This window comes from Anopheles coluzzii, chromosome 3 (assembly GCF_943734685.1).
Source record: "Anopheles coluzzii chromosome 3, AcolN3, whole genome shotgun sequence".
NCBI classification, from domain to species: Eukaryota; Metazoa; Arthropoda; class Insecta; order Diptera; family Culicidae; genus Anopheles; species Anopheles coluzzii.
The window spans coordinates 28,213,657-28,285,745 of record NC_064671.1 but is presented as its reverse complement, the minus strand read 5'-3'; the positions used below and the strand labels follow the sequence as shown (position 1 = coordinate 28,285,745).

At 43.8% G+C, this 72,089-nt stretch overlaps 1 protein-coding gene across 1 annotated transcript; it reads left to right on the top strand.

The window, feature by feature from the left end:
• Positions 1–15,044: 15,044 nt before the first annotated feature.
• LOC120957818 (uncharacterized protein DDB_G0271670-like) lies at positions 15,045–62,988 on the top strand. Its single transcript, XM_049608137.1, has 10 exons — positions 15,045–15,371; positions 18,235–18,561; positions 47,054–47,851; positions 52,289–52,758; positions 52,903–53,367; positions 53,476–53,577; positions 59,318–59,426; positions 59,530–59,706; positions 60,084–60,197; positions 61,060–62,988. The coding sequence occupies exons 3-10, from the start codon at positions 47,677–47,679 to the stop codon at positions 61,182–61,184; spliced, it is 1,737 nt and encodes a 578-aa protein (XP_049464094.1). The 5' UTR covers positions 15,045–15,371; positions 18,235–18,561; positions 47,054–47,676; the 3' UTR covers positions 61,185–62,988.
• Positions 62,989–72,089: the final 9,101 nt, after the last annotated feature.

Here is a 72,089-nt window from a genome sequence, read left to right as displayed (position 1 = left end):
GGCGGTGCCGGAAGAAGGCAGACTGGTGGCAGAGGTCAGTGGCATGACACGACTTCGAGGTTGGACTGGATTTGGGAAAAACAACCAAAACACTTCCTTCTCCGCCCACGCCAAACGTAAACTGGAGGGACAGGGGGTTCGGTTTCGCCTACCGAGAGCCGCACTCGACGAAACGAAACTAGATTGCAATAACATCTTGTTCGAAATCAAACACTACACCCAAACCCCGTCCTCTACACAAACAGAAACACACACACACACACACACATACAGTTGGTTTTGGGTCATGCTTTCCGTTGACAAAATGAAGTGAAGCCAGAGCAACCGCAGACCTGCTCGGTGGAAACGATCGGCCGAGAGAAGTTGCTTTCCGGTTGTGCCCAAACCGACAAATCAACGGTTCGGTATGTTGTGCCTCACCGGACCGATATTGTTTTCCAGCACAGGTACTTGGTGTATGTGTGTGTTTGTGTGTGTGTGTGTTTGTCCATGGTCCGTTGTCTAGCATAAATTAAGCATTTGCTGCCGGTTTTTGGGTTAGTTGTAATGAAGAGTCCTACAACAACAGTGCCGGGTTTGGGCTCATCCCGATCCTTTTTCGTTGCGGGAGCGCTGTATCGTTCTCCAATTTCAATCCAACTTGGCCCTCCAATGTACTGTTTGACTATTTGTTTCGTAATGCAAATTCTTATTGGACCCGGTGCTTATTGTTCGTCCCATCTGCCGACGGGGATGCCGGTTTTACAGGCTCACAGCATCGGAAGTTTTCAATCAGTTCAATTAGCCGGTTGTTGCTGGAAGCAGGGAGTGATTGTGATTTACCAAAATCAACCTCGCCAGAAAGCTATTGGTCCCTACGAGTAGATACATAGATTGCATAGATTTACATCATTTGTGTTTCTAATGACACTCTAAAGGAGGGGTGTATGATATGTGGATTGAATTTTAAACCAAACCTCTCGTACGAGTAGGGTACACATAATTAAAGCTTTACACATCGCAACTACCACCGAGTGCGATAGGGTGCGTACCTTGCGGGCATAACGATATGTTTGCCCATTGCCGACGGCTCTACAGATGCTTCACATTGAAACAAACACTGTCAGTCCGGTAGATGTGGATTACGCTAATCAATGTGATACGAATGAACAAAATCTGTTGACTGAAACAATGTTTGTACGGAGTGCTCTACAGCTAACAAAAGCCTTCGGGAGGGTTGGTATAGAATTAAAACGGATCGCGATTAAGCGAATGATACTTCAGCAAATTGTCAAGCAGTGTGCATCTAACAGTGGATATTTACCGATTGATAATGAATTATGATATACGTTGGAGTGTTTGCTTATTGCCTCCTGTTTGCCTCCACAGCTTCACAAACAAGTGTGTAGTATAATATTATACGTTCGCCATGCGCCACAATACGCCTAAAAGTATGCAATCAGTGCTAAACTTACCTTTAGGAGCTTTTCACACAAATAATTTGATTTGAATACAGCTTTCCTATTGGAATGGTCAGAGATTGTGGTAGATTTTCAACTCATTTACTTACCGTGATGAAATTAAAGTCTGTTGGTAGAGAACAGGACACAATGGATTCATTATTGAATAATTAAATCATTGCCTTGTTGTTACAGTGCCTCTTTTTGAATGGAAGGTACAGGGAGAAAAAGAGAGAGAAAAGCCCCGATTCACGCACGTTAACGAGCTTCATCATAATGTGCAGAATGCACACGTTTACACACAAAAAAAAGCTCCATTCCTTTCATCCCATTACACCCACCGATACAACTTTCCATTCCAGCGCTCTTTTGCAGCGCACTTGCTTCTTTGAATGAGCTAAATTTTTCAATTACTTCCCAGCGGTCCATCCTCAGCGTGCAAAGTTGCTAGCGTCATGCTCCCGGTCCCGGTGCCGGTGGCAAAGTGTAATGGCCAACCCTCCTCCCCCTTCCCGCGCGCGCAGAAGAACAAAACCGAGCCAAAGAAACGATTGTTACCACGCTTCCGTCACAACCGGAGGGCGGGCACAAGACGGGAAGCGGTAGCACAAAGCGACGTGGTGGGCAAAATATGTGCCCCGGAAACTGAAACGCCACCGTTCCGGAACTTGTATTTTGTTAATTATAATTTAATTATGTCACGAAGACGCGCGTCTCCGGTTTTTTTGTTGTTTTTTTTTTGTTGTTGTTTTGTTTTGCTCTTCTTTCCAGTGCCTTTTGTACGCCGGGTCGGGTGTAATGGCTCCGATATGCACAATTCTTGTAGGGTTTTGTTTCATTTTAAGGTTTTTTTTATTGCACAACGAGGCAAGGAAATAATTCGACGCGAACTTTGACCCAAGTTACACTGTGAATCGAAACAAAAGATTGCAATGATATGGTAAGTGGTGGAGATGGGTGAGATTTTTTTACTTTTTGTTTTTTTTTGCTGTACTGTTTTGTACTTTGGGAATACACGCGCTGGAATTGGCTACAGTGGGACTGGCTAAGAGCGGGACATTTCCGGTAGATCCAAACTCTCTTTTGCAGCAGAGGGATTTCAACTAGTGATGGTGTTTTTTACTCTTTGATTAGTGTAATTTTCACAGTGCATGGATGCTTTTGAAGAAACAAAGATGTACGGCCTCAGCACATTTTTTCGATCTAAAAAATTCGATCGATCCGGCTGTCATTTTGGTGTCATTTGACACTCATTTCGCCGCCAAGGTGTTCATTTTACTGGTCTTCTTGAAAACTGGTATACCATGACACTCACGAGCAAAATGAACTATGCTACAAAATTTCGATCGTTCCGCTTTGTATGGCGAAAAATCCGCAACTCATTGAGCTGCGGAAATTTTCGAATATCAGAAAAATGCCATAAATCAAGGTTAATGGTTTTGAAAAACATTATGTAAAAGCAAGTTGGTAATTGTTCTGGTTCTTTTTCAATATTTTGGGTGATAAAAAATCATTTATTAAATATTTTAAAAAATGGTTTGCCTACACTAAGTACTGAACTCGATGGGAATCGACTTCATGCAGGAGTATGAAAGAAATAGTTAAACTGTCAGTTTTACGTGAGCGCCTATCGAATTTTTTCGATCGAAAAATGGTGCTGAGGCCGGTAATAAACGATGAGCTTGGTTTCGTATTTCGTAAGAAGTGCATTAAAGCACTGTTGCTGGGAAAGATAAAAAGGCGAAAGAAATGCTGTGATTGTATCAATGAGTGAAACAGGATTTCCTGCCTAAATAGCTGGGCACAGTGACATTACATTAATTATAATACCTCATAATGCATTATATTTGTATTACATTTATTGAAAAAGACCATGCGTCTCCATTGAATATTCGTGAAAAATTAATAAATCTTTTAAGTCCTCAACAAAAAAAATATATTAAATTTGTTTTTAAAAACATAATATAAAGCAAGAAATCATAAAATTAAACATAAGTAGTAGAAGTAGTAAATATGTAACAAGGGCTAATGAACTATTCAACAATGCATTTACGTAAACGACCATGCGTCTCCACGATTATAATTTATGAATTACCGTAACAAATTAAACATAAAGCCTCCTTGTTGTATCCCTGTAATGTATTCAATCATTTGCATTGTGATGGTTCCACCTGTATCTAAGAAACAGACTGCCGCATGGAGTGCAACAACCAGTGGCCATCAGATAACGGCTGTGCATTACTTGCAAGCACCAGCACTAGCCTTTTTATTCAACAGAGCAAGGATTGAACGATATTGATTCATCTTCGAAGCTGAAAATGGAACTTGTGTTATAGCAGGGGGATAGAATACTGTAGAGACGAGAATAAGCAGAGACTTCATACGCAATTGTCTGATCTGACGAATGCCTCTAGCGATAGTTCCATTTCCGTTTGTGATAAAGGCTATGGCCCTGCCCTTTGATCAAATGGTACCGCATATCAAACGTCGAAAGGTTGTGCACTACTCTTAACATGGCCCAGTGGATAAGATAAACAAAGCCTGTTCGAGAAAGCGCTTGCTTTTAGGTTTTTTTTTTTTTATTTCATAGGGACTGCTTTGCCGTATTGCTTAGCTGGCTATGAGTTTAATGATTTACAATTAGCAAAGCTTTGCTCATGGCAGCAAACGCAAATGACATTCCCTCAAATTGGTCACAAATTTTAACGGTTGAATGCGAAACAGAAAATTAGCGGATACATTCAGAACCGTTACTTGTTCTCAAAAACCTCCACAAAGTATAACAAATCCACAAACACATGCCTACCAGTCTATGACACCGCTGCAGCATATATCCAAACAAACGCTGTAATTTCTCCGTTACACAGCTTTTTCAAAAAGGATCGTAAACGCTTATCCTATCGCGCGGAATGCAAATGCCCCAGCGCCATAACAAAACGTCACCGCAATTGCGGCCCAAGCCGATCCTTCGACATCAAATTATTTCACCCAAGGCTAGGCTTGAGTGGGACGATAAATAAAACCATCCATTCATCGGGCCACCCCTGTCGGACCACCGCGATGGAAAGCCGAGGGCAAGAACAGTATGATTTAGGGACCGAGGCCTAAAAATAACCCATTCAAAATTGTCACCCGTAACAAGGTTTTACGCTCAGCCGAAACAGCACCAGCCGATGGTTTGGGTCGCGCAAACCAGGTCATAAATATTTACACCCACGATGTACGATGGGAATGTATGGGTGTTTGCGAGTTTATCTATTTATATGGATGGATTATAAAAATGGCTACTCACTTCACTCGTCCACACCTTTTTTTTGGTTTTGGTGTAGTGATGCCGAGTGTGGCGTGAATCCTTTCATACGAGTACTGTTCTGCGCGTTGTTATACGATTATGCTACTTACTGGTTTTATGTGCTCTCTTTTTTATTTCCCCTTTCTCTCTCTCTCTCTCTCTCTCTCTCCCTCTCTCTCTCTCGCTCTTTTCTTCATGCCTTACCGGTGGAATGGATTTTAAACATTGCGCCCCATTTGCAAGCACAATGACCTTCAATAAAAGGAATAAAATAAAATGGCACTGTCACATTAGGCAAACAACAGCACCGGGTAAGGACCGTAAGAGAGGAAGAAAAAAAAAAGGCAGGCCTCGGAACGTACTGTTGAACGTTGGCCGGAAGCTGGCGTTGAGCAATGCGGCAATTTGGTCCGCGCAAAGTCATTTATTTTCATTTCGGACCGCACACACACACACACACAGGGGTACACGCATTGTCATCATGACGCCATTTCGTATTACGGTTTCATCCACCGGTAGATTGGGGTCCGATGTTTTTCCTCTCCCTTCGCCTTTTCGCCCGCTTTCAGATGTCTTGCGCTTTTGTTCCTTTTCTTCTTCTTTGTTTCATTTACTCTTTTACTGGCACACACTCCAACAGTCCATCGGAGCTTTTCTCCCTCGTGCTGCGTCTTGCTGGCTTTGTTTTGCTGCGTTTGCTTGATTTTGTTTCGAATCAATTTCAATTAGGTTGCAAATATTGTTCGCCCATTTGTGTTCGTACCAACCAGTGGAACCAAGGGAGCGGGAAAGCCTTTTAAGCGTGCTGCACACACTACGTTGAGCAGTGCTTTTGGACTCGCCCACGGTGACGGGCATGGTAAAGCATTGACCCCGAAGAGCTTTTCTCTCGCACCCTAAGTGATCCTAATCTAGTGTGTTGCAGATTTTAAGACTTTTTGTGCAACTTCAACTGCGACTTACCGTCGCACCAGGCGGGGGGAGAAAGGGGTCACTATTTCTTATTCTTTTCTTACTCTTTCCTTCACACCCTTACGCGGAGGGGTCGATCGAGCACCATTTTTTGTTTGATTTTATGCGAACGATAAATTTGTCCATAATGGACCGCTTCATAAAGTAATACACAATGGTGGACGGACGGACCGATGGACGGACGGTTTGGTGGAGATGCGTTTGCGCTAACCTGGTTTGGCGCGGTTTTAGGGTTCGCGGATCGCACCGCACGTGGAAGAGAACGGTTCCGACGGTGGTAGCGAATGGTGTGGGCTTTTATTGCGTTTCGCTATGGCAGCGTTTTGTTTGGGTGGACTTCGGCTAGATAAAGTCACGCAAAAAGTGACGACGGGCGGGAAAGGTGTACGGTGGGCCGCACGGCCAAAACAGGGCACAGGGGAGCGATTGTGGTGAGTTTTGTGCGGGTTGCGATGCGGGTAAGATAAGTTCGACAACGGTTGAAATGGTTTATTTGCGACATTTGCATGATAATAAAGGCGGTGGCGGAGAACAGCGGTGTAAGGTTTGAGAGTGATATTGGAAAGTGGAGAAATAGCTACGGAAAAGATGGTATAAAATATTTAATGAAATTTCTTTGGATTTGGACAATCATTTTATACATTTCAAATCAAAGAAAACAAATTTGAAGCCTTAAAACACGTGTCTAACATGTTAAAAGAAGCATCTCTCTAAGAAAATAATTGAGTCAAAGATATATGTAATTATCAAGGCAACGCTTTTTAACTTGTAGGGGCAACATCGCTTTACGAAAAACATTGTAGTTTGAAAATAGGTACAATCGTTTAGTTTAAATTACAGAAATGCACTAAACAGTTTCAATTGAAAATCGTAATGGAAGGAAAACATTGCTAAAGCTTCATATATATTTTAATAAAATTGTTAGACTACCGGTGTCTAGAACGTTTTGAAAGCTTCCAGCCTTATTTGCAGATTGCGTTCGAGCCCAAACAGGAATGGCAAAGCATGTTTTAATTACAAACTTTAATTGTTCACTTAAAAAACCTTTACTAAAGCCACTTAGTCGTTGTTTCAAAAATACACTTGTGAGTGCCCTTCTGGCTGATTGTTTTAAGCCCTCTTAACAATGCCGCCTTCCATGCACTCCGATAGGGTGTACGCAGTGTAAAAGATTAGCTTTTGCACCGCCACCTATGATTTATGCTCGTTAGCGCGATTTACGCCACAGCTTAACTTTCGGCAAGCGATTAAGGGGAACGAAACCGGGGAGGGGGTTTGTTAAAAAGCTCTTTGAAGCTTAAACATCACGGGCTTGCGGTGTTGGTGCCTTTTGATCGCTGCGACTAATCGGGACTGCCATACTATCAACACCACCACCAGGGTAGTTGAGCGGAATGTTCGCAAAATAACGAGCTTTACGTGACCAAGGTTCACTAAGCTCGCGCCTAATGATGTGTCATATTTGTTTGGCAAACGAATATGTTCCCCCCAGTCCGCCCAACTGCCGATCAAGCTCGCACATATCCGCGTGGGTGGGTGCGTTTTATTGTTACACTGTTTTGACTGGCGACTGTCAAAGACCCCGGGAGATCTTTACACCCGATATCGTAAAACCTGATCACAAAACGCACATACATACACACACACAATAAAACATTTGAGCTGCGGTGCTGAAGATTACGTAACGTAGGAATAAATAAATTAATGGCCCTCGCTTCCCGCCTGCAGCCAGGCGGTGGTAAGGATGGGTAGCGGTAGCGTCGAATCTTCCGTGCGGCGAAACGATTATGAGCGGCACGGTGTCAACCGATCGAACAGCTCACAGGTAAAAGTTATTGCCGTACCGTTGTTGCCACCTAACGAGCTTAAAGAGCAATGTTTCGATTGGCCCATACGTCATCGTAATGACTTTCAAACAGCTTGTGTCAGCACGGGCAGGGGCTTGGGCAGATAATCTGATTCATGCCCGGAAGCCGATGCTCACCTTCTTCTTCGTGTGCATTACTATCTCGCAACGCGTTTTGTTTGAGCCGAGTTATCGTGTGTCAACGGGTGTCAATGGTCGTCAAGCAGGTGCCATAAATGTGCTGCAAAGTAGTGTGAGAATTTGACTTTAAAGGCGGTAAGGATGTTAGGGTTTAAGGGATTCGGAATTGTTTGTGCAAATATGTTTACAAATAGCTCGCATGATCTGTCTATTATTATGTAGTCTTTAATATAAACTAATAACTTCAGCATATTTAACATCGTCCTACCAGTTTTGAAAATAAATAAAAGAACGGTAGATTACAAAGAAGTTATTTATTGAACATTTTTTGTAAAAAATATACATACAAAGAAGATCTTGTAAAGGAGCGGAAGGTTAATTTTTGAGGCAAAGGGATAAATTAATTAAATGATCGAGGACAGCGGGCTAGGAGAAAGAAGTGGTTTAATTTGCTTTCCAACTTAAATTATTATATTTTAAAATTTTAGAAATCAAATTATTGCTTAATCATATAAAATAATGCGATTGATAATATTGCTGTTTAAATTTTGTAACTATATTATCCAATCACGGCTCGAAATGTGTAGTTCCTATTGAAAAAATAATCGTCAAGATTTGTCAGTTGCAGATGAAATGTGTGTCTAGGTATGATCAATCAAAACTAAAAAACAAGAGCAATATCGCTGCTCTATGACGACCCTTCTATGCTCCACAAAACTCTGTAGGTATTCAAAAAAGTTCAAAAGCTCCAATAGTTGAAACATTAGTGAGACAAACGTACATTTCGTTAAAATTAAGTAATGCTATTTCAGACAACTTGATCACTGATTCCTTGTGAAAAAAGCTTTTTGACAATCGTTGTTAAAAAGCACAGCGTGTAATCGTCGTTGTCGTAAGAAAAACAGTATATTTTTATTTAAGAAATCTTTTCTGTTTTCAAATGCTTATCGGATAGTCGTGTAGACACAATGTTAGTATTGCATACTGGGAATTCATTCTTAACATTAACCATAACGACTAGTCCGTCAATTCATATGATGATAATCAAAGTAAGAAGAGTTCCTCAGTATGAAATGTTAAACTAAAAGACAGTTCAGTCATTTGTATACGAATAAGTTGTTCCCATCTTTCTGAATCAGGCAAACCCTTGGGCGGGCAGGATCTAATGTTGCTGGCCGCTGTTGTACAATGTTTTGAATCCTCTAAAACCCAAACTCGAACAGATAAAACACTTTGCAATACTATTTTCCCAACGAAAAAAAAACACACACACACACAACATTTCAGAAGCTCAAACAATACCTTCGTTACTTTTTCCATAGACACCATGCAGAAGATGTCTCTTTCTCATCTGCTTCGGAAAACTTCAACCCCAACGATTAACAGCAAAGTGTCACGCGGGGAATCGGAAAACAATGGAAGCAAAGAGAAACCATGTACGTGCGAAACAGTGTATATGTGTCTGTGTATACGTAGCGTGTGGATAGTAGTTTCTTATTATGCTCATTATTTCATAATTTAGCATTTAGCAAACAGTTTCCCGCAGAATTTGTGCTCCCTGCTCCCTTACCGGCTTTAGTAGCGTTACGCGATGAAACAAAAGCACCCCCAGTTCGCGGTAGTTTGGCACTGGAGGGATGCATTAGGGGTTAGCGGCCGTTTCCGGCAAGAAATCACTCTCCTTTTGTAAGATAATTTGCTTCCACCGTACCATACCATACCAGCACCACCAGGACGACGGGACACGGCTGGAGCAATGGCGGGATGCCATTAATTTAAGTCTCAAAAGAAAGGCTGCAGATTTGATGTGCCTGGTTCTGGGCGGACGCCGGCGGGAACATTCCAGCCGTATTACTTTGCAGCAAATTAGCTCCCCCGTGAAAAACGTGAACCTTTTGAGAGCGAGAATCACTGTTTGTGTGTGAGTGTCTCCGAAAGAAGAGCAGTTGCATGGATAGGGCCATAACTCTTGCCCCCGCTAGTCACTACGCTACTCGGCACGAAAACAAAAGCTCAAACATGTATCTCTGTTCTTGGCCATGCGGCCAACCAGAGCACTAAAAACGAAGTAAAATAAAGTAAGGGAAAGAGAGAAAGAAAAGCGCAAGGAAACGAAAGAAAGCGTTCCCTAATGAAGGCACAGCATCGCACTCACAGCATCAAACCCTTTTTAAATGTGAAAAGAAGCTCCTTTGCCAAACCTTTCCATCTCAAAACCCACAAATAGTGTTGCCGCTTGATATTTTTTTGCTGCTCAAATTCTAAACATTCGGACTTAGAGCGAGGGAAAGGGACTCGTTGCTTTACTCAATCTCACCGCATTCATGTGCTCTGCCCGACCCATGGCCCACTGTAAATGATGCAGAATGAGGTTAGAATATTAAAGTCGGAAAGAAGAATCGAAACAGGACGAGCAAGAGTCACATTATGCCGTTGAAAATAATTCGTAACCGTTTTGTTTTTTTGGTTTTTTTCTTCATTTTTGCTGAGCCTGACCTTGCAGCGATAACGATTGCTTTCGGTTATTTAAAAGTTCTTGGGGCGTCCCCATTGTTGGGTGGGAGGATGGCACTTTCGAACTGTTACTTTGGCCTAGTTACGAGCCACACCCGAAAAGGTCATTTTACTTTGCACTAAAACGTTAAAGGAGGGCGAAAAAGCAAGTAATGAAAAGTGAAGCTTAGTGTCCGTTTTTTCTCTCTTTAATTTCCGATGCTCTCGCTTTAAAAGCGTATCACATTTCATCTACCTTTGCGATGAGGTAACCGAACAAAGATCAACATCTTTTAAGCCTTCCCAGCACGTGAACGTGAAGGAGGAAGTTCGGTAGCATCGGTACAGGAAAATGATGAATTTTAAAGCGGATTTGCATGGGTAATATTTGAACCCGGTGAATGCCGTCTAGGTGAAGCGAAAGTGAAGTGTGCCCATTTCCACCGGCACCACGTGTCCTTGTGCGTACACGCTTCGCCGAGCGCGTTGTGGCATTAATCATCACGCTCGGCTCACCTCGGTTCACCTTCACCACGGCGCACACATTAGGTCCAAGTGCGCCAAGTGGTTCCCGGGGTGCGCGCATTTTAGGACGTCCAACTGGGCCTCACATCTTGGCTGTGCTTCTGCTAAAGAAAGAAAGAGAGAGAGAGAGAGAGAGAGAGAGAGAGAGAGAGAGAGAGAGTGTAAGTGCTGTATGATTTTTCATCGCGCTCAGTGGCGTGATCGGAAGGAAACACACTGGTCCATAATAGGGTCATCCACGTTCCGGGGTGCAACGGAGCGGAGACAGGTTGGCTGTTTCCTGTAGCGCACCAGAAGTGTGCTGCCCGGTTCACAGGAATATAATTGCCTGCCCACTGACTTTCGTTCCTATGCGATGGTTGGTTGCGTTAATGTACGAAATATGTTGCTGATGTTTTTATTCCAAAACACTACCAGCTTTTGTTTTTGGGTTGCTTTTTGATGTTATGAAGCTTTATTTTGTAATATGCACTTAAATCATTCATAAACTTGGTGATAAAATCAGGCTTGTCTGCCATGATGGAACATTTTTCACATGTTTTGCCTCAGCTGCGTAGAGAGTCTTGTATTTTTAAAGCCTTTTATGCGCTTAAAGCAGGGGTCTCCAAACTACGGCCCGCGGGCCGCATGCGGCCCTCAAGAGCTTATAATGCGGCCCACGATGACTTTGCCAGAGTTAATAAAAATATTACGTTATTATGACTTATTCAAATAAAAATGTATTTTTTACTTTTCTTAGACAAAAATCAAGCTTTAGTAACACGAAACTGTATTAGTATCGTTAGTATTTTGTTGTAAAAACGAGATTTAAACGTTCACTCATCATTTAAAGGTAGCGTCAAATGGCCCTCAACATAGTTATTTTTGCAGCAATGCGGCCCGCGAGCTGAAAAGTTTGGTGGTCCCTGGCTTAAAGAGTAAGACTGATTGGTGTATTCATAGCCAGAATAGTTTTGCTAAGACGATGTTGTTTATGACTACTTTGAATCCATGATAGGCTGCATGTAAAGCTGTACAGACGAGACCATCCTAAAGCTTGCCTAAAGAGCCGTGAATTTAGGAATTGTAAGCACCGCTTCTAATAGATCGTAGAATGCAGAATCTAAGGCATTTTTTAAAATATCGGGCACTAACAGTGGACGTTGCACCAGTTGCACCGCGACCACGGCATATTTCATGGACTTATTAATAAGTCCAGCTATTCTTACATTGAAGATTGAACTTTTTGATATCTGTAAAGAATAGAATCTCTCATCTATTACTGAACGATTTGATATCAGTACTTTATCAGTACTTCAGCCTGATATTTATCAGGCTACAGTAAGTGCCTCATCAGCGTCGAGCGAGTAATATCATAACGCATGACTGCTATTTTGACCGGTGTTTCATTTCTCGCTTATTTATTACTTTTTCGCTTATTTATTACTACTACATTATAGTTGCGTAATGGTTTATATTTTCAAAATACCCTTATTTAAGGTGTTTGAAGAAATATATTCATCATCAATTGGTGATAAGAAGTAAAATAACTCAAAAAATGCGGTGTCCATTTTTCCCTATGACAAAGTGTCCGTCTTTTCCGCTTTGGTGTCAGGATGTTTAAACCAGCAGAAAACACGATTTTTTAATTCTTTCATTCCCATTCTTTCGCCAGTTTTTTGCTTAACAATCATGACAAATCGTTCATCTAATAAAACTTCCGAAAATATAAACAATGCAAGTTACAGAGCTTAAGACCCGCAGTAATCAAATTAGATGCACAAAGGTGCGCATGGTTGAAAATTTGTTTTGTTCATGAATTCAACCAATTTCGCACATATTACACGAAAGATATTCTCAAATGTGTTGTTTCACCTTCAGTTTAGATTCTACATTGTTGAATTACTCGAAAATTACCTTTTCCATGCATTTATGAGAAGTGTCCATCGTCTCCCGCAGTGTCCGTCTTTACCTACCTTCCCCTACAATGAAATTCAAGATAAAATCGCTTGGCGCAGAAAGAGAATTAGCTTTAAAAACTGATTGTTTAGATTTCACGCAATTCAAAGTTTTAATAGTTAATTTAGTAAATATTTCATGACGATCTGGCAGCAAAAAAACTAACAAAGGATATAACCATTGTTATGTGAACTGCAGTTTATCCAATCGGTAAGCCTAAAAGAGCTAATATTAATATCAACCATCCAAAAGCTGTCATCCTTTATTTTATTCGGATTGATTGATCTACTGCTGAAATAATTTAAATTGCCCTAACAACACCTTATTTGGATCGTTTTGACGCGTAAGACTCTTTATGAAAAGAAAATTGAACTGCACCTGACTTTAAGGATTACGTACGGCTGCTCATTGCTGCTTGATTTTAGTAGCGTAAGAAGTGGAAGAGAACACAAACCAACAGCAATAACGATTCGCTCCTAACCGTAATTGGCCGATTATACGCACCATTCGCTTTATAACCAACTGGCCTATTGTGTTTCAACCGCCTTTCTTCATGTTCAACCCACACCCAAACACCCACCCACTCACAGAACTACACGCATCGAGCCAGATATCAGTGAAGTGATTGCAGTTTTATTAGCAATCAAAGTACTCAGGGAAGAAAACAATATTATATACCAGCAGCGTACCAGCTACCAGCTACCAGCTGCTGCTGCTGCTGCACGAGCTCCATCCAATCCATCGTCTCCCTAAACAATCATCAATCCAATGAGCGCTTGGGACCGCACAAGTAGGCAGGAAAAACCTGCCACCATGCCTAGCAACAACGCCACCAGTAGGGCCCAAGCAGGCATGGTGGGGGGGGGGGGGGGGGGAAGCAGCAAAACAAAAAAAGAAAAAGAAATGACAAATAAATCAAACTCGCACTTGTTTTCCGGCCCAGTTCGTCGTAAGAGGGCAGGCAAGCCGGGCAAGGTTGGGAGTGTCGGTAGAAAATGAAGCATTTCCGGTAGCAGCGAGCACCAGCAGCAGCAGTCGTCAGTCAGCGGACCGGCTCCAATAATCTTTCACCAGCGCGCTCACCAGCGAGCAGGGGATGAAGGGTGGGCAGCAAAAAAAAAACGCACGCAAAAAAAAACCCCGATAATCCAGGGCAAAAACCCACCCAACTCCAACAGCGGCATTCCCGTTACACCATTTCGCGCTTCTTATGTTTCCTGATTCGTGACGCGCGTTGTGTCGTGTGCGCTTTTTTTGTTGCTTCTCCCTGTTCCCTTGTTACACCGCGCTGTTAGTTGCTATGGTGTTGTGGGGGGGGGGGGGGATTTTCTCCTTTTTTTCTTATTCTTCTTTTACTGCTTTGTCTGTGCCATACTTTTTCCCATGCTTTCCCTGCGCACGATTTACCATTAATGTGATTTTTGTACGACATTTATGGTATGATTATGGTTCCTGTTTTTTTTTTGTTTCCGTTGCTCTTTAAGGCATGTGATGGCTTGGTTTTTTACAGGCCGATAGTTGTGGAGGAATGTTTATTGCGTTTATTTTATAACGAATACGACTGCGAGATAGGGTTGTGTAACGGTAGGCGAATATTTTTCAAATCGATCAACTTTACGCATTCAGTATGTTTGATTGAATCTTTAAAGACAAGCATAAACATCGTCAACAGTTTGGATACAATCTTCCAGCTTTACTGTGTCTTTTCTTAAACATAATTTGCATTATGTGCAACTTATTTCCCTCTTCAAACTCTCTCTCTCTCTTTTTCTTCTAAATCCGTTCATACTAAGTTCATACTTCATGCTAAGCAAGCGGATACTGTAACCGGTGCTTGCCCTTGGATGGTCCGCACTACTCGCCCAATTGCTCGGCTGCGGTTGCCAGGGATTAACTGGGTCCTTGGGGCTAGCCGTCTGCGCTCGTTGCCTACCTCAACTTAACCCTACGGCCCAAACGAAACCACGAACTGCGCCACGAGGGAGCTGCCTTTGCTCGCGAAACTGCCACCGATCCTTGCAGCGAGAGTGGCGAAGGGTCAAACTTTCACAGAGATAACGCATTTCCTTCATAGATCCCTCGGATCATGATTCACTCTCGCAGCATCCTTCTTTCCGAGAGAGAGAGAGCCCTTCTGCTTTCGTACTCACTGAGCGCGGTACCGCTCTCACTCTCTCACGTTCCCAACAGCTCTTTTGCCGTTCCCGGTCTCTACAGCAGCGCTCTCGTATTTAGCTCCACGGGCGCTTTAGAGACCGAACACGCACGTTGCTGGCTCTCTCGGGTTTTTTGGGAGCTGCTCTGCTCGCTTCAGCCATCTCGCAGCAGCAGCAGCAGCAGCACAACAACACTCCGTTTCTCAGCAGGTTCGGCTTTTTCACGAAAACGGTTGCGCAACCGACGACGACGACCACGACGACGACGATGACGGCCAGCAGCGTAGTGCGAAGGCCATCCTGCCTATTGGAGAGGCTTTGACTTTTGCCGAGCTGCCGACCGTACACTGGCGAACCGGTGCCACGCCGCTTCTCAGTAGCCAACGAGAATCGACCCGTTTCGGTACGGCTTGTTAGCAAACGCTGGTGCGTGGCCCTCCCCCTGTTCGTCAAATTGAACGCCGGAACACTCTATCCGGAGTGCGATTTTTCCTTTCCGCTTGGGCTGGAAATATATTGTTCGTTTACGCGTGTGACGTCTTACCTGCCACTGGATGGATAATCGAAAGGTAACAAATCGCTGCGAGCCCAGCGAAAAATAGGAAAGCCAAATGGGAGTGAGCAAAAGATACAGGGAACAACCACTTGCCCAAAGCTTGTACGCTGCGTGGTTGTTATGATGTTCTTGCGCGAGTGTTTGTGCGTGCGTGTGTTTGTGTACGTATGTCACGTACCGTGTGGACCCGTTTCTGGGTGTGCCGTAGTGTGTCGGGAATAGTGCGTGAATTTGTTAGCGAAAAAAGCAAAACCCCAAAACCGTGTGCGTGTTGATAATTAAATCATTCATCAGCGCTTCACATTGAAGCAGATGACGAAAGAGAGAGAGAAAGAGAGAGAGATAAAATCAGTGGTTGTACATGTGCGTGTGGCTGTGTGTGTGTGTGGGTGGGGTTGTGTTTCCCGCAGTGGTCCCTTTGGGGGAAAGTTTTGCGTGTTGGCGTGTTCAAACTTTTTCGACCCACAGCTTGTTGTACAGCGAAAAAGGTTCATCCCGTTTGGATAAATACGTGCTACGAGAGTGGGCGGGTTGGTTGTGCTAAAAATGTAATCGGAACACACAAAATGTGAAGAAGAGAGGGAATGAAAAGAAAACAGCAACAAAATCGTCTCATCATTATCACCCGACAACCGCATCGGGAAAGTGGATAAATCCAATTACCACCCCCCAACTGGTCAAAACTGACCCCACGGACCACTCTCTCTCTGGTGGTGGTGGTGCACTCGTGCAAAGTACAAGAAACGCCCTTGATGCCTTCCGCTTGCCAAACCGTAATGTTCTCCGGAAGGAGGAGGGCAGAATACGCCTCCTACCCCAGCTTTGGATGATTTTATCCGAAAGCGGATCCGAAAAAAGGGAGAATCAAAAATCCTCCCACTTCCCATGCAAACGGAACGTGTGTTTCGTGTACTTTTAGCCGTATTTGGACAATGCAATCAAAGTTTCGTACAGCTGGGTGGAAAGCTATCTTACGCCTGTTTGGTGTCTATATTTATAGGCACGTTTTTTTTTTTTTGAATATTTTCAATCGTTTCGTTTCCCTTTTTGTTTGCTATTTTATTGAGCACTGAGTTGTGCCGTTTCGTCATGTTTCGCCGTGTTTGCCAAGATCTTGGGTAGGGCATAAAGTTTTCACTTTACTTCTAGCGCAAGGAACAATGCTGTCAAGATTAAGCCAAGATAGCTTTATTTACCGTCCCTTGGCCGGATGGGAAAAGGGACAGGACACAATTGGAAGGCATAATGATGAAGCAATTCTTGAGCATGGAACGAATTAATGGTCATACATTTTACGGTGGTGATGATTCATTTTTAATGCATTTTTTTATTACAATTAAACTCAAAGTGTAACCATCTTGCCTCATCATGGTGCATAAACCAATCATTTTTTTTTTTGATCAAGTGGATCCTTGCAACGGTGAACGATAAGAAATGGTAACTCAATCGACAAAACAGATGCTTTCAGACATTGACCAGACACAATTTCCACCAATCAGTTCACTGAACAGCGAGCGAGCTAATCGTGAAGTTATCCGTTCGATTGCCTCCAATTTCCAGCCACTTTCGACACTTGATACACCAATTTCTAAGGAACAAAAGTGGCACATTGATCTGTTACACTGTGAGCGAGGTGTTGCCAGATTAACTGGTTTGAAATTTGAGCTCAATTGATTCGTTTTTTTTTCCTTTTTGCTGCTTCTCGCCGACCTGAGAAACCGTTTCGTTTCACTTTAATTCACACCCAGCAGCGACCCTGCTCAGCCCAATCCGCTCGTAGCTCGTTGGCTGTGCTTGCGAAAAGGTTAAAGGTCAACGAAGCAGCAACCAAGTGGCGCTCGCTTTGTTGCGTTATGTCACTAGGGAAGGCATCTCGTACCCCGACCGTGAGCGAAAGGTCCATCCGGCCACGAAGCTAGATCAATACAGGACAGAGCGGAAGAGATAGATACAGAGATACAGAGAGAGAGATAGAGAGAGAGTGAGACAGATAGAGCGGGAAAGCGTGAGAGACAGCTTGCGAGCAAGAAGCCGTCTGGCCGGAAGGCTACAAAAATAAAACCTAAATAACAAAAATCACAATCGGAAGCACCTGCGGGTGTAATTTGCTGGATTGTCCTATCCGGCACGTTCGCTGGGGGTTTGTGTGTGTGTGTGTGTGTGTTGTTGCTTTCATTTCGTCGCTTCCATCCTAAAGCTTGTCACTTTTACAGACTTACTCTTTCCCGTCTTTCGCTGTGTTGGGTGTGTGCGTGTGTTTTGTACGTCCATTGAGATGATCCAGCCCGCATGACGAACCCATTCCCCACGTGTGAGATGAACGTGTGTGTTGAATTTATTGCCACGTTGGCCGTTGCTTCACGAGCAAACGCAGCAATGCCTGACGGTGTCACGGTCGTCTCGAATTTCCTTGTTTGTGTGTGTGTGTGTTTATGTGTGAAATAGTTTAACGAGTAACTGGGCTTCCCTTTTCTTTCGTATTCCAATCTTCCAACCGTTCAAAAGAAGCAACGTCAAGGCAACTTTTTGGGGGGGAAACAGCCCTGCGAGCTTGTGGGTAGTTGTCCGCCCTCCATAGCCAATCCTATTCTACGTTTGCTGGCCCACTGGAAGGATACGTTTGTAAACATTCCTGCCACCGCTCTTCATCCCATCTTTTTCGTTCCCAACAGCAGCCCGTTTGTAAGTGTGTGTGTTAGTTCAAAGGTTTCGAAACCGTGTGTGGTGAACGTTATGAAGCAGCAGTGAGCGGAAAAAAAGGGAGCAGCGACGAAAACAACCGGGCGGCTCCATTCCATTCCCACCCTCCGATAGGTCACAATGAAAATGGCCCATTTTTGATTATTTTCTGTTTGCCTCGCCCCAATAAAAACAAGACGTGTGGCAAACTTTACACCACACACCGGTAGGTCTGTGCCAGCTTCAGTTTCTGCCACGAAAAAGCCGCCCGGATCGAAGTAGGCGTGTGAGCCGTGTGCGAGGTAGTGCTTGTTTCTTGTGCGCCAGTGTGCTTAGAGACACCCGGCAGTGAGCATCGCTAGTGGCTCGGACGAAAAGAAGACAAAAAAGGAACAAGAAATCATCCTTTCCAGCCGACGAATGCTGGCTGAGAAAGAGGGAGGAGGGAAATAATCGAAAAGGTCACCGAAAACAACCAACCAATATAAAAACCAGCAACAACAAGAACAACAACAACAACAAAGGTAAGTTTGAGAATGAAATACCCCTAAGTGGCTTAAGGGCTAGCCCTCCCCCACTGGGACCACTCCCAACCCCTCACTCTCAGCAGGTTTCTTTTGCTGCACAGTTTGGTTTCGATTCAATTTTGAGAACTTTGAAGTACCGAACTCGGTTCTTTCCCCCCGCCCTAATCGTGTGTTCTTACTTTTCACTCCCGAGTTCAGCTACTATTGACCTTTGGCTGTAGGTTAGGAAAACTTCAAACACAGCAAAACCATCGTCCCATTATTAAAACAATAAGAACAACAATCAAAACTTGAGATCTCTAGCGCTGGAGCATCCTTCTCATACGCTCCCACTGCTGGGACAGGGGAAGTTTCGCAAGCACACAGATACGAGCAGCATCGTTAAAGGCTCGCTCCGTTTTTCGGTCGAGGCCAGATGGGGCGGCACACATAACATTTTTTTTTTTTGCTTTCCCTTGCTCCAATTTTATAAAACCTCAGTCTCCGCCGGGACGTGTACAATAGCCGCGGGCATGTTTTTCCATTTTACAAGCTGGACGAGCGCCCACGCAACGGCCTTCCAGTATCCACTCCACGCAAGGTACATCTTTGGAGTAGAAGGTAGCGTCTGGCACCCGAAACCCAATATGCCAGGAGACGATCGAAATGCTGCTCTCCACATGGCTATTGGTACAGCAGATTAGGTCGGAAGCATCGGACGCACAGAATTGAAGTCTACCGAATTGGACTGTCCGTGCCAGAGCTCGGTTCGGTCGGGTGGCTGCTGGGGATTGTTTTCTTTTTGCGAAATTAATACACGAAATTGAAAGAAAACCCGAAGCCGGTCTCGGGCCGGCAGCAGTATCTCGGGCTCGGAGGACACTTTAGGTGAAAAGTTATTTATTCTTTGCTGTACGAATGGTTCGCTTACTCCCCGTGTCCCACTGTTGGTGGGGGGAGAAAAGCATCGCCAGATGGTCGGTAATTGGATTGCTAGCAGCGGCCAGCAGCGCGACAATACAATCGCGTGAAGTGTGTTTGTGTCTGTGTGTGGCATTGACACATTTTTAACAAGCTTCTTTAGCAAACAAAAAAAAGATGACAACCGGTTACCGGTTGCATATGTTGAGGCCAATGGGGGAGTGCCAACAAAAAGCGCGTACCTACAGGCCGGCTGCTTTACGGTGCCGGCTGTGAAGCTCTCCAGCTGTGAATCTCGTTACGGCAACAACAACGCAAATAAAACACCAAAAAGAGGAAAAACGATCCCATGTACGCGTACCCACATCAGCCACCCGCTGGGACATGTTTTTTTCTGAACCCTCCCCCAAGGCGCTTGTTTTCAGTGCAGCGGTAGAGTGGGGGGGGGGGCTAACCTGCCGGTAAAATGTTATCATATTTTGTTTCACACGTGACGATTAACGGGAACAAGCTGCCCCCGGGCGTGTTTAATTTCGTAGAAAGGAGGAGGTAGGACGGGGCAGGCGTTAAAATTTAATGTGAGATTAAAACCAACTCTCGGTGGCTGTGTTTGTTTTGTGTGTATGGCTGTACTGTATGGGCAAAAGTTAAGCATCACTTTGCCGCAGAGTACAGCCATTGCGAAAGCCAAAACCATCACACTACTCAATTGTGGTCGTTAACGGCTAATGTACTTCGTGCAAGGGTGTGCATTATTCGATTGCATTTGATTAACTGGCTTTTCACTGAATGTGGAGAAATGCTTGTATAGAGTTGCATAGTGTTTCTGCAAAAGGAACACCATATTCTAACGCAATTAACGAATTAAACTAATTTAGCTAATCAGTAGATACCACATAGATATAGATCAGTAAAGTTATACTACTAAAAATTGTTTCTTTTTTCATGTTAGATTCATGTTTCTTTAAATAGTTAGAAATATTTCAATGGTCTGATCAAAACCAGATGTCATATAAGGTTTCAGGTTTTCTGCCAATTTTTTTCTTTCACAAAAATAAATCAGTGTAATATTTAAAAATAATTTCTACATTTTTAATTTAAAATTTTGTGGTCAAAGTACATTTGGAAGTTTTTGTTAATTTTCCTCTTAATATATAAAGAGAGTAAATAATATTTTAAAGCAACGTTTTTGTACTGCTAGTTAATTTGGATCGGTTACAGGCTTCCTGGTGACTCTTAAGAGACACATTCAGAGAAACTGACTCAGAACCCATTTTGAGCTTGACTCTATACCGCTGCTGTAACTGCTTCCAAAGCCGTACTGGCCCTGGAATTGATCCCGAACTCATACCAGAACTTACACAGAATCTATGCCGACTCTGGAACTGACCCTGACCCCATACCAGATCCTGTATCATGTACCTACCGATACTAGAACTGATCCCAAACACTTACTGGTCAATGAACTGATAAGGACGGAAATATTGGTCCTGCTCGAGACCCCATTTCACGCCCTGATACTGCGCCCTTTTTTAATTCGGGTCCAACCATAGTACCTACATCTGTCTCATTCATGAAGCTATCCAGTCCAATGGTTTTCCTTTTTTTTGCGTTGGGAGGTCCCGAAGTATTATCGACTGTTTGGACACTGAATAACATGCCCGTCCTGGGTTCAATCCTCGTATGGATCGTTGCCCTAAGCAAGAATTGACTATCCGGCTGCGTGGTACTTAATAAGTCTCGAAAGCCTTTATAGGCCGGCATGATCCATTACCTCTAGAAGAAGGTTATTTGTTGCAGCAACGTTGTAGTTGAAATGTTGTCACAACATTTCCATGTATCTCAGGCTACTAAAATAGTACATCTATATTCTGACTTTGAGGCTTGCTGAACAGTTCCTTGAATCACTGCTTGGAAAACTTTCCTTACACGTCGTAGATTAAATTTTTTTAGTTATGTTTCAGCTAAAAATTATGGAAAAGTCTCGAAAACCATTGAAAACGTTAATATATCAGAATTTGTTGTAATTTCTTTCATTCTTCTCCATACCTTTCAAAACACTAGAAACTAAGTCGACATTGCGTTTTCCATAAGGCCCCGGTCTATGAAAATGATGCGGGAACATTTGTTGCCAAATCGTATGGACGAACTGTCAAATTTACTGTTGCGGAAACATGTTTCTTACAAATGGATTGGTTCCATGTTTATTTGTTGCAGGAACATTTTCGAACGGCTGGTCAACACTCCATACAAAACCACTCGCTAAACTATCATACGTTTGTAAGCCTAACAACACGGTCACAAATCGTAATGAACTGGCTGAAGAAAATTACCAGGGATGGAGAGAGAACTAGGTAGTGCTATAGAGATAGCGGGATTTATAGAGAGAGAGAGAGAGAGAGAGAGAGAGAGAGAGAGATTGAGTAAGGGAGAGCGAAATAGGAAGAGAGAAAAATATTGTGAACCGAGAGAGTGAAAGGAAAATGTTCAATTGCATTGTAAATCCTAACTGAATCGATAATATAGTGCAACTTTATTAATTATTCATTTATCATTAAACATGAGATTAGCTACAAATAAAATGAAAAACACACTAATATTAGACCTATCCTATCCTAAAATGAATAGAAGGAAGTAATAGAAAAAAGCTTCCATAAAATGTTAGCTAGCTAAAGCAGTTTCACCATTTACAACATGAAGTTAAACATCTAAAAATGCGAAATGCTAGGTCTAGGTTCTTATTCCAATATTTTGAAATTGTTGAGATTTTCTCACAACAACTAATGACAAAACGAAGCTCATGAAGTTTCCAGTTGTAATGTAAAATCGTCTCCGATCTTTTGATGAAGCTATGACCTCACATCACAATGGTTAATCTGCTCCATCCTAACACCTACAAAACTTATATTTGCATTATATTTACAACTGAACGGCTCCAAACGACTAATAAAAAGTAGAATCACAAACGAACTTGACGAGAGAGGAGAGCATTATGCAACGATTCCCGGTTTGTAGTGCTTCCTGTAAACCTGTTACTGTTGCTGGTTCGCCCCAGCCATGCATTATGCATTGCCCGATTTAAAATTCAAATGTATGCTACAGACAGTAAAAATAGATTCCCCAAACACAGTCTTATCTCGCATCTTTTGTTTGTTTTTGGGTTTATCTGTATGTGTGTGTGCACTTAAATCAGGAGAACGGTCCTGCCAGCTGCCTAACCAACTGACGCAGCATCACCGCACCGCAACTGTTATTACCATTTCCATTTGCAGTGCTATAAAAATACCAAAAAAAGAACACCATAGAGCCGCACCCACTGCAATCACTGCATCACTGCGTTGCACCTTATCTTTCCATTTTTTTGTGTATGTGTTTGGAGAGTGTAAAAGCATTTAAGATGATGTACGTTCGGGGAGCGGGAGGTTTATGTCGCTTCTGCTCTTATGCAGCCGTTTGCTATCTCCTACCTGACGCGCCTTTGCGCGTCGTAAAGTGCCACAAATGGATGCTCGAAGCCCGGGCAGGGCTACCATTACAGAAAGAAGAGCGAAAGGATGGGGGACTCAAAACCAACATCCCTTGGTGCTTCTTTTGTCTGTGCAAGCGGTAGGACAAACGCGCTGCCGCAGCACGACGCATGTAGCGCCCGGACTTCCGGACTCCGGCAGGGATGTTATAAAATCCGCACACCACTAATCGACGTGCGTCGAGCCGCCAGCCGGCGGATAGCACATACCATACACCGCCCAACAAAAACCGCACCACTCCGCAAACCGGAAATGGAATGCAACGAAACGGATTCTTCAATATTTTTCCCACTCACACTTGAATAATGCACGAAAGGGGCGTAGCGTAGTAGTGGGCGCTCTGGGCGATGCATTCACTTTTCCGAATGCATTTTCATGAGTTGATGTGGTTAGGGTGGCTTTCGTTGCATCGAAACGGGGACGCACGGCTCTCATTACGGCAATTTTGCCGACTTTACCCGCAACGGATGTGCATCCACTTTGCGCGTGTCGTTTTGTGCGGAATTATGTTTGGTGCTGGGGTATGCCCATGTCAGTACAGTTGAAATACGGAAACACAACAACTCTGCAGATTATCCGGCAGCAGGAAGTACGCACGAGATGCGTACGTGGAATTGTTGTGTTCATGTATCGATTTCAAAACGAACGATCGTTGCCTTGTGGCACTGGAGTGCAAAATAAATCGATCCATTTTTCATTTACAGTTCTACAACGAAGGCGGGATTTACCTCGACCGAGTCGTTAACATTTCGTTGCAATGTTTGGGCCAGTGAAAGTTTGTCGAACGCGCAAGCTGCATGCCCGATTTACAATTCTCTTGTTAAGGTTTGAGTTGGAAATTTCATTCCCGCCGAAACACTACCATCCCGTTAGAGATTGAAGCCCTGCCGATTGATGAAGTAGCTGCTGCTTCAATTGAATTCAACTTTGATGCTACACTATCCCTGGAAATGTCATGTGGGTTGCATGGTCTGGCTCCTGCTAGCTTTTAGATTTTTCGTGGGAATTTGTTTAATTTGATTGAAAACTGGTATGCAACTCGGCACGGTGGAAAATGGCTTTCGCTTCAATAACTGCAACTGCTGAAAAAGCTAGGAACGACCATACCTGTAAGCCCACACACTGCCCCCGGGGAAAGGCAAAGTTAAATCGCGCAGTGACAGATGTTCTATGGCGATATGTGGAGACTGGCAAGCTGAAGCGAGCATATCGTTTAAATGCCGGCAGCCAACATGCAAATCCGATTCGTGCCTATTAAGAAGCGAGTGCCGGAAGCAGGGACTGAAGCTGTGCTGTAATACAATTAACTAACATTCCCAACTGCACCGGCTGGTTGCAATCGCACCAAAGCGCTTGGCCGGGGCAGTCCATTTTGGCCGCCGGTTGCGGTAGCTACCTGAGGACTCGGTCCGTCCTGTTGGGACTTTCCCATTCGGTGGAAATAGCTCTTCGCCAAATAACTTCTCCTCACCACGGGGGAAGAAATTTGTCGTGATATCCGCTAGCGCCTATGGTGCTTTTTGGGAAGCGGTGTTTTAAAATACACTGCCTTACCCTGTGGCGTGTGGTTTATTAAAATTTCAGAACTAGTATTTCAACTCTTTGATGGGCTTTTGCACTTTTTCGATGGACATGGGGCTGGTTTTACCAAAACCCTTTTTGAAGCATTTTGCAATGGTTGGTAATAATGTAAAAAGTTTTAAATAATGCCCCGGCCGTAATGCTCACTGAAAGGGAGCTTAAACTGATGCGTGGAACTATATAATATAATGGAGCGTTTGCCTTGCACTTACAAACAGTGGCAGTTGTGAATACTTTAATTTTACTACAAGCTACTAAACCCCCGTTCAGTACATGAGTGATTTATACATATTATATTCATGAAAGATGACGTTTCATACTGTTTCATGTTGTACTTTGTGAAAGCTATAAAATAAAAAAAAAACTTTCTTTGCCTGACCCTATGCAAGATGTTGTCGATGGGATGAAACAATTCAGACATGTTGTTTTATGGTTTTACTGTCCATCTTTCCTTCAAACATTTAATACTAAATCAGAGGAACCATTTCAAATCAAGCGGTTGCTATTAGAATTCATTAGAAATAGTAGCGTTTAAATTACAAATAATGAACAAATATTTTCAATTTTTCATGGGTTTATCTTCACCCACGCTAACGAAACGTTAATTGGACTTTCAACAATAGTATTCCGGAAGTTAGTAGACAAAATTTGACACCTCTATCTCTTGAACTTTAACCGTGATTTCCAATAAAGTGAAGCAATTTCGTTCAGAAGCGTGCGCAATCAAAGAAAGGTACCAAGCCATGACGAAAACAAACATCGACACTATTACAAGAACACTATTAGACAACAATCAGAGAATCGAAAGAAAGCCCGGTCCCGAATGGCTGATGACCCTGAGTGACTTGAGGCTCTAAAGGAGGTTGAAAATGAAGACCGAGGGAAAAGCGACTACATCACTGCGTTTGCTTGGCAAGGGGGGTCAATGCAACCGGCCAAACAGTGCAATAATCTCTGGGGGACATAAAAAAAAATTAAGTAGAAATGGCATCCACTGCATCCGCAGCAACAAACAACTCTAGGTGATCATTTTAAGCGGATTTCGGCCTAATTTCGATATGACAAGCAAGTTTGCGAACTAGTCCAGCATCTCCCAGCTGCATGCTATCGAGTTTTTCTAGACCAAGATGATGTAGAAGCTCTATTCTAACAACTTTTGTCACAAAAACTCATAACAGTAAATCATAAAAAAAATTAGTTAAGAACTTAATGATAAGCCTACACGTATGTCTTCATCCGCAATGCCTCATATTTCACCGTTACAGGGTTCACCACAATTTATTGGTTGGTTCTTATCAATTTTTGGTGTGTTCCCATACTTTTTTGGTGCGTTCCCGCGATTGTTTTGCCATTTCGCAGAATTTTTTGGTCCAATTGTATTGATATCCAATCGGAAAATACCAATAAATTATGGGAACGAACCAAAAATCTATGGGATACGATCAAAAAATCGTAGGAACTGACCAATAAATCGTGGGAAAGCCTGTAATGGAAATACATTATTTCGTTTAGGTTTTGTTTTACTACAGTCAGCAACAAAATCCTATTTTTAATTGCAACGCTCAAACACGTGACGTTTTGGCTAATCAAATTATATTTAACATTGATAAAAAAAGTAAAGAGATACACTTCACAATCCTCCAGTAAATTCTTACCTTGCTAGCTCTACCTATCATCACCACAGCAGAATATAAATCAACAACCAAGACATTAATCAACGTTTCGTAATGAAACAAACGCTCCAATCGAGTTTAAATTATCATCAATATCTGTAAAAATTAGCTAAACCCATCCAAAAACCACCGCTTCCACCGGATTATCAATACCTTTGCGCAGCACAAATAAAAACCATCACCAATCGTTTCTCAACCATTCCTGCCAGCGCGTGGCCACGCCGACTCGCAAGCGCCTCATAAATTTTCCACTCCACGAATGCTTCATCCATCTCATTGGCATCTTACGATAAAAACGGAGTCTTTCCTATTTCCTCCCCCCCATCCGGAAAAAGCTGCTGAGCCGTTCGGCCATGCTGATCCAGCATTTCCGGCGCGCTCTCCCATAATTAAACATTAATCTGATAACGTCCCAGTTCATAAATCATAATTCTGTGTGCTTCCAGACCAGCAATGCCCCACCACTAGCACGAAAAAAGCCACAGAAGCAGCAGCAGCAGCAAGAGGACAGTTTGTGTTTGCCCATCGAGCCAGTCTCGGTAAATATTGAGCCTCATCACGGTTGTCCCGGTGTCGGATCGTGGCTCCCGATGAATAATTGTCCTCGAGCGGAGCTGGCTGGCCGCTCTTTGATGGGCAATCTTTGATGATTTGTGCAAATAGAAATGGCGTTGAGACGGAGGCGTTAAATTTATTCATCCATTCCTTTGTCTTCCGGGCGGGGCGCCGACCAGCTTTGTTGTTAAAGCACATTTCTTATCGCGCCGATGGGCCATTGGCTCGCAGTAAGTCGACGTTTAGACACGGCACAAAACTTTCCCTATCGCGTCATGATCTGCTTCTTGCGAGCGTGGGGAAATTTAAAAAGGAAGGGGTGAGGGGAGAATGAAGTACGTCTGCACTGTCTTACCTCGGGACATGCGGACCGGAATGTTACGCCACAGCGAAGGGCAACCAGAGGGTGCACTTTCCCTCTTTGTATTTCCATCCAACACGGAGTCACTTTAAACCGCTGGTGTCTGGAGGCGAATAATTAGGGCAATTGTTTCTTGCGCGTTCACACAAATCGCTTAAAGCTAGTTCAGTAAATTTGGAAGAACCGCTCTACGCCTACACCTCCCCTCCCCACCACGCCGCGAGTAGTTTGCCCCTCAGCACCTTTCGGTGGGAGAAGAAACGTTCCACGCCAAAAACCCGTCGAAAGCGATCGCAAACGCAAAGTTTTCGCCTATCTTGATAAATTGAGCTGCGGTCTGTCTTTTCGCTCGAATTAATCACTTCCATCGCTCGCGGCCGCCTTCCCACCCTTCCCCCTGTTCCCCTACAAAATCCACAAAATTTGCTGGCTGAAATCTACACCGGCGGGGGACGCGGGAGACCGAAAGAGGACTTCGGCTTCGTTTCTGCAAACAATAGCAACCAAGACACACACACACAGCGAGTGCGACACAAAACTGGCAGCAAATTTAATTTTCTCAAGCAACAACTTTGCCACGTAAAGTTTGCCGCACCGAGGCGCTTTTCACTTTCTCTACCATTCCTTGCGCTCCCCTTTTTTCTCTCTCTCTCTCTCTCTCTCCCCCCTCAATAGACAGCAAGGTTTCGTATCAGCGGAACCACTTCCCAGGAGCGCGTCTTAGTCGCCCGGGCGACTCTAATCGTTTATTTTTGCGCTCAAACTCAACAAAACTCAAACAACGCGGAGAGGACCGTTCACGCAACCAGGGAAATGGAATTGGTGGAAATTCTCACACCGTGCAGAACTAACAGGGGGAGTTTGTATTTGGCCAGCAGCCAACAGGCAGGCAAAGGGCAAGATGTGTAAGATAACCAAAGCGAGCCGGTCACGTACCGATGGAACTGACATCTGTGAGTGGACCACTCGCGGGCTTCCCATTATTGTGTGCTCCGTAGCGTACGAACTCCCCCACGCGCTTAGCCAAAAAGGCAAGATTTTACGCTTGTGTTGGTGTGTGAGTGTTTTTTTGTTGCTGCTGTTGTTGTTGTTGTTGTTGTTGTGGAACACTTTGAAGGACTTTCGGCCCCTCCGGTTCGGCGGCTGCTGCTCCCGAGAGCTCTTCACGCTCGCGCCAGCATGCAAAACCCATCATGCGAACCGTCATAATTCTTTGGCCCCGCACACACACACATAGACACACACACACACACACACACACACACACACACACACACACACACACACACACACACCACCCCTGGAGGTATGGTAATGCAATAAATTTGACCTTGGTACTGTGCGCGGTTTCGAGCATAATGTCGGTGTATAAAAACACCCCACGTTATGTCGGGGAGGGTGAACCGTGGGATCGCCGAAAAAACGCCGCCCGAGGTAGGCTGACACGTGGGTACGCTTGCGAAGTAAAGACGAAACACCCGCTCACACCGATCAGTCAGGCGTAAAAATGTAAATATGTCAATACAATCACTGAATATTCCTCGCCTGCCTCTCCTCGAGACCTTTAACAAAGCCCCTTTGGGCAGGCAGGATGGCCGTGGTTAAAGATTTGCGGGGAGTGGATTTATGCCTTTGCCCGGGCCAAAACTTTGCTAAGCCTACTTGGAGTTTCGAGCACGCCGGAAACTTTGCCGGCCCTTCGTCCCGGCAGGCATCCTTTGAAGTGTCCTTGAAGCCATCGAAGCAAGACGCGGAGGGTCCACAGGCAGTGTCCTCCGGAATCGATATCCTTTTCGCGCGTCGACCGTGAACGCTGTGCCATCTATTCCTCCGAACAAAAAAAAAACGAGCTTGCCGAATTCCACTGGCCCCGAAGGGATCAGCGCAAGAGGCGGAGAGTAAACTGGAATACCACCGCTGGAATTTCGGTAAGCTCGAGGTGAAAGTTTTCGCAAAGACGCCATCACGTCTACATGGTATCCACCTGGGATGATGCAGAGTGTGTGTATGGGTGTATGTGTGTGTAAGAGAGAGAGAGAGAGAGAGAGAGAAGAGAGAGATAGAGAGAGAGAAAAAGAGAGAGAGAGAAAGTGGGAAATTCACACGAGATTCCTGTCCGGCTGTGTTCCAAACACCCAACACCAACCGGTATGGAGTCCGGTTCGCTAGACATCCCCAGACGAGGGAAGAAGCTACGACTGGCGCACGGTGTTCACGTTCTGTTTGTCTTGTTGTTCATCCGCCCACCCGAACTCGTGGGAAACTTCGTTTGAAATTTACGATCGAAACGTGTTGGGAGGTGTTTTTTTTGTTCTGCTTCTTCTTCCGAAGATCGATTCCACCGCGCACCGAAGACGAAAGTGCTGAAATGGAATGTCTTAAAGCAAAAATCCGTACCGTGACTTCTGCACACTCTCTTACACACACACACACACTCCCAACCCATGGGGGATAGGAGATTCGGCGAGTGTGTATGTGTGTATCTGGTTTATTTCCAGTGGCTTTTACTTACTTACTTACTCTTGCACACGGCAGCTTTCAGTTACATCTGCGGGTCCCAGCGCGCGGTGGATCGAGGTTCGTGTTGCCTACTTGCGTCGCAAAGGGGCTCAGGCCGCATTACGTAAATGTGTAATTGATATTTAAGAAGGTATTCAGTGTGCGCGGGGCGAGAATTGAAATGAAACCGTGGAGGAGGCGCTTCGTTGGTGCTGCTGCCGAGTGCTGGGCGAAGATACATTATACATGCTGATGTCTGGGGATTTTCGGTTTTCCTCGGCAACCGGGCATGAACCTGGGTTGGTGTTCGGTGGTGGCGGGATTTCTTCGAAAGATCGTAAATGATTTTATTGCAGCAATGCATGTGTTTTGTTTGTGTTTAAGTGATGTTTTCATCACTTCTCCGATTTGTGCCAGAAGAGCATGTTTTGTTTGGAGGCCAAATGTGTTGCTTTTGGTTTGATAATTACGGCTGAGCGATGAGAGGTTAATCTAATTTGATCTAATTTGATTATAGAAAGATAATTGCTGATTGTAATTCCGACTGGATTTTGTTGCATCCTTAGCCACTGATAAGTTCGTTACCACAACAGCGCTAAATTGTTGACCAACTTGTTGCTTATTGATGGCAAAAATGCTTTTCTCATTGCTGTACTACACTTAATTTGACAAAAATACAACCTAACCTCATTGGTAGAACTTTAACATTTCCTTAAACTGAAACAAATTCAACTGATATTTCCCTGTTTGGGTCATTTGCCAGAAAAAGGAGAAATAAAGTAATTGCAAACGACAAAATTTTTGCTGAAACTATTGCTGAATCCTTCAATACTTTACTGACTAATACTAAAACTAATACCTTACTGACTAATTACATTTATTGTTTAATTTCTGCACTCAAGTGACCAAAATTGGTAATTGAAAACAGTAACACTTCTGCTACTTCGTTCGTTCCATTAGGATTTCAACTAAACTAAACAATTGCGGGTTAGGTTTGTATATTTCGTATGCTATTCGACATGATACATGTGGTGAACCAAGTTTGTAAATTAACTTTAAAGAACCGAAGATCATGGAAGCATAATATGGCAAAATGATAGTAAAATCTATTTATATAAAAATCTCGTGTCACGGTGTTTGTTGCGAGCAACCTCCGAAACGGCTGGATCATTTTCAACGAAACTTTGCACACACCTTATGGTGGTATGAGAATAGGTTTTAAGACTTAAAAATCGTTCAGATGTTACAGTAAACTTAATTTAATAATGATTTCCCATAACCTAACCCTAACTCCCATACAAAGAGCAGGATTGTTGTTGTGTTGTATGCGGCACTTTGACACTTGGTGTGCGGTGCTTGGTGGTTTACACTCGATGTTCGGATCCTGAGGGGATACGGGCACGATACACCTATCCCAAGTAACAAATCAATAATGGAATATATATATTTTTTTTTTTTTGGAATAACTAAGTTTGTCGGGCCAGCTAGTATTCAATAAAAAAATATCCGAAAACTGAAAAAATAACTATAAAATTAAACCAAATTTTCCAAAAAAAAAATGCCTCTATCGAACCTTTTCGGTAAATAGACTTACCTCTAAAGTTGCCTAAAATTATTAACCGTCTGCCGAAGACATCAACACAGTATCCAAAACAATTTAAACAATGTCTATTATTTTATACCAAATAATTTAAAGTCTACAATATCATTTAAAACGTAATAGAAACACTTTGCCGTGTAAAAAAACTAAGTTATTTTAATGCATTTTTTCATGTTCACACTAGCTAGTAAAAGCCTATTAGTCTATTTCACATTTTATTACAACACGGCAATAAAGCTTCGACTACTTTACATCAACCAGAAATCAAATTATATCTAACGTCAATAGCTCCCAATTTCCCGAAAAATTCTAGCAAAAAGTTGCCATATCCACATCGTACTGAACGTTCTACGCACACGCTGTGTCAGAACGCGTTCATCGAATTGCTGCTTACTTAAACCAATTGATGCGTCACTTTCGATCGCCGTATGACACGCCGGGCAACCAATTCACGCACACACACCCAAACGCCCAGAGCCTTCCGGGCACGGGACTGTCGATGAAGCACAATTTTAACTAATGCGTAGCGTGAAATCAAATTACACATCCTCATGGCATGGCATTGTTTTTTCCCGTCCCCCGCTAAAAGCGTGCTACCAGCACACGCACTAGAAAAAGCTTTCGCTCATCATCCGATCGAGTTGCAAAAAAAAAAACAAATTGCAATAAAAAAATTTACTCTTCCATTTATTTTCCGCTCCCTCTCCTTCATCCCATTGTTGGTGGTTCAGTTTTGAAATCGACTGTTACTGGCAGTGGGCGTGTAGATGAGCACTGCCACTGGCAAATGAATTTCCCCGCATGTACGTGTAAACGAGGCGTACACACACAGACGAAAGTGAAGTGACGTTGCGTCAATCATGGTGGAGAAATTGTTCAACAATCAGTCGAAGAAAATTCAATCAGATTCTTTAAAAAAAAAGCAAAAAATGCGAGACACACACAGAGAGCAAACCCAATTTTCATTAGCCACTCGCAGAGCGGCCGGAAAGCGTTTGTGCCCAAGCAGCTGTTGTTGCTAACACACAGAGCAGACGGACCATTCAAACTGACGGCACACATCGAGCGGATGGCGTTCCGCTGGTGCTCCACGGCTGTTGGCAGCACGGCGCCGGAAATGAACGGTCGATAGGTGGATGGTTGGTTTTTACATTCCCATTTTATTAGCTTTCCATTTCCAGCGCTTCTGCGTTTGCCGGGGTCCAGGTTTGCTTAACTGGAGGCTTGGCACGGAGGATGAAGAGGAGTTTTTGATAATTTTTGACGTACTTGCCGACATTTTCGGCAGAATACGGGCACAATCTGGGTATCTGTTTCATTTCATTGCATATAATCGCGTACTTATGGTATGGCTTTTCTCGCGAACTCGGCGGGGAACATTTTCGGCGAAACGCAATCGATTACAGCTCTCTTAAGCTTATCGTAACGTTTGCGGAAAGTAAATGGGTGTGTGTGTGCAAGGAAGAGAGAGATAGAGATAGAGAGAGAGAGAGAGAGAGAGAGAGAGAGAGATTTATTTGTTTTTTCTTACTGAGAGCTTTTGATTTTAATAAGACTTTTCCCCGAACGCAATCATTAAAGCTGTTCCAGAAGATTGCTTACGTAATGTCGTGCTGCTTTTTTTTTTAATTTCACCGAACGACAAACACCTCCAGCGAACGGAGCGCGATAACCGTACTTGGCCGTGCTTCAAAGCCAACGTCACAAAAGAAGAACGCAGCGAGGTCACAAGTCACCTTCAAAGCCCTGCGGAAATATTCATGACACGGTGCGAGATGAAACCCGTTCACGGTCCCCAGCTGGACGATGCAGCACTAAGCTGCGGCAGCTTCGTAGAAACAAAACAGAAACCAACGGGCAAAAAAAGAGACAAACACCCAGTTCCCGTAACCACCCCTCCCCTCTCCCACACACACTTGTCCACTTCAGCCGGGTCGTTTGTCAATATTTTGCTCGGGATTATCCATTTTCACAACTCATCCCTGCCGTGGTGCTCGCAGTGTGTAGTGTGGCGCTCCACTTGAATGGCGCTCCAGTGACCTCGGCACTCAAGTGAGGCTCGGCGCTTGCATGGCAAAGGATAAACAACGTGTTCCATAACGCTGCTTTCTTGCAGGTCGAGGTTTGAGCTTGGCCCCCCTTTGCCGCCCGGCCCAGACAATTCAATCACTCCGGTAACGATCTAGCCGCTGCCGGGGACCACTGCTGGGCTACAAAACACCCGAGCCAACCGGAGCCACTTGATGTGGGACCGGATGCAAGGATGATAACAACCGCAAAAGATCGGGGGCAAAAGCAGCAGCAAAAAACACACGAACACACACACACACACACACACACACACACACACACACACACACCAAACCACTCAACTGGTGGAATCGAGCGGTGGAAATGACCCATCGCTTTACTCCTTCCGGCCAGTCCTGTTGATGATCCGGTGCTCCACCGTTTGGCCTGTCGAGCATATGCACACCGTGTTGCACTGCGTCAGCACCGGGGTTTTGCATAGTTTGCAGTGTGCTGTTGTGCTGCTGATGAGGTTTGAAGTATGCTCTCTCCCTCCCTGCCGGTACCGCTGGAAGGACGCTGATGACGATGATGCGATGATGATTATCTTCACCGGTTAATGATGGTCTTGAATGTGCTTTTTTGCAGTGCTTCTCTTGTGTCAGTGTGTGTGTCTTTGCATATGTGTGCATCCCATGTTAAGTTCTTATGCTGATGGGCAGGTGCTTTGTAGGCGTAAAGCTTGTACTTGCTGCCTTGCTGTCGAGAGTGAAAGTAGGCGAAACAGGAGTGATTTCTCACACGATCTACTTATTTCACACTACGCTTTGGCGTTTTTTTTCCTGTCCAGAGTGTTTTTCTCAGAGCAACGATTATAGTGGAACATATTGGTGTGAAAGATGTGGAATGCTTTTAACATTAGCTCTTTCTAAAAGAGTATTTATGCGCTTTAATATAAATTGTATGCAGTAGCATTCAATGCTACTATTTTGCAACAGTAAAGCATACATTTAGGCGTCTTATTCCGTTTTGGAAGTACGAATTTAATTAAAGTTTGTGTCGTTTATCTTGACGCAAATAAGTTCTCGTTTCAATTCTTATATGATTTTCTAAAAATGATGTGTGCACTACTGCATTGAAATAATGCACGGAAATTGTTTGGAAAAATGTAAATACTTATTCACTCAGAAAAAAAAAACTCCATTTTCATGTATAATATATGTATTTAAACATATTATAGAGCATAATATATTTAAATTGATTCCACAATTTACTTTCAATTGGATTCAATTCCACAAAAAATCTTTATAAAAAAAATATGCCATGCTCTGTTTAAAAAAACGCCACGCTTTTCCGCAAGCATTTTCTTATTTGAAAAAGCATGAAAATTATTAATTAAACGAGCAAAAATGCATTGCTCTTTGCAACGACCAGCCAGTTCATCCTGCATGCCGATGCAAAACACTGGAAATACGCTACGCTCCACATATTCCCCTTTGCCGCATTTTTATCGCCGAGCCGATCCTGGCATTATCTGTGCCTCCTGTGCGCCATGCATGAAGCGTTCGTGATGAAGCAAAGCGAAAGAAACTGTATGCGTACTTCATCGCAGCATATTGTGGAAAGTACATATACACACACTTGAGAGAGATAGATAGAAAGAGAGAGAGAGAGAGAGAGAGAGAGAGAGAGAGAGAGTGAAAAAGAAACAACAGAAACGACGCCAGCAAGGTCAGAAGGTTAGGAGTCACGTCATCGACCCACCCCAGCCCTGAATTCCGGAGCTCGCATTCCGGGTCATCTTCTCGGACGTTGGCAGCCGGTGAAGTGCGAGTACGTGCGCCAACTAGCATGAAAGCACTACAGCCACACACGCACACATACCCACAGGCTGTCATATAGGTTGCAGCAGTCTTAGTCCCAGCAGCAGCAGCAGCAATGGAAATAAGCCTGCAGCAAACCCTGCCAGCAAAAAGGGGTGGCGCATCACATCATCACCCGATTAATGCGCCCTCCTCAGCTGTACTGCTGCAATCTACATCCCCCACCCCCTCCCTCAGCTCCATGACTTGCATGACAGCTCAGCTGACTCTTGGTTTGCACCCATCGTTTGGCACCCGTTCCAGTGTGGCCGGGGGTTCGGGATACAAACGGCAAACGGGGCGGGGGGCAATGTGTACAGCGTGCTTTAACCTTCGGGCGGCTTTTGCTAGGGGGTTTTTGGAACGCGTCCCAACTTTTAATATAAATAATCGTTTCCACTTGGGCGTTCCGCATAGCGCAGAGCGGGCGGAAGCGTTTCTGTGCGACTGCGGCGAGGCAGCCCACCGGATGTACGGAGACGCCGCCGAAGCGCACAGACTGACGTCGACCCGAACCGCAGGCGTCGGTCTGGTTCTTCGGTTTCGCCTTCATTTTCCACTGCCACAGTGTGTTAGTGTGTGTGTGAGTGTGTGTCTGTTGCAAATGCGACCATAAGCGACAAGCGGGGTGGATCAATATTTATGATGTACACGCTTCTACGTAAAGCCTTCGTGCCATTCGTGGCCTAGCGACTCTCCAAATGACGCTCGAGTGACGACGCCCGTTTCGATCGGCAAGGTTCCGCGTCCTGGGACTGTGCTGGCAATAATATCGATATCACAGTTTGGTGTCCTCAATGCAGCCTGGCAGTAGTGCAAAAAATGTGAGGAGCTTTTAAAGCGTTTTTTTTTTTTTGGTTTGCTTTTACTCGATTTGCCGTCCGTCTTCTACCAGCGACCTGAAACGGCTTCAATTTGACCCGATAAATTCCCTCCCGCGTAAATGGCAGCAGCAAAATGCGTTGCCAGGCTAACCAAGGGCACACAGCGCTGGCAGATCGTTTGTCGTTTCATTTGCCCAAAATAATATTCTCACGACCTACATTGCGCGGTACTCGGCACAACAACCGGGACTTTGCCACACATTCAATCACCGTCAGTCGGGTTGTGGTGAAGCAAAATATATACGCCGTGTTCTCATTTGCTGGTTTCCTTTATTTTCCAACGATGGAACGAATGCAATGTGAGTATTTTATTTGTTTCCCATCGTCGTACTACCTGCCTGCCGTGTGCCGTGGTTCCACGGTCCTTCATAAAAGTGGGACAATTTGTTTGCTCATATTTCAAACGGAAAAGCGCTCTCAAAAATAAAAAATAAAACTCAAACATTCCGTGCAACTGTGCGACTGTTGAATTGCTCGTGTACGATGAATATTTTGTGACGAAGCAATTTGAGATCACACGCGCGTGTGTGTGTTGGTTATATTATTGCACGATGTATCTTCGAACGTTGACTCCCGGTGGAAACTGGGTGCGATATTAATGCGCTGTTCGTTAAAAAAAACCCCTTTAACCTTTCAGCCGTGGTCCGGCCGGCTTGACTGGCGTTATTAATTGCTTTGTGTATTTTGAAAGCATTTTTTAAATGATGAGCTTTCATCGTAAGTTTGGTTTTGCATGTTTGCCATTTTGCATAAAGCTGGTAGATAATTGGTGTGTGCTTGTTTTTTTCAAAAACAATAAATTGTTTAACATTGCGCAGGATTACAAAGGATCACCCGGGATTCAGCGAAAGTGGTTTCATATTTAACAACAATTATTGAGTGAACTGTGTCGTATTCCAAGGTTTATCATGCTGCCCTAGATTCCTCGCTCGAATTATTTGTCATTTCTCTTTTTCATGAATCCCATGATTTTTTCCCTCACATTCTTTTGAGAGGAGTGCCTCAAGAACCGAAACCGTACGATTTATTCGAATTCATTTGAAAGAACGATCAACCTTCGTTCATTTAACCAACGTTCATCGGTTCTTTGTTGATCATAATGTGCTTAATGGTTCACAAAAAAGGCCGTGCGATAGTTCAAAATTAAGCACGTTCTGGACCGCCAGGTCGTTTCAATTCGTCCAATACATGTATTAACGTAAACCGTAATACCAGGAAGATCACAAAAAGAACTTCCTAGTAATCCAGGTCGATCATTTCCTGCTATACAACATACCTTCATCAATTGTAATGTAGGAAACAACACCGATTTAAATTCAGTTCATCTGAAAGAAAAAACTAAAGTGAAATCTCTCTAAGGCTTCAAGGGACCGTCAGCTTAGAGAGATATTCGTGTGGAGGAAAACTAATGAACGTGTTGCTATGAAGTATCCAAGAAGCTACGGGAAACGCATGGCATCCTTTAAACAATAGCTTTTATCAGTGCTGCCAAAATGGCATGGGCATCACGAAATGTTCACCAACGAAAACAATGAGCATATCCGTGATAGCTTGATGCTCATCGTTGATATTCAATGAAAGTACGTCATGCGAAAGCTTGAGTCCAACGCAATACTCCGACTAACAAGCTGAGCTTAATGTCGACGCAAGCATAATCAGGATTTTTTCTGACTGTGAAAAGATTTGACAAATACCCCTTTTTTAATCACCAACACTCATGACTGAAACGAAGCACATATCAGCTCACGTACACAACTGAAATGATCAGAGGTGAGACTCAAACAGTTGCTGGTCCAATCACATGCTTGGTGACATTTTATTTAGCACCTCACTCTTGGTCCCTCACTTGGTCGCGTGCGTGACATTTTCGGTCAGTGATAATCACGACCAAGAGTTGGTTGTACACAATGTCACCAAGCATGTGATGGTCGCAACAACTGTATGAGTCTCACCTCTGTTCATCACCGTAGAGCTCGTGACGGTGATATGATTTTGTTTTAGTCGGAATTTGTCATGGCTATGTCAGTGACATTTTGCACAACTGATCACAGTAAAAAAAGTCATGACTTAGTGATTGACCATGGTCGCAAAAATGTCACGAAGCATGTATTGGTCACACCAATCGTTTTGAGTATCACCTCTGATTATCACAATCGAGTACGTGACGCTGACATGAATTTAGTTTCAGTCAGATTTGTTTTATGACATTGACAGTGACATTTTGCAACACTGACTGTCACCCAAAAATGCATCTTCAATGTTCAATTAATCATCAGCAATACATCGTAGGAAAAACCCAAACATGTTTTAGAAACATTCAAAAATACTTGGAACGATTTCCTATAATTTCGGAAGACGTTAAAAAAAACCATCGCAAACCCTGCCACAAATTTCCGTCTATCGTAAGCCTAACTAATGAGATGAGATTATCTCACCTCAATACATCACTGGCTTTCATTGCGTGGAATGTAAATAAATTGGCGTTACAAAAGCTTTCCTACCGAAGCGATCGCTGCCTGCCTCTTCCGCTACCTAAACGACACCTGATTAACACCATAAACCCCCGCAACACCCCACAATCTGGCGGACCAGTTCATCCAGAGTGCTACAGACGGGAGCCCTTCACATTGCGCGTGGCAACCGATGCCACCCATCAAAATGTGTATCAAAAGTTGTCTGCTTTGTTTACCGTAGTAGTAGCTGCCAGATAGCGCTTATTTTCTGCTACTTCAGCCTGTCTGCTTTCATACTGTGGAACGACATCACACCGCCTCTGAGGATTTTGCCCTCCCCCACCGCTACTTGAGGGCTAAGATTTCATTCCCTGCCCGTGCGCGCCTCAAAGTGGAAGTTAAACGGATGGATGGCCCGCCCACTCTAAGAAGGGATATGATTAATGAAATTTGATGACGTGCCATGTCAACTTTGTCATAAATGTCAGACCTTTCAGCCCTGCCTGGACACGCGGAAGCTGCCCGAGTATCTGCTTGTCCTGCCCACACCGTGCGGCAGCGCTCGTTGGAAAAAAATCACAAATCAACCACCCCGACTGCTCTCCAAGCCTAGGAAAAACAAAACAAAAGCCCCAAAACACACCAAAAGGTCGACGGACGTACGTGCTCGCGTGTGCTTTTGTTTGTGTTTCGTATCGTAGCCTTTCGCACTGGAAGCATCACGACCACCACCGCCGCCAAAACTCCAAGTGGGAGTGAAAGCTGCTCCTCCCTGGCAGTGATCTGTTTTACCGTTTGTACCGAACTAGCGAACCAAGTGAACCGGAACGAACAAAACCACTCTCACACGCGCACACGTTTGCGTGGGATGCGCACGGATGCGAACCCCGGCGTAAGGACGGCCCCGGAGATACGGGAGCAAACGAAACGGGAAGACAAACGCGCCCAGCATTAACGAGACCCGCATTAAAACGAGGCGCAGGGGAGTGAGTTACAGAGGGAAAAGAGCAAAAGTGCCTACACTGCACAAGTGACAAACCTCCCTCTCCGGACAAAACAGACTCAGCAAGCTGAAAGAAAAACAAATCTCAACATCACTTAATCGGCCGGGCGGCTCCACTGATCCGGATGGGAAACTGGAGCAAGCGGCTTGCCTGCTGCCAAACGCCTTGCCTTCTCAGTGGCGTAAAACTTCACCCACGCTGGCTTCTTCTCACACAGCCGCACCGCTTGCACCTCCCTCATTATGTTGTGTAATCATAAAGGAAAATTTATGTGACGACTTTATTATTTTGATTAATTATGTTTGTCTCGCTCTTCATGTGGAGCTGGAGCGTTCGGTTGCTTGCCTTGGTCCCCGGAAATGCTCCGGTCTGTGCGGTCTCGTCACACAAACAGACACGTGGTACACGCCAGCAGGAGTGGGGGTTGGGGGCTTGTGATGATGGCAAATGGTCTTCACCTTGGAGACACAGCAACAAAGTTGCTAAATCGATCCCCGTGTGCTAACTTTCTGCGGTGCTAATGCCCCGAGATTTCCGAGTCTTTGGGTGTGTGTGTGTGTGTGTTTTTATGGAGAGTAAAAGGACGGGTGATTGGTGTGTTTGGGGTACAATTTTCTCGGAAAAACGGTTCACCTTTCCCACCCTGCTGTGCACCAATGTTGGTGGGGAAAAACGAAAAGGCCCGTTCCCGTGCCCGATCGCGGTTGAAGCAGTTTAATCAGCAGCGACACCGTACTCTTCGAAGGATATGCGCAATCCGGCTTCCGTGTTGAGCGCTTCCTCTGTCTGATGAGATGCGAGCTTTAGAGAGCAATGGGGAAAAAAGCGAAAGGAAACCGTTCGCAAAGCACTAGCGAGAGAGCAGTTAATCAAGAAAGATGACAGCACCAATTGTTCACGATTGACGTGTACCGGGGGTTTTGGACCGGCTGTTAGCCATTTCCGTTTTTTCTTCTCGCTTCTCCTTCAAGCACCTCTTATACATCACTGCCAGACTCTTCACTGACGCGGAGGAAGCAAACGAGCTCAATCACCAGGACGAAGGCGAAGTCGGCCTGAGTAATGCTGCTAATTGAAAGTGAAAGCTGACAGGATGGCATTCCGGCTCGGCGGAGGTGGAACATGGTGAACTCCTTTTGCACCAGACAGCAGACCGATGGCGCCAACCGGTTTTCGGTCGTTAAAACTTCATTTACAGCATTGTTAGGTGTCGTCGTTCGGGCTCGCAAGCTTTGATGGTTGAGCTTTAGGCTAGGCGGTATTCGAGGGGTGGGAGGAGAGCTGGCTCGAGTGGAAGCGCATTAGCAAATTAGGCTGGCAAAAGACAATGGCAGCTCATTAGAGCGAATGTTGCCGAATGTTGCGTGTTAATTTTGATTTTGGTTCTATAAAGTGTGAAGCGTTCGCAGGATCATTAGGCCGAGCGGTCGTTTTTTTAAGTTTGGTGCAGGTGCTCCGGGGAGATCGTACGATTTTCGTACCACGGTTTGTTATCTTGGTCTGTAATCAGTGCTGGTTTTTTTAAATAGACTGTCAGAAGGTTTTACCACTTTTATTATCTCTTTGATTTCAACGCATTTGTAGGGTCGTTTTGATCTCATTATTTTTAAAGTTTGCATAAAAAATGAACTTTTATTCAGATGGCGATAGAAAAAAAAACCAAGACCGATAAACTTCCCTTGAAAGCTAATTATTCAAGCTCATTTGCAACAATAAATCTACGATCTTAGGAGTTAGTTATCCGGAATTTACACCATGGCGGACGACGACAAGCGCTTGGGCATGTTTTCAAGTTTTCCCCAATTTTGTATAAATCTGTCTTCAGTTTTTACCACAAAAATTGTTGCAATAGAGCTTTTACATCGTCTTGGTCCAGACATTCTCGATGCGACGCAGCTGAGGGATGTTGGACCGTTTCGAGGACAAGTGTGTCATATCAAAATTTCGCCGAAATTCATTTGAAATGATCGCATCGAGTTGTGGCGTCAGTGCTTGCCGATGCGAAGCCTGTGAACGTGATATACATCCATATGTTGGTATATGTTCCCCAGAGACTATTGCACTATTTGGCCGGTTGCATCGACCTCCCGGTAAAGGGAACGCAGCGATGTCGCCGCTTTTCGCTCGGTTTTCATTTTCAGCTGCTTTTAGAGCCTCAAGTTACTCAGGGTCATGAGCCATTTGGAATCGGGCTTTCTTCTGGTACTCTGATTGTTGTCTAATAGTGCCAAGTTGTTTTAGATCCCGGAACAGACTTATCCAACATTCACAAATTGCCCTCCGTGCGGCCGTTTTATACGCTACGGGGTGCCGTTCTTTGATCGCGCACTCTTCTAAACGAAGTTGTTCGACTGTTATAACCATCACTGAGTTCAACTGATAGAGGTATCAAATTTTATTTGCTGACTCCTGGGATACTATAAATGAAAATGAAATCAACGTTTCATTAGTTCGGGTGATAATAAAATATCAACAAGGTTTATCCATAATTTTTAATGCAAACGTTATTTCACCTTGAATTCACCTATTTTACTTACTTGATTTTTTTATGTTGTGGTGGTTCTCTGCTTTATTATTAATTTTTTTAATCTTACCTTTTCGGATTGACAGTCACACCTTTTGACAGTTCTTATTTTAGCTAAAGAGACTGTTCCAACGCAAGCCGCGAAACGCCTTAACGCGAGATATGAATTTCATTGAATAATACAAAAAATTTTGGCGCAAATTTATCCATGGCGTGTGTGTCTCCTACGTTCTGTTTCGCTGTATGTTCAATTGACCTTTCGCGATTCTTTTCCTCTCTCTCTCTCTCTCTCTCTCTCTCTCTCTCTCTCTCTCTTTCTTTCACATACTCTCTCTCTCTTTCTCTCTTTCTCTCTCGCTTCCTCTACCAGCGTCCTCTATCTCCTATGAATTTCTCGTCTCACCAGTTTATAGCGTTTTATGGTAGCTTTGCGAACGTTGTCATCCTTGATATCATTCTATTACCGCTTATCCACTTATCGATCCGAACGATCTATCGACTCTTTTGTCCCTCTCTGTTCTGCGTGAACAGAGACATTTAAAATATTGTTTTCAAGTCATGTCTTAAACTGTCGGAAAAGCTGCAAACTTGACTGATCCCTTGTAAAGGATATTTAGCATTATGAAACCTTCTAAAGATGAAAAGCTCTACCGCTCATTAGGGAGATAGAAGAGAAAGTATTCAACCACACAGATTAAATGCAAATTTGCCAGTTACTAAGAGAGACTGCAAACACGATACGAGAGAGTTCGTTTGAAAGTAATGAAATCTTTTGAGTAAGAAAAACATCGTTTATAAAGCAAAAAAAGAGAAAAAAAAAACTACGAAAATGTGTTTAATTGTGACAACCCAATTGTCGAGTTGTTGCATATTTCCCATTGATTATTTTGATATTGATGCCATTTTTTGCATGACTTATTGTAAGTAAAACTCATTTAAAAGTCATCAAAGGATTAGAAAATTATTTACATCTTTTCGATTATTAAATGTTAAACACAATACACAAAAAAAGTTCTGAGTATTACATGACAAGATCCCAGAAAATAACCCACTCGCATCTTCCAAATAGAGCGCGATAAGTTACTTCAAATTGATAATCCTCATCTGCCATCGTCAGCCTTCCGAAAAGGAGCTTAATGAGTTAAATAGATTTCCAAATGCTAAGCTGATTTGTGTGCTGTTCTGTTGGTGGTGGTGCACATTCCACTGCGGAGACTACCATCCTTTACCTCTTACCTCATCCCAAACACACTTTAGCAAACAGTGGCTCGACACTAAATTTTAACTACTTCCCACAGCACCTACCACCCCCCCCCCCTCCACTCCTTCCCATTTCATTTCGCAACGCGTGCCCGCGCCACCATCCCACTTTGCGGCCGTTGTTTTGCCCGCATTGCGTAACCGTGCGCCGCAAGCGACGAAATTGGATCATTATTTTTCGGCCAGGTGTTTGATTTATGGAGATGTCACCGCTACAAGATAATGCTCCGGGCGGTGAACCGGTGTTCACAGCGCTGTCAAAAGGGAGTGGAAAGAAAAGAGAGAAAAAAAGACACGCACAACTTCCTTCGGCACATCACAGCCCAGGCGGTACGGTACGACGCATCAAAGTTGTCGAGTTTGACTAATGAGTGGCAATTTTGGCGACGCTAGAACAAACACACACACAACCAAGGGGAATCGGACAGCGGGAAAACGAGTTGACGGCAGGTGCTTTGTTTATCGCTTTTCGAACGTAAGGTTATGTACCGGGGACGCGTGTGTGTGCGAAGAGAGACGGCAAAAGTTTGTTCCGAATCAGGACATTTTTCAACCAACCTCACCGCCAAACAAAGATCTGCGAAAAAGGTGCTTGGGGGTGGTGGTGGTGGAGTAGGGCAGAGGTGCTGACTGTGCCTGTCCAAGACGTTGTTTGACAATGGATGACTTAATTAGTGAGCAACTTCGGGCAGCAGCAAACGTTGCGTAGGTGCTGGTGGTGTTGGGTGGTGTTTGTGTTCGCTTGCGTCAACCGTTTGCGGTATGATGGCTCCCCCCCCCCCCCCCCTGTGGGAGATACAGCATAACACAGCTGGCCGTGGAGACGTGAGAAGAGTTTCGCTTTTTTTTATGGTCGCTTTACACGCTCGGTTTTTGCCACTCGACTAGCTCCATCCATCACGTTCCGGGGCAGGTAACTTTTCTTGCTAGCTCAAACCCACGGGAACAGGTGCAATTAATATGCGTCACCTTTTGCAACCTTTCTCGGGGGCAGTTCTCATGACCTTCAGAGAATGGTTTTTTTTTGGTTGCACAGAAACTGTCCCAACATTTATTTCAGAGCAACTGTTTATGCAAACAGACAATGGATGAATGAATGAAGAACGTGCCGGAGAGGGAGAGCGCTGGCGCTCGCGCAAGTAATCTAAAACGCAAATTGCAGCACTAAATAAAGCACTAGCAAAAAGGATAAAACCGTTTGCGCTGAAATGAAAGCAACGGGTATAAGGAGATTTACAATTTCCCATTCCAACACAGATCAGCATTAAATCACGGCAAACAAACAAACAAACAAGCAAGCAAGCAAACAGCAACTCCTCACCGAGCTTGGGGATGAAGTTGTGCCGATCCTGGGAGCTATTTCATCCAATATCATAATCCTTAATCCGACTCTGCTCCTTGTCCATTATGCTGTTGGGCTTTTCGTTTTTTGGCAGAGAAAAAAATTGGTCAACAACACGACGAAAATAGAAAAAAAATCCCTGCCCGCTCGGTAATCTGAGGTGACGTATCACGCCGAATCAGTGCTTTTTTGTTTGACAACCGCAAAACCTTCAGCCTGGAATGGAATGGAAGGAGAAAATAAACAATCACCAAACAATGTACACAAACAAAAAGAGAAGCAGTAGTGTAACAATGACACCGACTTTGCTCAACAAGCTTTTGGTACGTTGTGTTTTTGGAAGGGAGGCGATTTTTTTGTGTGCTTAGAGTAAAAAGTTGCACGTGTCCACCAAACCTCCCCTCCGGAGGTTTGGTTTATTTTGCTTTAGCTACCCCGCAACGCTATCTCAAATTTGTCCACTCGCCAACTTTGCATACACTGGTTGTAATCCAAGTTGAAAATTCATAGAATACGTCGTGTTTTCTTTTCTTGGTCGTTTTCACTCGGTCGCTCGGCAAGGGATGCTGTACAAAGCTGTGTTCGTATTTTCTTGGAAGTCAGCGGCCGAAAATAGATACTAAATACCCGAAACGCCAAACGCATGGGGAAGCCGCCCGGAGCCCAACTGTCATGCCAAACGCGTACATCTCGCGCGTTGAAATTCAATCACTGCTTCCCACACGAATATTTGCAGCGATTTGCCTGCGATGGTTTGTCGGAAATATTTGGACGCGTATCGAAGCTAATAGAAAGACAGCTAGGCAAAAAGCCGGGTACGGGCATGAGAGTATGTGCTGTGAAAACTTCCTAACCATGGGGCGCTTCACGATTCTAGTCAGTTTTTTTTTTTTGTATGGAGTTTGACTGTTCGAGACTGAATTCATGTAAACAATCCATACAAAACCACACACAAAACTAGCCTGAATTTTTCAGTCTAGATTATTCTAGCCTCAAAGCTAAAATAAGATTCGAGTACCTGCTCGAAAAATGGCAAAACAAGGTGGTGTTTACATTTATTCCAAGGTGCATTAAAGAGATCAGATGATGGAATCCAGAATCAAAGTGTATGTAATCCAGGTGGTCTCATAGCATGTTTTTTATAACCAAATTTGAATATCAATTCTTGACAGGATGGGTAAAAACTTTTGTTCAAACAAGCTTCCTAGAGGCTTGACGAATACTCAAAACACTCTTAAAAACTTCATTGAGAAGCAGAAGCGATAAAAATCAGCCCTCTAAATGCACACACCTTGGTATAAGCCCACCTTAATATTGTACCCATTTAGATAGCTGCTCGAAAACTGCTATACAATGCAAACAGCAGACAGGCTGAAATTTCAGCCTACGAACTTAAAACGGAAAGGGCCCCCATGTCAGACTTCCAAAAACAAAAATAAGAGTATTGCAAGTGACGAGTTAGTTGATGGATTTTACACGGTTGCTATCAATATTAAATAATAGACACACTTTCCTGTCATTGAATCACTTGTCATGATTTGACAGCTTTCAGCATTCACTGCCAAATTTGCAACAGACACGAGGCTACGCCACAGCCAAAATATTGGGGCCCTTCACGATTCTAGTCAGTTTTTTGTATGGAGTTTGACAGTTTGAGGCTAAAACCATGTAAACACTCCATGCAAAACCACACACAAAACTAGCCTGCAATTTTCAGTCTAGATTATTCTAGCCTCAAAGCTAGAAATAGATTCGAGTATCTGCTCGAAAAATCGCAAAACAAGGTGGTGTTTACATTTATTCCAAGGTGCATTAAAGAATCAAAGTGTATGTAGTCCAGGTGGTCTCATAGCATGTTTTTTGAAGACAAATTTGAATATCACTTTTTGACAGGATGGGTGAAAACTTTTTTTCAAACAAGCTTTCTGGAGGCTTAACGAATACTCAAAACACCCTTAAAATCTTCATTCAGAAATAGAAGCGATAAAAATCAGTCTGCTAAATTCATACACCTTGAGATAAGCCCACCTGTATATTGTACTTACTTAGATAGCTGCTCGAAAACTGCTATACAATGCAAACAGCAGACAGGCTGAAATTTCAGCCTACGAACTTCCAACGGAAAGGGCCCCATTGATGGATTTGACAGCTTTGCTCGTGGCGTGATGTACCGCTTTACTGTTACGCAAAACCATCCACCAATGTGCTAACAAAAGCTCAAGAAAGTGGCAAACTTTATCTAATAATTATAAAGAATTAGGTTCCACACAACATTCTACCACAAAGATACGCTCAAACACTAAAACTGCTGTTTGGCTGAAATACTTCAATCATATTAAACTATCAATTTTTCCGCTTTAATCCAATTGCATTCAATCGCCTTCACATCATTCTTCCTCTTCTTGAACAACGTTTGCTCTAACACTTCTCCCACAAACTTACTTCTCCTTTCAGACTCGTTCAACCCAACAGTGCTGACGCTACAGACTCGGCGTGTGATGATGCGCAGCGCGAGCCGCGACAAGAGACGCTAGAAACAAGAAACAATCACCTTTTGCGGAACGGAACAAAAGGCACAAAAGCTTCCGACGGCAGCGGTAGCAGCAGCAGCAGCGATTAAAGAAAGCAAAGCGAATTTTCTACCCATTTTCACAATGGATCCACCGAACTGGATACGAGTGACTGCTTTGGGCCGTCCGAGAGCATTGCCACGTTGCGGCTAGTCGGCCGTCCCCATCCCACCGACCTACCGCTGTGTGCTACTGTGTCTTTCTCCCGGTTTCACCTACGCATCGCTCTTTCTTTCTTTCCTCGTCTGGCCTGTCCCTATCTTTCCGCTGGCCTCACACACCAACTGAGAAAAGAAAGGCCCTCCAAGGAAAAAAAACAAAGATAACAAATCAGTGGGGGAAGGGAAACAAATTCAACGCAAACGCGGGTGATACAAAACCCTTCACCATTTGCAACACTGTGTGAAGCACACGACGACAGCAAACACTCCAGCTCCCACTAAAGGCCTAGGGCCGCAGACAGACGATCGCCCATCCCGACGGTCAACGCAACAGCAACTGGACCAAATGTGTAGCAGCGGCGGCAACAGCAGAAGAAGCAGCAGCAGCAGCAGCAGCAGCAGTAGCAGTAGCAGCAACAACATCCGCACAAACACCAGCCTGGATCGGCGACGACGGCTAGCGCAGCTGACAAAATGGTGCACCCTGTTCATCATTTTAGAGTCTACGAGCGTTGGAAACGGTAAGTGACGTTATTGTTTCGGATTGTTTTGTTTTTGTTATTATCCTGCGTGTTCCACTGAAAGCTTCCATTGTATGCTGAACGGTTCATTACGCTTTCCGCCTTTGAGAATCGGTTAGGGCAATGTTACGTAAAATTCATTTTCAAGCTCATCGTTCCTCGCAAAGTAGTAGGGCGTAGTTATCGCACCAGAGTGGAGTCGGACAACGAGTCTAACCTTCCGCTCGGTTTGATCCAATAAGTGCAATCGAGCAGAGGGAGGGAGCTGTGGGTAATCAATGTTTTGGCCCCACAAATACCAACATCATTTTCCTCCGAAAGCTTAGGTTTTCTGCGTCTCGGAGTTAGCGTTGGGCTTTAAATTGGGAGGGAACGTCATGAGAGGGATGTACTGTGGAAGCCGAAAAAAAAGTGTAACGCAAGCAAAATGGTCTATGAGTGTGGCTGACAGGGAGTGTATTTGTGACAGAACGTACCTAGGTTCCAGGAGAGCTATGAGATGTGTGTAATGTAAAAACAATCCTGAATGACGATGGATTTCTTTTTTCTATTTTCCAACCATTTTATTCCCACCAACCATTTTTTTCTTCAAATTGATACCCAGCAAATCTGAGCCTTGCTTGCTGTACTCTCGTAGATACCGACCTGTCGAAATGGCACCAATGACAGTAGCTGCCGAATGACCCTCTCAGCTCGAATCGAAATCTCCCAAATTCTCCGTAATGCGTATTTCATCAAAGATCCAACCAGTGACAGCTTTTTAAAACGTCGCAATGATTAAAAATGTGATTCCGAGAATGGAAGTTGCGCTGCTGCTTTTTTAGGTGTACTGGTACGGTGCGATATTCCAACCTACTGAGCACACAGATAAGGAGACGCACAGTGGCTGGTCTGCCATGAGCTGTGAGACTATTCTTTCGCTGAACTGCCTCGCAAAAGCTTGCAAACCGTACCAGAAAAAAAACCCTGCAAATGTTCCGATGATGCGAAAGCATCGATACTATATAAAAATGAAACTCAACTGCCCATGGAAGCGACGCTGAGACGGTGCGTCGAATGCAAGGACACTTCTGGCCGCGTTTCAGAACGCCCGGCCAATCAGCACCAGTTGCAGCCCGCGTCGTGTGAGAAGGGCTGAAGAGCTGAAGGAGTGAAAAATCAAGCCTCAACGTCGAGTTAGTACTTGGTGAAATTGAATTTTCCATCTCATCGATTATCGAGAAAGTGTGCTGTCGAGGACCGAGAGTGAAAACGAACAGAGAGAGAGAGAGAGAGAGAGAGAGAGAGAGAGAGAGAGAGTAAGGAAGATCGGACCAGATAACAGATACACTGTTTCACTGTCTGTTTACATCGCCGTTCGGGAAAGTGTTGCAAACTGTTACACTGTCAGGAGGGGGGGAAAGGCTCAGATAAAACAATAAAAAACTAGCACCATCCTTAAAGCCAACCCAACCGAACGGATCGAACGAAAAGTTCGATCGCACTGTTTTATTGTCTCCTTTTCTTTTGACAACTCTTCCCATCCCAGTGCTGTCGAAGCTTGCCGGTTCGATTGGATGATTGGATGGGTTTCGTTGGAAAATTTTCGCTCCAAACCTGATTGAGCGTGTCCCAGCATCAGCAGAAACGGCTGGAGTTAGCTTTTGTTGGCAAAGTTTCATCGATTGATCAATGGTGCAGGAGAGTGAAGCTAACTGGTGTGTGTGTGTGTTTCTTTATCTACCTTCATGAATCGATTCCAGCAATTGAGCTGTAAGGTTGTAAGGATAGCTGGTTGATTCACTGTGGCAATTTTTATTACACGTACGCATACATTTCGTTATTAAATGTTGCTATCGTTAATTGGGAAAGGTAAAGTTACTTTTCCAAACAAGTAGCTTTTTTTCAATAACAGTAGAGGCTGTAAAACAAGCAATTTTCAACATAGAAATATGATTTTGGCATCAAACGAAAGATCGCTAAAATATCTTTCATTGAACACACATTTCATTGAAAAATATATTTAAAAAAAACTTTATGTGCAGATAAATGGAACGGCTTATCCTTCGATGCCTGTTATTTCATTCCGCACAACCGATATATCTTATCTTGCTTTTTTTCTCTAGTTGTATGCAATTTGTAAAGCCATTTTAGTAGTTTTAATGGTTGTTTTTCAATTTCGGTTTAATTTATTGTACTGTACTTTAATCATTTACCTTTTACCAAAATTCAGTACGGTTATAATGCTGTAGCTGACTGTACTATCATTAAAACTTCGCGACTGTAAAGATAGCGCCGGTCTCGTGGTACAGTCGTCAACTCGTACGACTTGCCTGTCATGGGTTCAAGCCCCAAATGGACCGTGAGAACTGACTATCCTGCTATGGAGGGAAACCAAACAGTCACTGAAAGCCAAGCCCACTAGTAGTAGAGAGCAGGCCTTGACCGACCTCTGTTGTTGTGCCAAAGAAGAAGAAGAAGAAGAAGAAGAAGAAGAAGAAGAAGAGGAGGAGGCGGAAGAAGAAGAAGAAGAATAAGAAGAAGAAGAAAAAAGAGAAGTCAATTCATTACTCACTTTTACCCTTGATAGTAGACGAAATTTATTTATTATGGCAATTTTTTTTTAGGTTTTTTTGTTATTTGTTGTAACATTCTTTATTTATTTCTGTATCATTTTATTTTGCTAAGTATTTATTTATATAATTATTTATTATTAATTCATGTTCTATTGATTTTTTAATTTATTTTAACAGGCCATTCCAATATATTTGTATTTTTACTAATCCATAAATCATTCTTTAGAAATGTTAAAGTTTATTTTATCATTGGTTATAAAGGCCAGTTTTTTGTGCCACAATACAACTTTTTTTTTATTGGATACAATAGATCATGCTTTGATAATATGATATTTTCAACCAAGTTAAATAAATTTCGATTGTTATTTATTTTCAGAAAATAGAACTCTACGGTTAATAACTATTCAGCACAAGCACGTACATGTAAAATATGTAACAAAATTTTATAGTGTGCTTCAATACCTTCAAAAAACTATGAAAAGAAAATCATACAGCACCACTGGGAATCCTATTCATATAAAACTAGAAGACAAAATTCTATATTTACAGGTTTTTAGATATTATATCATAAAAATCTTAAGAGAAGGTCTAAAAAGTTTGAAACGATGCTTAAAAACGTTTTTGAAAGCAATACAATTCATTTCAAATAGATACATGCCAAACAAATGGATCTTCGACGTATCTTAGTTTGTATAAAATTTTCAAATAGTGTTTTCTAAATAACTTCTAACTTCTAACTAATAATAGCCTTAGCTTTCTAACTTATACCTTGACTAATATGGTAAAGACTACCAGTTATAAAAAAAATTACAGTAAGATGAATGAATTTCAAAAAGCCTGCTCATTTATGCCCGATTATTTAGGTGTAAACTTTGATAATAAATTAGGGCAATTACATTCGAATGAACTTTCATTTTGTACTCTTTACCAAAAAAAACAAATAATTTCTTGCTGCGAACAAAAAGTCATTCAAAGCCTTAGAACGAGCCCTCTATGTATGTTCCTCTAGCTACCATTAGTCTTACTTGAAGCCACATTGAAATTTGCACCGCCCGAGTAAAGCAACCCCAGGCCAAAACGCAAAACGCCCCATTTCACACCTATACCCCCTATACCCTCACTTCACCCTTCCCTATTCGCCTTCACCTGCCCGACATCAGTTTGGCGAAAAGTTTTGCGTGAAAATTACTTGCCTAATTGAAAAATTTAGCACATTCTCTCCCCCTTCCAAAACCGGGCAGACAAATAACTACTTAACAAAATTACGCCACCAGACCATCGGCCCGTTCCCGGCAGAAGGTGTGAAGCTAGGAGCTAGAAACAACGCCTCACAAACACTCCACACTGAGAGAGAGAGAGAGAGAGAGAGAGAGAGAGAGAGAGAGAGAGAAACACAGGCACACCTTACACCATACATTGTAATAGCTTGACGCTCGATGATCGATGAGGAAATTGTTGCTCTTCAGGCGAGTCACGAGTTCCCCCGAGGCCCCTTTGCGTGCAACAATTACACGCGCGCAAGTGAGGCGCAGCTTGCACAAGATTTATTTCAATTAACGCAACTTTTCCGAGGGCGCCGGAGCCGGGGATGAGCAATAGCACTAATTGAAATGAAAATATACAATCATGGACCAGGGGTTGTGTAGCCTGCACACAACACGGCGCCCATCGCGTGGTGATTAATGGTGCCGCTGCTTCCCTGGTATATGGCCGCTTTTCAAAATTGATAGCCCTTTGATAGCAAGACGCTTGGGAGACGCTCGTTTCAATTCCAAAGTAAATGGCTTTAAATTGCTACTGCAAACGTGCTTTCTTCCGGGACGAAATCTTCTCGCAATTGCATCACTAATAAATCCATTTCTATTTTCTCTTTGTGTTGCAGGTTTGATCACACCACCCAGCAGCAGCACCACGCCTGCCAGCACTGTAACCACCACCACCAGTAGCAGCAGCAGCAGTACAACCACCACCACGACCATCATCAACACTAGTGGCAGCAGCGCTGGCAGCAGTTGGTTCGAAAGTACGAGTCCCTCCAGTGCCGGCGGCGGTCCGTACACTTCGCCCTCAGCCACCGCGCTTCCTGCGTTCGAGGCGCTGCCCCGGTTCGAAGCCCTCGTGCAGGACAGCCCCAACAGCTCCCGGGGCAAAACGCTCCCGCTGGTGGGTTCGGGTGCGCTCAAGGTAACGCCATCCCAGCCGACGCTCGAGGGAAGCAAACGTGGCCCGGCTGGCAGTAGTAATAGTAACCGAGACGGCAGCAGCAGCAGCACCACCACCAGCGGCTATGACTCGCCCGCTTCCCGAAGGACACCGCCGCTGTCGAAGGTGGTGGCGGCCACGGGTACACTGGTGGACAAAAAGATAGGAAAAACATTTGTTGTGTGTTTTTTTGAGGAAGTGATAGCGAATAACGGTCAACACATTGACCGTTAGAATATGTTTTCGCTCTGTGGAACACCGCAACACCACCTCCCAACAACCACTTAAACAGTCCTTTTCAGGGCTACCAAATATTTCCGACAAGAACTATGTTTTTCGGTCACAGAAAAAAGTTCCTATTTTTATGTCCACCAGTGTACCACCATCGCACCGGTTGGAATGGCCGCTGCAGGCAGCAGTAGTTTTAGCAAAATCTCTAGCGCCAATCTAATACTCGCCGAGAGCGGCGGTGCCGAGTCGGCCAAGATTGGACCGGGCCAGAAGGTGCCGGTGGGATTTTCGGGCAGCAGCAGCACCGCCAAGACTGCAGCGGCCGGAAAGTCGGCCGGTAGTAGACCACTGGCCGCGTCGGAGCAGGAGCCGAGCGGTAATCGGCTCGAGGGTGGCGAACTGACCACCACACCCGAGGGTAACTTCAGCAAGATGTACTTTGAAACCGATAACCACACGACGATCGCGTCCCAGGTCGGCTCGATAGCGGTGCTGCCGTGCGCGGTGCGCAACATCGGCGAAGGCGTGGTAAGTGTGTGTGTGAGTGCGCGTTGGATTTCCCTTACCCTTTTGCCGTGGGCCGGTGGTGCTGGACGGACTTTACGTTTACGCCCTTTTCCCTCTCGCACTGCGCAGGTGTCATGGATAAGGCGGAAAGATTATCACCTGCTAACGATCGGCTTCACCACCTACAGCAGTGACGAGCGGTTCAACATTATCCACTCGGAGGATACCGAGGTAAGTGGGTGGCCATGTGCGCGCGCGACAGTGAACGACCAGGCGTCTCCATTGCTTTGAGATCTTTCAGCTTTTTGCTGCTGAGCGCAGCATTTCATTTAAAAAAAAAAGGCTGCTTCCTGCACTTATGCCCCTCTTCTCCCTTGGGTGACGGTGTTTCTTTGATCGAGCTAAGCACCCTTTGCTTTGCTGCCCGGTTGCGCTCTCAACGATCCGAGTGGACGATTCCATTAGGAAATGAACAGAATTTTTGAGCATGTGCAAAAGAAAACACACACTCACACACCAACGCTGGGCATGTTGGAACGATGCGAGAAATCCCACTTCATCATCAAAGTGACTCCAGGGTGATACACCCCGTGTGTCAAGCGGTGTATGATGAATCTTACCACTGGCTGTGACATCTTACAGCTTACACAAGGTATCGAGGTGATGGTAAAGCAGTTTTAGTGCCACGTTTACGGTTAGCCACGTTTACGATTCGGGCGTGATTTTACCCACCCCTCCCTTTCGAAAAATACCGCAGTGTCGAGGCTGCCGGAGATGGAGCCAGTGTTACGTGCCGAACTACCGATGGGATTTTAAAGAGGCATCCTGCAGGAACGTGCCGGAACTGGATCTGATTGCAATGGATGATGGCATCGCTTCTCGGTCGAGCTTCTTGCTATGGGAGGTGCAGCATTCGGCTTAAGCGCTTAAGTGCAGGTGAATTAGGTACTCTGTCTGAAAGGGAAGTCAAGTTGTTGTCAAGCCGTTTTCAAATACTTTAGTATTGAAATTTACATATCATCACTATGATAGGTCTGGCAACAACTGCAACATGAATGTTAAATTTTTCATAATCATCTCGTTGTCCCTTAAAACGTCCCAAGTGAAGATGAAACATTGAGCATGTGACTGACATCTTACAAACTACAACATTCAACAAAGTATTTCGCTGACTTTGCAAGCAAGCATAGAATAAAAATGAAGGATGTATTTGATAAAATTGTCCAATAATGTCACACACAAAACAATACTACAAGCGTGCTTGCTTCCTGTCACCTCGCACAGTATTAATTACTTCGGATCAGTACCGTTAATGCGCACAGCAAAGAGCCAATTAAACCATTCCTATCGCGGCATGTGCTTTATGCGTAACAATTCAATGACTTTGCGCCTCTCTCCTCGTCAGTCATTGGTACGCAAAATGTTCCACATATACCGTCAGCATAACCGTGCGCACAACCGTCGCCAGCATAGTGCAGCATGAAGTGGGAATGAACCAGGCATGGGGGCCCCTTCCGACCGTGGTGCATCAAACGAAATTATTACACTTGGCCGATTTGGCGCACATTAAGTGCTCTTGGTGAGGAAACAGCACGCTGACGCTGTGTCACGTGGTCTGATTTTTCGTTTCAACAGCGTTTTTTCACCCCCTCCCCCCTCTCTCCGACAAACCAATGTATCCCTGGTGGTTGGTAAGTGACGGTTGAGCTTAAATTATTCATGGCTCGAGAGACAGATGAAAGATGCTTGAGACGTTTGTGCAGCCCGGAATCCCCGTTCGGTCCCGGTACTAGATGGGAAGTCATTTTTAACGCACGCAGAAAGTGTTCCCCAGTGCTCCACACACTACTCACTACGGTACTACTTACACACACACACACACATACGTACACACGTGCTGGTGGAAATTAAAGCAATTCATCTGAATCCATTTGTGCGCAGTTGTGTGCAGGGACGGAAGTGGTTTTAGTCTTACCGCTCACTCGAACATGAAGTGTGCTCGCAAAGCCCCGCACCAGGAATGCTGTTTTATGCTCCCTCTCTTTCTCTCTCTCTCTCACACACACACCTTGCAGCACTGTTCACCATGCAAACCAGCTGTACGATCGTATCAATCAACCATCCATCCGTTTCCATCGCGAATGCGCTGGGTGGAACTGCAATGGAACCTTTCAGCGCCCATTTGGCATTCGTTTTCGCTCTTAAAACACTCCCGCTAGCGATGCCGAACAGCACTTCGGAGCACTTTGCGGGACGCACGGCGTGCACGGTGCTTTCCCAGGAATCGTTGCGGTGTCTGTGGTTTTACTCACAAGTTCAATTTCATATGCCGCTTCGGAGGGAATACGATCTAGCCGGTAGCAGCTGCGTTTCATCGTTGGCGAGCTCTAGAATTTTGGACAATATGCTTGATTTTTTCGTTTTGGGAAAACGATTGTGTTAATATTTCGGTTAATCGAAAGGTCTTTTAAATCTTTTGAACCATTTTGAAAAATACCGTTAAAAAAGGGCAAAAGCAACAGCGCAAGACGCATTTTAAGGTGATCAGTACAAACAAGCAAGCAATAAAGCGTTACATTTCCACATGATTGCATAACTTCAGGCGTTTTTTCAGGCAATTTTGCATACCTTAGGGAGTAAATCCTTATCTTTAACAAAACAAAAAGCGATTTTAACCACTTATGCTACGACCGTTGTCCACTGTGCGCCCGTCGCCGTGCTCAGTTGTAAATCCGTTCCGGGCCGTATACGGAACGCATCCTCAGTTGGGTTACATTATTCAACAAACCATCTCTAGTGCTCCTTGCAGGCTCCAGCAGCAGGTTGTGTGTGCAAATTCAATCATCATGCTCATGATCATCATCCTCATCATCGTCGCTTCACGCACACACAATCGAGCAGCAGAAATGGCTAACGGGGTGGACGCTGCATTTTGCAAAACCCGGATGCATTTAGCTGCCCAAAACCGCAGCTGCATCGAGGCGGAAGCGCAACGCCCATCATTCACCGTCAATCGGTTGTAATAAATTTCAGCCTCGGTTCGTACTCGCCTGCCGGTGGGTGTGACCGTGGCATGGGTTCCCATCGTCTCCAGGCTCGTTCATTATGCCGTCCATTTGCAGCTAGCGAGTGAGTGTGTTCGGAACGTTCGGAAAAGGTGAGCAATGGCTCGCATGCTTCAAGCACATGTAGCAGTGCAGCAGAAAACGATACGAGTTCGACGCGCGGCATGGTTGGTTCGGCTTTAGTTTAATCAACAATCCGGACTTGTATTGCGTTTGTGGTACGTTTGGCAGCAATAAGGCGTTAATAATTTAATCGCCACGTGAACCATCCTGTTATTGAGTTGCGTGGCCCTTTGTGTTTCCACATTCAGATTTCAATTAAAATTCCCGACTCCCATTCTTCTTTCCAATTTTGCTGTACGGCATTGATCGTTCCGCCGCGTGCCGACCGTGCATTGGAAACAATCCGACGAAGACATTCAACACTTCTTCTAATTGAGAAGCGCGGCTGTGCTGTGTTCTCGCGAAGCCAGCCATTATTCACTCCTCGCTTAATTAACTGCTGGCTTCTTCTTACCCAAAGTTTCGGTAAGACATTCCAGCACGCACAAACAGTTTAAGCAGCCGACACACAGCCATCAAATGGATGGAGCTTTTGCGTGAATGCCATTAGCAAAACGTGATTGCCTTTTGCTTTCGATAAGTTTAACCATCCGAAACAAACAAGCAAATCCAAACAAATCGAAGCCAGTGTTGCTTGAATGCTTTAAAAGACACGCTGCTACTATTGTTTTGGAGGGCCAAAAGGGCGGAAGTCACGAAGTTACGAGCTATTGCGTGAATGTAAATGTGTTCTCGTCACGTTTTGGAAGCGATAGAAAAATTTAGTGAAATCGGTACAGTGCGTGCTAGAAAAAATGCACTACTTACATTTGAAAATAAAAGTATGTTGGACGTCTTACAAAGTAAATAACAAAAAGGAAAAAGAATTCGCAACAACAACAAAAAATAAACATTTTTTCGGAAAAAGCCGCCCATCCACAAAAACTCATAAATAATGCAATACCTCTTACCACTCTGTCAACCACTGTACGGAAAGCCACTCGTACGTGCAAACTCACTGTACGTCTTTCCGGGAACATTATCCCCCTCCCTTCCCTACCCATCACCACGTACCGTCGCGTTCCTCGTTTAAGCGTCTAACCTCTCCCGGGAAATGTGTTGCTTCCGTAGCGCTTCCGCATTACCTGGCTTGGCAGCGGAATATGCTTGCTTTTGCGAAACATTGGTAGCTATTTGTTTTTGGCACGTCGCCGGTAATTACTGGGAAGAAACGGTCGCGTGACTCGAGGGGCGGGATATTGGTGCACGAGAAAAGCACGCTGCTGCCACGTTCGACAATATTCTGTTGAATTCCATCGGGAGAATTCCATGGGCGGTCGGTTTTATCAATCTTTTAGCGCCGGCTGAGGTTGGCGTAGGCTGTGGTAGTGAATTTTGGAGGACCTTTTTTTCCTCTTTTCGCTGACCTTCCCCGTTTCAGTGTGGGTAAGTTGTTGGGGTAGGTTTTATAGGATGGTTTCAGCAGCACGCGTTCACCGGAAGCATTCAAAGAAGATGAATTCGTTATAAGGCTTTTTTTCTTCCATTCGATTTCGTTTGTACGCTCCTCCACCCCCTAAACACGCAAAACTTTGTGGGGACCAATTCTTTGTAGGGAACGGGCACGACCGGAGCAGGACCATTAGTTCCCTAAACGACCGGGACGGTACCCATTGCACCCCAGGAGACCCAATTGAGCTAATTTTCGTATTCGTCCACCGCTCGTCGTGTCTGCCCGCTTGCCATGGTGGTAGATAAAGTTTTGCTTTTATCGCCCTCTTCCCCCCAGGGCATCCCAACAGGGGGAAGCCTTTTGGGGGGAAGCGGATAATAGCACAATGGGAGAAACGAAGAAAACACGTTCCACGTTGAAGGCGTGGAGAGCAATAATGTCCCATTGGTCATCGTTTAAAGGTGCCCTCGCGGTAGGCGCGCTAAGTCGTGACCGGCATAGACTATTGCTGCGAGCACGATATCGATCCGCACCGACGAATAATGGCCGACGGGATTGATGGAACAATCGAGCGGCCGACAGAGAGTGCGCGTGGCTAGAACTCGGCTATGGCTTCAGGGATTGATGGTTATTGTCGTTTTTTTGTTGTTGTCGGCTAGCGAACCGTATGCTGAAACATCAAAACCGAAATATTGCCAGCAATGGATCTCAATATGCATGGTCAATACAATTACATCAATCGATTCTACGACCTTGCTGATGAATTGAGCTATAAACATTTGTGGCCGGTGGTGGCAACGTTTATTATTTTAGAAGAGAAAATCAAAACATGACGGTGAATCTGGTTTTATTGCAGTCGCGAGCATTCGATTTTGCCAACGGAGCAACTACTCTTTTAAGCAAATGCAATGGCAAAAACATTGCTGTAAATTGATTGCAAGCGTATGCATGATTCTTCAGCTAAAATGCGTTTTTTGTCAATGTCCAAATCTGTATAAGATATTTTATGTTGAAAGATTTTGTATTTTACACCGAAACAGTTCAAACAAATTAAAAAAAAATACAAACAATGAATATATGTATGAATAAAAGGTTCTGTAGCAAACGTACAGTAAGAAAATGAAATGAAAGCCTGCATTCAGGTGCTAAAGCAATTTAGGGGCAGCCTAACATTATGCAATCTGCATTACGTAGCATGCTTGTTATTGTTCTAATGCAGCTTCTTTAGTATTTAAGCACAAAAATAAAATAATAGGTTCGTTGAACCAATTACAAACTGGCAAAACAAAGCTTTTCAAACACTTGCTCATTTTCCAACTAGCGCCAATCAATGATTTCGTTGGGATAAATTCGATTTTCATCAAAATATTAACCAAAACACCGTTCTACCTTCCCTTCTCTCAACCACCAGGAATGGCCACTGCAGATCAAATACGTCCAGCTGCGGGACGCCGGGCTGTACGAGTGTCAGGTTTCGACCCATCCGCCGACGTCAATCTTCGTCAAGCTGGACGTGGTTGGTAAGTAGCACCCAGCCGTCGGTGCCATCAGCACCACCAGTATTCCATTTATCACATTCGTTCCCTTTCTCTCTTTGCTGCTTCCGCTTCACTCGCTCCGCAGAGGCAAAGGCAGAGATTTTTGGACCGTCGGAAAAGTATCTCAAACCGGGCTCGATGCTCCGGTTAACGTGTCGCGTCGTGCAAAGCAACGAGCCACCGCTGTACATATTCTGGTATCACAACAATCGCATGATTAACTACGATGCGCACCGGGGCGTGAACGTGTCAACGGAGGCGGGTAAGTAGGTTGCGGCCGTCCGCCTCACATTATCCTTTATCAACAGCGAATGCAAAAAGGTTGTGATTCTTAAACACACACAAACACGCTGACAAAACGATAAACTTACACCAGAGTAACCTCTTTATGTAAATTCAAATTTGAATACAGATATGTATGTGGGAGGGGTGAAGTTCAATCTGTGCAGCTGACTGAATAAATGTATGTATCCGTTTCAACGGTGCATAAAGCAATGCCAGCACTCAACCGTACGGCAACTTTACATTCGCATGCAGTCCTTCGTCTTCCTTCATGCTGCTCCTTAAGCATCTATCTTTTTAACACATTCTCTCTGCTCTTTGTGTCTGCTCTGCTTTTTTTTTGTTTTCGTCCCACAGACAATCGGTACTCGGAGCTTGTCATTTCACACACGAATACACTCAACTCGGGGAACTATTCGTGCGTTTCGAACAACGCTGTCGCTGCTTCTACGCTGGTGCATATTCTGAACGGTAAGTAAAGGTAAACCAGCACTGCATGCTGGTGCTTGAACGTAAACAACAAAAAAGCATGTTATGGACCAACAACTTTCAATGAACGAATGGAATGGGGCATGTTGGACAGTTTTGCTTGCGTCTGCTCCATTGAGATAGTTCGTTCAAATTTGTTTCTACAAAACATTACCTTTATAGATCGCTTCATCTTTTAAGATTTTTAAAAAAGCAGTCAGAATTTTACTCCTGAACAATTCAATTCCCTCACAATAATGACAGTAAATTTTATAAATTATTAAACATTGTTTAAAAATCTTTCCGAGTCAGCACTTGCGAAGCCATTACTGTTCATACAGTGTGTAGCGCCTAAATGTGTACTATGTGGTTTGTAGGCACCTCGCAGTACCAAATTGCTATATTGCATACCTTCAGGAGTGGTAATGAAACATTTTCTTAGCAACCTTATGGAACAGAATTACAGCATGTCGTTCGTGACTAGCTTGATAATCTGATGAAAGAGTGTTAAATTTATTCCTCGAATATTCCCATCAATCATAAATTTTACTTTTAATTTTTCATCATCTAACCAAATGTTTGCCACGACTGGTCGTATTGATTTTTTTTAAACCATTGCATAATGCTATGACGTACAACGCTCATCGGGAACCTTTTGTTCCCCGGTTGCTGGTGTCAACCTGTCCCATACAATGAGTTTGTCAGTGCATTCTGATAAAATGTGTGTTCCTAGGACATTTTCTCCCTCCCCTGTTAAACCTCGCCGCCAGCAGCAAAACTCTCATGGTATGCCTTTTTCTTTCTTTCTCTCTTTTCCACTGTCATATCACGCACACACACACACACACAAACAAATCGGGAACAGGTGAAAACCCGGCCGCCATGCAGCACGGTGACCATGGGAATGCGGTCCTGGTGGCGTCACACATTCATCTGCCGCTGGCAGTTGTAACATATCAGGTCATCAATTTCGTCTTAAATATGCATTGAGTTCACTGCACAAGGAGGCCAGCGATGCCAACGACTAACGCGCCGTTGTACGTAGAACGGCGGATGGGACGGAAGCTGCAAAACAAAAACAAAAACAAAACCAACACACACAGACAAACAGAAACAGGTATGCTGTAGCATAGTGGGATACAAGCGATAGTCAGACGAAACGTTGAACCTCGAGCAGAGAAATCTGCTTCCTGTTCCTGTTCACCTGGCAAGCTCGAGAATCCGGGAGGACAAACTAATGACAAAAAACAAAAACAAAACAAAAAAAAACTAGACGAATACAAATCGAGCCATGTTGAATGTGCACATTAAAACAGCTCCCCCCACTCACCGAACCCTGGTGGCTAAGGGGTTGCAGTTTTGTGTAAAGTAATTACGATCGACGTTTAGCTCACGGTCGAGTGAGCACAGCGTTACGGAGCGGAAACTCCGTACATCCGCTGAGTGATTAATTAAGAACAGCCCAGCATGGAACCACGCATTGTACATATAGGTAAACGAAATGGCATAAATCAAATTTAACGTAGCGTTTGATGTAACTTTGTATGGTATTTGTAAAAGCTAGTAAATAAAATAAAATAAAAACTACATCGGGGCTAAAACTGGCAGGCGTACCCGATTGCCCGATTCGTTTCCAACATCATTCCACATTCCACAAACGAAACAGAGATAAATTTCGTTTTGTCAGTAACGCAAACTTGAATTAAGTTGCTGGATGTTCTGTTTGTGTCATTTAATTTCACTTCTAAAGCTCTTCATTTAACATTTAAAATTAGTTTACCGAGGGTAAGCCAACATGGATGGAATATTTAATAGAAAATCACTCTTTCAAGTCAAGCAGAGCGGGACGGTACGCATTTAAAACACTAATTAGAGAGAGAGAGAGCGAGAGAGAGAGAGCAAAAACAAAACACTCCTTTTCCATGCCGAAGGAGCAATGCAAATAAAGTACGAAACTCGTAACTAAAACGGTAAAGGGTGAGCTGGAACAGCGAGATAGGTAGGGAACAAGAACGATGATTAAAAAAAACACAAAACCCCAACTGTAAAACCCATTTGCCCGTCTTTGATGAGCGTTGTTTGTGAAGAATAAACGTTGAAAATGATAAACAAAAACTCTGTTAGCTAAGTGTAGAGTCGGTGCTGGTTGAACAAAGCAAAAAAAAAAAAATGAAAAAAAACCCACAAGAAAACTAACATTCAAAAGCAAACCAACAGAACTACTGAAAGCATTCTTTCTAAAGTAAAACTACACTTTACAGACACACACACAAACACAAAGAACTACAACAAAACGCGTCGCCGAAGTGCAGAAGGTTGATTCACTTGACGGTAGGAAGATTGTATATAAAAAGAAAGGAAAAAGTTGAAGTAAAAAACGATGCCCAGCAAATAAGACAACACAACCGACAAAGAGAGAAAAAAAACGAGCATGTCCAAATACAAATAACAGTTAATGATGCCACGAAGAGAAAGGAAAACTCTCCCTACCGTGGTAATAAGGTAATACCGTGGAAATTCTCCAAACTGAAACCAACAACAACAAAAAAGACACATGGAATCAGTGAAAAGTAACGAAGCGGTGAGAACAAAGAACAAAAAATAACGCAAGAACAACCCTAACCCTGTGAGCGATGGAGGAAGAAAAAAGGGACAAAACCACCTTGCGCCAACCAAGCGCCACGGTTTGGCAAGCAGGCAAACTGTTTTCCCTCTTTTGCGGGTGCAAATCGAAGCATCCGTGTACCACTGTGAGATAAAAGCGGTTTAATAAAGGTAAATATATTTGGATTAAGTCTGTGTGTTGCTTTTCTCTTGTGTTTACACCCACCCAAGCGTGATTGAAACGTCCGAAAGAATGATGATTGTTTATGGCTGTATACTTGCAGAATGATTTACTATGTTGTTCCTTCAATTTCTTTTGCCTTAAAGTATGCAATTCACTTCACATAGCGCCTAAATTTATGCTTTTTGTGTTATCAAATACCTTTGAAAAGCACTTCTTGTTTTGCACTGAAACCATTCCAGCTTAACAGATTGCGGTTTGTTATTGTTTAGAATAACATTAAAATCATGACAACAAAGATACGCATAGCTGCTTCAAATGAATATCAATTTGTTTTATTTCTGTTTCATATTTTTGTACAAATTGGCATTCGTTTGACAAGCGTCAAGCGTACAAAGGAACAGAACGATGAACCAGTGTCAGTGGCCAATGTTAACAATGTGATTCGACTTCCCTAAAATGAAATTTGTCATTCTGCTTACCATACTACTTCTTTCGATCGTCCTCCAAAACAGTTCTGCTTGGAAAGCAAACGAACCATGGGGATAAATGCTGAATAAAAACAAACCTAACAATATCCCAAACATCTAAAACATTACATTTGCTGCCGATTCCACACACCTGTAATCCATACCCTCCCGAAGCTCCCAGAAGCTCTTTCAAATCGGCCTCATTCTCAGCGTACTTTGGAACATATTCTTTTTCCACAGCAAACTCACTTACACCTGCCCCCCAGCCAGTGGTTTGAAAGACTCCAGCACCAGTACCTCTCGCAGTGTAAGCCAATGGAGAACACATTTTCACATTTCCTTTCCATCCCCATGTGAAGCTCGTTCCTCGACACCTCGACAAGCTCTCCTTCCTTCTCACCAAATGTCTGCTGTTAGCAATTTCCACACATTTCTTGTTTCGTTTTTTTTCCCACCCGACTGCCAAAGGCCACACTCCAATTCCAATGCATAATAATCGGGACGATTTGAAGAAGGAAACGTGAACAGCACAGAACAACAACAACACGAAGCAGACGATACGATATGGACGTACTTTAGAGCCACTGTGATAATGTAATAATCCGGCGAATGGCATTACGGTGAATTTATCGATTATGAGGTTTTTTCCGATCGAAAACGGTAAGTGTGTCTCGGCGTAAGCACTGCGCTTGCTGGCGGGGGAAGCTGCTTTCGCAAGCAATTTTGCTGCCTTGAAATTGATCGCAAAACGTTAAAAAAAAAATAAAGCGCGCAGATGATACGCAGAAAGGTAAAGTGCACATTTGCATAAAAATCGATACTCAATGTTAACAATGTAACGGAACAAGAGGAATCCTCCTTGTGTTGTGTTTCGTTACATTATGTGCATAAAAAAACCCAAAATAGTGTCATTGGCTCTAAGTAAATTTACAGCCTTTTAAATCTTTGATTTGAAAGAGAATTTAAATACAATGAATTCAATAGAATAACAAATTGTTCATTTTCAATTCTGTGTGATTTAATCAACAGCAAAGTAGAATGACAATGAAAAAGCGTAGCTGAACATATTAACTGCCAAACCAATCGTACAAAGCGCCTGAAAGTATGCAGGCATTCTTTTTAAACCGATCCTGTTCCCGTACTATTCATTGCATACTTTTAGGCACCAAAATATTCGAAATCCTTTTTTTTCTTTTTTTTTCTTTTTTTAAATCACCTTCTTTTTTAACCTGCTTTAAACCAACGATCCTTTTTTACCGTTTTCTTGAGTGTGTAGTCATAAAATTATTACTTTATGCAAATATTTACGATGATACAGTGTAGTACACACCCCATCCCCTTTTACAGCATCAATATTGATCGGCAAATATCGTCAACATGGTGCACGGTTTACAGTTCATCAACGCTTCAACATACGGTGCAAATTGACTTTACACACATAGACCATCACCATTTACGCAGCAGACAGCCCAACGTGGGGAATCAACCGATCCGGCTTTTCAAATAATGTACTACCACGTTTCACCAGCCGCACCACCTGGTGTTCGGTGCCGTCATACACCGGGTGGGAGCTATTTTTTTTTTAAGTGTGCCTTTCTCTTTTTCACCCAGACATGATCCTATTTTTGGCACCCAATTTTGCGTTGGTACTGGTGCGGGTTTTGCGGAAATTCCGTTATCCTGCTTCAAATAACCGACTTTGACAGAAGGTGAAACGAATCTCACTTTTCTCACGCACTCTTTTCCAGCCAACTTTATCCTTTGCACACACACACACACATGTACCACTCGAACCAATACACCTGGGTGTTGGTGGTTGCCGTCGGTGGTGCTGCAGAAGGGACACCACAATGGCCACAGCGTCAGTTGCTTACACCCGGTACACGCACGGTACCCGATTAGCATATAGATTCAAGTTGTGCCAATCAACTGTCAAAGAGAAAATGGTTAAGTTTGTTTTTCGTCCTACCTTCCAGCCTACCCGTTTTTCAGCCATCACTGCCACTGAGAGAGAGTGAAAGAGAGAGAGAGAGAGAGAAAGAGGAAATAGATTTTACATTTTTCTCACCCTTAAGGTTTCAAGAGTCGTATTACCACAGTGCTCCAGTTGTGTTGTCCTTTTTAGCCCGTGTCCCCACTTCACTCCCGGTAGTAGAACGGTCCCCTGATAGTCACTTTGACGCTTGCCACTTTCAATTTCATTGTTATCCGAGCCTCGCTGATTTGAATCTCAGGCCACGTTGTCAGTCACCGCCGCACCATATGGCCCGATCGGTGCTTTCGGCCTACAAACTAATCGGCTTTGTGGCCACCACCCTTTTTGTAGTTGAGAAGGATGACAGATAGTGTGATGTCATCCTTCGTCTGTTCATGTTCCGATTTCTTACAGTAAGTCCAGCCATCACAAAAACAGCAAAAAACGGGGGAGATTGAGCAAATGGTCAGTTTCTGACCCTCTCGTAAACAGAAAGCGAAAAATACAAAACCGCCCAAAACCAGGGAAAACATTTGACCCACATCCTTAACCCCCAACAACACCCAATTCCAAACACTCCAGCGGATCGGTCAGGCGAGCAAAGCTACATACTTGATTTTATGCATGCATACTTTCTACAGTGAATGCTTTTAATCGCCCAACCCGTCCGCATGGTCACCCGAACGATTTAACCGATTCCAAAACGACTCCCAGCAAAGTTGTTCCAAAAGTGAGCTCAAGCGTAGCTTAATTATACGGCGACGCTTTATTAGTTGTCTTGCCAGTTTTTTATTGTTTTTTCATACCGTAACAATAACGTCACGGATACGAACGTCACGATAGGAAGTTTGCCAACTGGCCTGTGGGGTACCCGGATGACCACAAAATAAAGCACCGAGCAGTGTTTTAAGCCAGCCAGCCAGCTCAACCGGGCCAAGGCATAAGCAAATCCGCCTTGGCAAGCGATCTGCTTCGATGAAGTTTCTTCCGCACCACCGTGCACGAGGAAGTCCACCTTCTTTGGCCCGAGTGTGGCAGCGCCAGTCGAGCTGGAAGTAAGCCCATTTCGGGATCATCAAAACAAACCTGGCACCTTGGTTGGCAGGAAGTTTTCCAAAGCGGGTGGTTTCCGGAGGCTCCCTGCCGTGCCTTTTTCGCTCTGTTTATTAGATAATCATTTAATCGACACTCCGGTTTACTACGGGCAAGCAGCCCGCACTGGGTTGCCAGCTTCCGGTGCCAAAGCATCGATTGAGTAGTGTTGAAGAAGATTATCTTTGGCACCCGAGCGGTACGCCGTTCCCGCTCCAGCGCTAGTTCTACCCCGCAAGGAGCAGCTTGCCTAGCAGCGGCTGCGGCAGTAGCTTCCTGAAGGCGTAAGTGTTTATCCACCCGAGAGTGTTTTCAGGAGCTGTTTGTGTGTGTGTGTGTTTGTGTTGAATAAACTTTAAAGATAAACATGATCAAAACGGCGGACCTCTTGGTTCGAAAATCGTTTAACACGAGGATGTTATTATTTTGCAAAGTCGGGCAGAAAGTTTAATGATTTGATGTTGATGTTTTTGAAGCTTAACGGGCAGAACTGAACGTTTTCGATGATAACACTTTGGCTAAAGACACTTTTGATTACCGTCTCGATTCTAGCGTGTTTCGATGTTATGCATTTAAGCTACAACAAGCTAGAAGAGTTCAAGTGTCTACTGTTATTGTTTTATGTTTACCAATGATTTGTAGACACTTATAAGATCTTCATTAAGGGCTTAAAAGTTAACTTGAGATCGTTCCCCAGCTGTTGCTAGATTATCCATTGTGTTGCTGGTTTGGTAAAATAAAATGTTAGAACGCCTAAAGGTATGTAAATATATATATATATATATATATATATATATATATATATATATATATATATATATATATATATATATATATATATATATTTGTTCGCGTTTTTCGCAACCTATAATATTTTGAGGCGTACAAATATCATTTACATTCTTTTTTACCTTTATAGCCTGCCCTGTAGACAAAGTATTTCTGTAAAACAATAAAAAGTAGTTGGACGATTGCGAAATGCCAGAATTATACTTTGCCTACCTTCAGGCGCCTACCGTGAATAATTAAAGTCAGACGGAGCTGAATACGAATGTTTCAAGCTTTATTGCAATGCTTTTTATTTCTATAACAGCAGATTAAGCGTTTTTTTCGTTTCTACCAATATTTAATTTAATTTTTTCCTCTACATTTACATTGCCTACATATAAAATATGCTCTTTCAAGCAATACGGCAAAGCCGTCCCTCCTGAATTAAAAAAAAACGATGCTATTTTTCTAGAAATGATTTTAAAAAAATCATGCAACGAAATCCTCTCTGCTCGCCCAACTTTGTGCGTATAAATTTTAATGAACGCGAATAAATCAACCTTCAAAAGGTTCTGATTTCGCTGGTCCACTGCGTATAGTGTCCCACAAGCGTATGTGCCTTACGTACACGCCGCCATATACTACTTTTTGCATTAAACTCATACACTCCATTCCGTTTCCCTCCGGTAAACATTTTTCTATTAAGCCTCGTAGTCTCGCAGCCATCCGACACAGGCAATCCGCTTTTTTCCGGACGCTTGAAAAACGATTTCAAATTCCTGTTTTCCCACCAGGGTAACAACATCATTTGCAAACCGATTACTCCCGGGCAGATTTTCACAGAGGGACAGAGTGAAGCAACAACCAAACATTAAAAAAAATATATAGCCAAACCACTGGAAACATTTGGCTTGGGAACCGCATTTGAAAATGATTTCATTATACCCCTGGTCCCATACTCCCCGGTGGCTAATTTGGCATGTATTTGTGTTGTTTTTTAATCATCACTGTGTTCACTCTCACACATACACACGAGCAGATCAACAAAACAAAAAAATCGGTTGCTGTTGCGGCACGAACGCTGTATCCTACTAGGCAAAGCTTGGCATGGGAAAAAGGCACCATTACCTATCATTTGTCCGTGTGCCTGTGTCCCGGAATGGTCCAAAACGGACTCTCGCGTGTACGATTTCGCTGTTGCGAAGGCTAGGTAGCAGAAACTAATTGCAGAATAAATGTCCTACGATGCAAACGGACGTCCGTCATTGGAAAGCAGTTGTGGAGTGTTTTGTTTTTTTTTTTTGTTTTTTACTTCTTGTTTTCCATTTCGTTTTGCTTTGTCCTTAATCGGAGCAAAGAGGAAACCGTTCGGTATAATGTACGTTAAATATCAGGTACATTACTCCCAGCCACCCAGTGCTTTCGTGACAGTGCTACCGGCTGGTACGTGGACCATTTAGGCTGGTTGGAATATTCATTGCCTAATTTGCGTCAAATAAAAACGTTTAGTGTCTGCTTTCATTTTTTGTTTCCATGCATTTCCACTGGCCTGACACGATTTATGTGCAGCAGACAAATTAAATTGAACGAAATGGATCTGTTACCCTCCCCTTAGTTGGACTAAATATATATCACAATTTTCTTTTTAAAATTAAAGTTGTATTACGTATTGATTCTTTGAATGATTTACAGCTGCTACAAGACGGGACGTGATTCAATCGACTTTGGTATGATTCTTGTATTTTATTTAATCTTCTCTTCAGCACACTGTAAAGCAAAAGTTCATTTAGTCATTGGCATCTGAAGACCGGACTGTATTTGTACGTCCCTACCACTCTGTGACGTCTCGTGTAACACATGGTTCTTGACCAAGCGGACATGCTCGTTATCGTGCAACACTAACCGCCCTTTAGAGACCTTTCTCTTTTGAAGCTTTCTAAAGAAAACATCCTTTGCCAGATCAAAGGATTCTATAGCATCTTCATCTCAATTAAAACCAATACCATCCAATGGGCAGGGAACCTATTCTACCTGATTGATTTCTTCCCATGACCATTGGCCTCTGGCTCTGGCCAAGGGTTGCTACATGTATAGCGTGTCATCTTACAGGAAGCTTCCTAATTCAATATGCATCGCCCGGAGTAATTTGCCAGTCAACAACAGTTAGTGATTTGAAAACGGAAACCATAAAACTACGCACAGGTAACGAGGGCCATTGGCTAACACACATGACATCGGTCCCTACGATCGTACCATAAATAATATCCTTTGACCCGTAGCTGCATCCACATGGTACATTCTAATTCCCTCAATTATATTCCCTTCCAGCATCGCTTTCGAGCGCTCTGTGTCCGATGGAAAGGCTGCATATTGTGCTAATATGAAAACCGTTCGTACTCGAACCCATTGCATCCCGTGAAGCATGAAACGAATTTCATTTGCCATCGGATATGGAACTGCTCCGGATGAATCGTTCCTTTTTGCCAGCGCTAGCATTAGATAGTTTATACGAAAAAGGCTTGCCACCGTATCTAAACCGTACCAGTCCTCCTGGCAATAATTTACCATCCGTTCGATCACGCATCGGTTTGTCCCAGAAGCCTTCGGTAAAATGTAACTTTTGCTGTCATTTCATCCACAGCCTCAACAGCACCGTTCGGAGCGATATATTGTAGTAAGCTCCAGTTTGAACGTTTTTCGAGAATGCCAAAAATTCAATTGCCTAGCAGCCGTATGCAGCGGCAGCAGCCAAGCAACAAATTTAATCCGTATATTGCTATCAACCGATCCTCCATGGCCGGACGATGCCTCAGCACGATTGATTGTAGTCACAAATTAGCGTCCACTTCCATCATCCGGACCGGGCAGATCTTTCCCATCCAACCAGCCAGCGCTAAATATTTTCCACCAAACCTACAATCTTCACAGTCCACCCACCGCCGTTACCAACGCGGTGTCACGAAATGCAAATACATCCATTATTCATTGCACAGCTCTAGCGCGGGCCGACGGCGGTTTGGTAGGTCGGAATCGAAAATCCGTTCCGCTGACCGACAAAACAAATATTTAATGTATGTGACAAATTTCGTTTCCCCCTGCCCAACACGTAACCACAAGCCATCGCACCGCAATGGGATGCGAAATGCACGCACGGGAATGCAGCTTCGCTCAATCGCTCTCGGCTGCCTAGCGGGACGATGATGACGTTTATCATTAATTTTAATTCACTAATACATTGGCAGCGAACCCGGTTGACATGCGGGGGGGGGGGGAGGGGGGGAGGGCGGCGATGGAGTTGACATTTATTGGAAACGGGCATTTATCGGTGGGTTCCGCATGCGATAGGGAGAGAGGCAAGGGATCCGATTAGCTGGCAGTTGTTATGGTCCAGCCGACACAATCGTGTCGTGATTGGACCTGTTTGCACTAGCGTCCAGCTTGATTTCCATATTTATTAGCTACGGCCGCCGGACCGGGGTTCGTGACTTTGGTTGCGATTGATCACAAATAAATAACTGCTAAAAACTGCTTTTTGCCAGCGAAGCGGGAACGAGCGGGGAAAACAACAACGCTGCCACACTAAACTATTGTTAGGTTTATTATCTAGGCATTGAGTGAAATAATTCACTGTCCAATATGCAGAACGCATAGATTGTCATAAATCAAACATTTTCCCGCGCCCCATCATGCATTATTTGATCACGCACTGCTTGTTTTGCGGTTTTCAAAGCAGTTTGATATTTTAAACAAGGGAATGCAATTAAAAAAAGATACAAACTATATGCTCGCTACTGGCAAGACATAGCAGAAGCATTACAGGGCAACAGATGTACCATGTTTAAAGGGCTTATGATATACTTATGGCTCCAAGGTTTAAAAACAAAAGTCGTTCTAACATTACCGTCCAACCGCTCGAGGACACTACATACACACGTACAGAAAGGAAGCTTAGAAATAAATATTTGCTATTGATGTGGTTTAATACTCTTTCTGTAAGTTCACAGCATCAATATTTTCTTTATTGGGGCACTATGTATTGCCTATTGCATTCTTTCAGGCGCTTGAACGCTCTCTTAACACCATTCGCCTAAATTTATGCAAATTACATCAATAATCAGTTATGCATTGGCACGCTTAGCTGCATATTTTAAAACGCGTTTTTTAATAGTTTCCTTCAATCCTAGGTTTATTTGTCTTGCATACATTTTGAAGCATCCTACAGTGTTAAATTGAAAAATTGAATTAAAAATATTGGTCTGATGAATTACGCTCTTTTCAAATCGGATGTCCCTTCAGGGCATATCATGTGCTTCCCTATCAAACTACGAAAAAAGAGGCTTCCAATCCATCGATTGTGTCTCCCCCGAAGCACCATCCCCATCCTGTTATCCTTCCTCCCGTCTGTCCCACTGCCAACCGATGAGCTTACGAAAACAAAATAGATTTAAAAATAACAGCACAGCGGCATAATCATTTCCACCGCAATGACTTCCACTAATGGCCGCCGGCAATGGGTAGCATCATTCTACTGCCCTCGCGCAACGGATTTGCCCCTGCAGTCATCCCCGAAATTAGGTTACGCTTTCCGTAACGATCTCCATTGGATTAATGTTGCAAACGTCGCCTCCACTTTCTCCCATCCGAAATCGCTGCCGCTTTCTGTCTCTCCAGCTCTCTTTCTGTCTCTCTATCTGTGTTTCATCGACATCCATTTACAGCAGCATGATTTAAATTCGCCTGCCCTCCGATTAAATGTGTGCGTGCAGTCCCGCTTCAAACCGAACCACGTAGATGTCACGTTGGAG

What these genes read in the sequence shown, in the direction of transcription:
- LOC120957818 (XM_049608137.1), top strand. Translation starts at nt 47,677, where the DNA reads ATGTGTAGCAGCGGCGGCAACAGCAGAAGAAGCAGCAGCAGCAGCAGC. An exon ending in GTCTACGAGCGTTGGAAACG is followed by an intron (nt 47,852 to 52,288) that starts GTAAGTGACGTT and finishes TTTGTGTTGCAG; the next exon opens with GTTTGATCACACCACCCAGC. An exon ending in TGGCGGCCACGGGTACACTG is followed by an intron (nt 52,759 to 52,902) that starts GTGGACAAAAAG and finishes ACTTAAACAGTC; the next exon opens with CTTTTCAGGGCTACCAAATA.